Below are 72089 nucleotides of genomic sequence, written 5' to 3'. Positions count from 1 at the left end.
CTAGAAGCAAAATCAAAGGGATCATGATAAACATTTTGAGGTCCAACAGAGGACAAATTTGAATATTGTAATTCTGTAATTTTATATTGTGTCACACTAAATCTAATTTTTTAGGCAACATGTTGTTTGGAATCATTCTACAATAAGTTACCATTACCCAAAATATTTTGAGTCCTGACGAAGGGTTTCGGACTGAAACGTCGACATCGCTTCTCCCTATAGATGCTGCCTGGCCTGCTGTGTTCCACCAGCATTTTGTGTGTGTTGTTATTCACAAATATTTTGATATGTTTTGAATGAATACCAAAAGGATTATGTTACTAACCAATTTGAAATTCAACAGAGGAGAAATTTGTATATTACACACTGCATTTTATAGTGTCACTCAATTCAGATTGTTGGCTATTCACTCTATATTAGAAGATGTTACGGAAACCCGAAGTCTTTCTTATCATGTTCTTCTTGTTCTTAATGCTGATGGATTTAAAGTAGGAAAAAATGCTTGAATAAAATCTGACCACAGTACATCATACATTCATTCATTCTCTGAAACTCAGTGTTCACCTTATTAGGTACCAGTGGTCTTTGTGGTCTTTGTGGAATTAGTACCTAAAGCTAAATGATTCAGTTTCAGTTGACACTTTTAAACACCAGCTCAAAACCTATATACTTAACCTTGCTTTTAAAGAACATATTGTCTTTTATTTTCATGTTAATTTTTAGACTTTATTTTAATGTTTAATTTTCCCCTTGGTAAACCACATTGAACAACACTGCCAATACAAAGAGAGCTCAATAAATAAAGTTGTTATTAGCGTTTTTGCCACATGATTGGCTGATTAGATATTTGCGTTAATGAGCAGGTGTATCTATTAAAGAGGGCACTGAATGTATATCAATTCCCATTGGCTGGGCAACACTATGTGTAAATGTGTGTGTGCGAGAGAGATATGTTTATGGAAATTACATTAAAACATCCCTTAACTCTACCCTGCCTACAAAAAATACAAGATGTTATATTTAACTTTGTGCAAGTTTAAAAATTACCTGGTAAACCATCTCAAAATAAAAAATATCGCCACATTTCCTTTCTGATGTTTTGCAACTTTGAGTGATTAGATTGATTTTTTTTCTGTCTCTGCACTAAAAGAGGCTGTGATGCTACACCAACACTCAATTTTCCTCTAAACGCATGGAAAATATATTCACTGTAACTTATGGAACAATGGTGATATAAACATTGCAAGTCTTGTCATTTCCACAGCCTTGTTTTTTTTTTAAATTAACACTAAACAAGAAACACAGTTGTTTTTTTAAAACAAATTCTAATCATTACTGCAATTTTCCCAGCACGCCTAACAATTTTTCTAAATGGGTTACCTTTTCCTTCTGCGTAACACGGTAGAGAGAGCAACAAAATGCAGCTGACTAAGACGACGATGCCCCACTTCATGGTTGTTCAGCCGGTGTGATTTGCCTTGTTCACTCTGTGTCCGGGATTACAGTCTGTTCTGAGTATGTGTTCTCACTGACTGACTCCAAGACACCACATTTATACAGCGCGGTTTACTACTTCTGCGCTCAGCTTTCCATGTGGACCCAACTGGAAAACCAATGGCGCCAACCTCATTCCCAATTAGGATCTACGGGGCTGACGGCTGCCGTTTTGAATTTTATAAAGCCTGATTGGCAATCGTTAATTTCCGAATTATTGCTTATTTTATCTCTGAGATAACCTCATACAATAGAGAAGCAGGTTCTTTTAGCCCAGATAGTCCCTCTCTCCATTCAGTCGTGAAGAAGGGTTTCGGTCCAAAACGTCGATTGTTTTCTCATTTTCATAGATGCTGCCTGGCCTGTTGCGTTCCTCTAGCATTTTGTGGGAATTATTTTTAAGTTGTTCTCCGTTGTACATCTCAGTGCTACTGCAATTGAAGAATAAACCTAAAAGAGCTGGTTTAGATGCCTGTGAAAGAACATATCTTTCCTTTGTTTGGAGTTCTATACTACAAGCCACAAGACATAGGTGCTGAATTAAACCTCTCAGCCAATGGGTATGCTCCAGCAAGCAGAATTAATAATCAGAATTAAAATGCATCAAAGCAAGAAACAAAATTTGCTAGTTAAAATGGGTTATCAGATTAATGTTGCCCATATCTTTCTGTATCAAGAATGCCCTCTTTTACTACCAAAGGAATTTAAAATAGAACACTTGATAATCAACAGGAAACAACCCTATCTTTGACCGTATGATGGAGGGAAGGTCAGTAATGCAAGTGCTGAAAACGGATGGGCTTAGAAAGCAGCTCTGAGATATCTACAACAATGTCCTGAAATCAAGATGATTGACCTTCAACAACTAGAAATAAAGTTTCTTTGTGTGATGTATCCTTTCAGCCATTGAGTTCTGTTTGACGGGGGCACATTGATGCTTCACTCTGAGATATACCGTACACTCATTCAATCACACTGTCATGATCAGAATCAGGTTTAGTATCACCAGCATAGGTCATGAAATTTGTCTGATTACATCACGTCTGGAACTGTGCTCCTTTGCCTTTGGATCAAGGCTGCCGTGAAATATAGGAATAAATGGTTCTGACAAAGGCCAGACTGTGTAGGTTATTGGTACAGTATGTGTTGTGCAATACATTGTTCTTGATACATTCCTGCACTGTAATGATGGAGTGGTCACTTTGCATTCACCTTGCTTTCCCAGTCTGGACAAATTTTCTGTATTTTCTGATAGACACCAGTTCTGTAGCACTCCTAGAACAGTTTGTGAAGAGGCTGGAACAGCTAGTTCTAGTTAGGCAATGTCAGGAACTATAGACTTGGTGGATCCAGTGCACTCAGCCATTTCACAATACTGTACCTTTTGAATAGATCATACTGATGCAGGTTTAGTTTCTATGATGTGTGGGTGGGGTGGTAGAGGACAAAATACAACACTTATCACCCACTCAGTATATCTGGTTAGAAATTCTTCAGCTTTGTTTCTTGCACTAATTGTTTCACATTGTCAGAGCACTGGAACAGGAATCCAATCACAGACCCAGTACCGTGCACACAGTGATATTAATTCAGTAACAAATACCGAGGTGCAAACAAAGTCAGTGTCAAAGTTCAGGCAGAGATCAAAACATCCAGAGAAATCCAAAACCCAGGGTCAAGAATAAGGCAGAGTTGATATTTAGATAGACAGAGTACAGATACAAATGCTGCAAAGGCTCAGGAAAATTTACTGGCACAATTTGGCAACAAACAGATGAAAACACAGGACTGAAATACACTGAGTAATAAACAGAGAGACAGATGATAGGTGGAGCACAATGACACACAGGTGACAACAATACAGGTAATAATGAGAAATAGATGAGAGACAGAGTAGAGCAGGACCGGGGACAGGACCACATGGACAAATCTTAGTGAATTTTTTGAAGTAGTTACTAGGAAAGTTGACGAGGGTAAATTAGTGGACGTTGTCTATATGGACTTCAGTATGGACTTTGACAAGTTTCCACTCGGAAGGTTCAATCGTTAGGTATTAATATTGAAGTAGTAAAATGGATTCAACATTGGCTGGATGGGAGATGCCAGAGAGTAGTGGTGGATAAATGTTTGTCAGGTTGGAGGCCGGTGACTAGTGGTGTGCCTGAGGGATCCACACTGGGTCCAGTGTTGTTTGTCATATACATTAATGATCTGGATGATGGGGTGGTAAATTGGATTAGTAAGTATGCAGATGGTACTAAGTTGGCTGGCGTTGTGGATAATGAAGTAGGTTTTCAAAGCTTGCGGAGAGAATTAGGTGAGTTAGAAGAGTGGGCTGAAAGATGGCAGATGGAGTTCAATGCTGATAAGTGTGAGGTGCTACATTTTGGTAGGACTAATCAAAATAGGACATACGTGGTAAACGGTAGGGCATTGAGGAATGCAGTAGAACAGAGTGATCTCGGAATAATGGTGCATAGTTCCCTGAAGATGGAATCTCATGTGGATAGGGTGGTGAAGAACGCTTTTGGTATGCTGCCCTTTATAAATCTGAGCATTGAGTATAGGAGTTGGGATGTAATGTTAAAATTGTACAAGGCATTGATAAGGGAAAATCTGGAGTATTGTGTACAGTTCTGGTCACCGAACTATGGGAAAGATGTCAACAAATTAGAGAGAGTACAAAGGAGATTTAGTAGAATGTTACCTGGGTTTCAGCACCTAAGTTACAGAGAAAGGTTGAACAAGTTAGGTCTTTATTCTTTGGAGCGTAGAAGATTGAGGGGGGACTTGATAGAGGTATTTAAAATTATGAGGAGGAAAGATAGAGTTGACTTGGATAGACTTTTTCCATTGAGAGTAAGGGAGATTCAAACAAGAGGACATGAGTTGAGAGTTAAAGGGCTAAAGTTTAGGGGTAACACTAGGTGGAACTTCTTTACTCAGAGAGTGGTAGCTGTGTGGAATGAGCTTCCAGTAGAAGTGGTAGAGGCAGGTTTGATATTGTCATTTAAAGTAAAATTGGATAGGTATATGGACAGGAAAGGAATGGAAGGTTATGGGCTGAGTGCAGGTAGGTGGTACTAGGTGTGAGTAAGCGATCGGCTCGGACTAGAGGGGCCGAGATGGCCTGTTTCCATGCTTTAATTGTTATATGGTTATATGGTTAAATACTACCCGGCAATCTAAAATAATTTCTCTAGCCTTTTGAGTCCTTTGTCATATCTTCTGACTTCAGCCATACCTTCACATATCCCATCCTCACATTATCCCACTGGAATCTCAATAGGGACCTGCTCTCTATCAACATTAAACTGCCAAACCGTACAATTTTTCTGATCAAAACTCAAACCTGTTTTCCTCATAAAATCACTTCCCAGAATCTGTTCTGAAGCAGTTGGCAAGTCGATGAACACAGCTGAGTGGAGCACACTAAGCTGTCCCAACTGTTTGTTCAGGGATGTAGTTAGCTTCCCTACTTGTGACAGTCCGGTAAATCCAGTTAAAGTAATAGCATCTTGTATCTCCCAACTTGATACATTGAATGTGGAAGTGTTTATGGTGGTTTGAGAGCCTCTTGAATTCAAATAAATTTCATCTACAAGGAGTTTACCCATACCATCCCACCTTGCAGTGCACACCCACGTAACAGAGGCCTGACACCATCGTTATGCACTTGGAGCCTCCGTAGGTAACTAGGAATATGGTTGTGTCTTTTCATTGGCACCCTGGAAATTACATTGTGGGTAATGTGGTTGACCTTCTAGCGGCAATGGAGCCTTTGTTGCATCCTGACCATTTCCAGCTCACCTGGGTTGTAGGAAATCCCTGCAAAAGTACCCTTGTGTCCACATCTGTTCCAGCTGCTACCGTCAGGAATCGGTACTGCGGCATAAAAGGCATGACCGTCAGACTCCAGGACATCTTCTTCCACCAGGCCATCAGAGTGATTGATTCATGCTGATACAATTGTATTTCTATGTTATATTGACTGTCCTGTTCTACATACTATTCATTATAAATTGCACATTTAGACAGAGATGTAACGTAAATAACGTAATGTATATGAAGGATGTAAGTAATAAAGTCAATTCAGTTCAATAGAAACATTTCCATGGGGATCTGGTATTCATTACAGGGAGAATGCAAGTATTCTGACCTCGCCCTCAATCACCTCCTGTACTAGGTGGCGCTGTTGAGTGCAATGGCTGCATCTCCTTTCATTCTGCCACTGTACACCCTGTTCTCTTACAGCCATCTTCGAACCCCTGTTTCCCCTTACCCTCTTTAGTACATTCCTTTCTTACTTCCTTTTCCCATACTCATATCACCCTTCTGAGAACCTATGCTACAAATTGTGTGGGATCTGCAGGGTCAAACATTTCACCCACTCTTCTGATCTCCTCAATACTGTGTGGTACCAAGATCCTCAGCCAGTACTTACTGGGTTGAGTCAAATTCTGCCTGTCCAAATTAGGACCATAAACTCCAAAGAAAACCATCCACAACTTCATCACAAATGCAGTGCGGTGTTCCCCTTTCTACTGTCTGTACTTAGGCAAAGCCTCCACTGGGTCACCTCAAGTAGTCCCTGCAGCTTCTAAAATTGCCTCCTGCAAATTTCCCAGTGCCCCTTGGCCTTGTGCCTGTTCCTTTGGTAGGGCTGAGTGTAACACTGTGGAAAGACACAGAAGGGCTAACTTCCGATCCTCTGCTTCATCGAAGCTTTGATGCTGAATGCGCTGGTAAAGTTACCAAGAATCATCTCCCAGCCCACCCTTGTGTATTTGCAGCTACAACACTCAATTGGGCCACAGTAAATGGGGTAGAACACCATGTCTCACACTGGTCCTCCTGCATTCCCCTTTGCCGCGGGCATCATTGGGGCAGTGGGTGTTGAAAGTTCCACCCCCTCTTGGAAAAATCCATTGGGAGGTGAGCCTCTTTCTTCCCCAATCATCCTCACTATCATAGTGTGTTGCCTCATCCACTAAATTACCCCAATCTACATCACCATCACTGTCAGCCCTCGTACAAAATGCACGCATTACTCCTCTCTGAGCTGAGAGGTGACTCGGCAGCTTTTTGATCTGTTTTAAACACTTTGTGTGATCTGCGCTCCCCTTCTTCTCAGTTGCCTATTTGTGCAAGACATTCACAGCAGTCTGAAAATCCTGACACTGTTTTTCTATTTGTGTTCACCTGTTTATTCTCCTCTTCACTTTCTCTTGTCACCTATTCACACAGAGGCTGAAACTGACTCATATGTATCAAATTCACCTTGCCCTTCTCACTCAAAATTTCAATTTCTTTCCCAGCTTTCTCCACCCCTTTTCTGTCTCTAACTCCTCTCACTTACACAATTCCTCTGCCCATTTATGCTTTTCTCTCTCCACTTCAATTAGATTTTCCTGCACACATCCCATAATAACCATAATCTTGCTGCATCATGTTCTGGACTCAAACCCACCAGTGGCCATACTATCCTGACTGACAATCTGGACATCAGCCCCAACTGTACTCTGCATCCCCAGCTTGCAGTCTGGAAAACTGAGAGAGACAACTGCTAACCTATCAAAATTGGATGCTGGATTTTGGAGTTTTAGAAAGTTTCTTAAGAATATTGATAGAGACATTTGACTAATTTTGAAAATGCTTATTCAAAGAGTAATCCTATTCCCTCTGTCAAATGGACAAGGAGAGCAAGAAATCCATTTGGTTTTCTCCACGCAAGTTTGAATCTGACCAAAAATATTTTTCCAATATTTCCTGTTTTCGAAGAGCAAGGCGTTTCACTTTAAGGACAAACCAGGGTGGGACATGCACATTGCACAGTAGGGCACACGGCAAAACAAAGATCTGCAGCTTGGGAGAATGAGGGGAGATGTGACAGAGTATACAAAATTATGAGGGATAAATGCAAGCAGGTGTTTTCCACTGATGCTGGGCAAGACCAGAACTAGAGGTCATAGGTTAAATATGCAACGTGGAATATTTAAGTGGAATTTGAGTTGGATCCTCTTCTATCAGAGAGCAGTGCCAGTGTGGAACAAGCTGCCAGTGGACGTGTTATCATCAGGTCTGATTGCAATATTTAAAAGAAGTTTGGATTACCACATGGACAATGAGGGGCCGTACTCCAGGTGTGAGACAATTGGACTAGGCAGAATAACAGTTTGGCATGGACTAGATGGGCTGACAGTCCTGTTCCTCCAATGTACTTCTCCAAAACTCAATAAATTTTAGAGCCATGAAGTGATAGAATCATGTAACACAAATACAGACCCCTTTGGTTCTCCATGTTTGTGCTGGCCAAAAGGGATTGATGCACCATCAGATACGGGAGGTGAACGATAGGCTTTTATTAGCAGCAAAACGGAGCACGGCATCTCGGAGACTGAGGGGGGGAGCAGTGCCTCCAATCGCCTTTATACAGGGGTCTGTGGGAGGAGCCACAGGAGCAGTCAGCAGAGGGGCATGTCCAGACAGGTATACATAGTTTACCACAGGGATCACCAAGCCTTGGGAGAATATGAAATCTGCACCCAGAAGCATTGGAGACCAAGATTAATTCTGTGTGTGAATGTAGATGTGAGGCAGCAGCTCCCCCAGCTGTGTCACTGCATTCTTACAGATTTATATTTACTTACAAAACTAGTATGATTCACAGTTTTTCTTTAACAAATAATTTTCACCTGGAAAACTTCATTTAGTTTGAATAGCTTATGGTCAAACAGATAACATGCCCATTTTACGAAGGACTGTATTTGCAGCAGAGGATTTCAGAATGTGCCTTACAACAAGCCTTTAGCCAAAAGGTTATGTAACTCAATAAATTATTAACACAAATTTAGTGTTGTGAATACAGAAAATGTGGGATACGGAGAATTACAGCAGAACTGTTCATACCATTTTCCTAAAGTTGTAATGTGTATTGAAGTGCTGTGGTGAGGGAATTCAGAAACGTGACAAAGTAACCTGCTGACTGACACAAATATATTCACACATCACATTGTCTACATGGAATGCCTTTATTTTATTATAATTTTAGCGATACACAATTTGTGAATAGAACTGTATGAACTGAAAAATGGAATATTCTCCACCATGGTAGAGTTTAGCGATAATCAACTGATTTAACTTACTCTAAAATGACAAAAATTTCAGCTCCACATTTCTTTATTAAATGCATCCAATTAAAGGTATGTGTGGATTAATATGCAGAATTTCAAGAGTAAAATTATTCAACACAATAATATTGATATTGTGAAGTTTTTCCCTTTGATGCTCACATCTCCATTTCTTAGCTCTGGCCACAAATGATACTGATTTCTCTGTCTCAACGGTGCCATTTCTGTCACAAACACAGATAAGCAGAGGTTAAAATTAATGAGACAGAATTACACATTTTGGGAATTAAACTGAGAGTCCCTGTAATGCAAAGCATGATTTTTGCGAGGAATCAATAGGGTAAAGGCATTCTAATGAAGTGAAGGCAACTGAGAGCTTGCTTGGGTGACACAGAAATTGAGATAAAGGCTGGACACATTATGCACCAAAATTAGTAAGATTTACATCTACAATTCCTCCATTTTGAATGTGTGCACTTCTCACTTTACTACCAGCAGAATGGTGTGAAGTTACCAGAAACAGAGATAAGGATCTTGGGAAAAATGAAAGGTCTGAAGGCAGACAAGACACCTGGATCAGATGGTCTACACTCCAGGGTTCTGAAAGAGGTGGCTGACAAGATTGTAGAGGCATTAGTAATGACCTTTCAAGAACTAGATTCTGGAAAATTGCAAATGTCACTCCACTTTTCAAGAAGGGAGAGAGGGAGAAGAAAGGAAACTATAGGCCAATTAGTCTGACCTTAGTGGTTGGGCCGATGATAGAGTCGATTATCAAGGATAAGGTCTCAGAGAACTTGGAGGTACATGATTAAATAGGCTGTAGTCAGCATAGTTTCCCGCATGGGAAACTCTTGCCTGACAAATCTCTAGGAATACTTTGAAGAAATAACAAGCAGGATAGACAAAAGAGAACTCTGTACCTGGATTTTCAGCAGGCCTTTGACAAGGTCCCACACACAGGTCTGCTTAAGATGCTAAAAGCCCATGGTATCACAGAAAAGATACAGCATGGATAAAGCAGTGGCCGGTTGGCAGAAGACAAAGAGTGGGAATAAAGGGAGTATTTTCTGGCTGGCTGCCAGTGACTAGTGGTGCTCCACAAGGGTTTGTGTTGGGACTGATTCCTTTTATGTTACATGTCAATGATCTGGATGATGGAATTAATGGCTTTGTTGCAAAGTTTGCAGACGATCTGAAGAAAGGTAGGGGGGAGGTAGTTTTGAGGAAGTAGAGAAGCTATAGAAGGACATGGATTAGGAGAATGGGCACAGAAATAACAGATGAAATACAGTATTGGCAAGTGTATGATCATGCACTTTGTTAGAAGAAATGAAAGGGTTAACTATTTCCTAAATGGAGAAAAAAAAACCAGAAACTGAGGTGCAAAGGAACTTGAGAGTCCTTCTGAAGGAATCCCTAATGTCTAATCTGTAGATTGAGGCTGAGGTGAGGAAGGCAAATGTGATGTTAGCATTCATTTCAAGACTACAATACAAAGCAAGGATGTCCTGTTGAGATGTTATAAAGCACTGGTGAGGCCTCACTTGGGGTATTGTGAGCAATTTTGGGCCTCTTTGAAAGGATATGCTGAAGCTAGACAGGGTTCAAAGGAGGTTCACAAAATTGATTCCAGGATTGAAAGGCTTGTCACATGAAGAGCTCTGGGCCTATATGCACTAGAAGTCAGAAGAATGCGGGGTGATCTCATTGAAACCCGTCAAATGGTGAAACGCCTTGAGAGAGTAGATGTGGAGAGGAGGTTTCCCATGATGGAAAAATCCAAGGCCAGAGGACACAGAATCCGAATGTAGGGGCATCTTCTGGGGGGAATTTCTTTAGCCAGAGAGTGGTGAATATGTGCAATTCTTTGCTACAGGCAGCTGTGGAGGCCAGGTCTTGGGTATATTTAAGGTAGAAGTTGACAGATTCTTGATTGTTCAGGGTATGAAGGGACAGGGGAAAGGCAGGAGATTGGGCTGAGTGGAATATTTGATCAGACATGATGAAATGTCAGAGCAGACTCAAAGGGCTAAATAGCCTAATTCTGTTCCTATAATTTATGGTCTTGTGGAACAGCGATTTAGTCTGTGGGCTTCTACCACAAACCTTGAAAATATATATTTTTTAAATACATGTTTCTCCCTTATAATGTTTCCTGCAAGGTTAAAAAAAATCTCCACTGTTGGAATAATCTCAGAGGTTTGGATATACAGCAAGTTGTAAGGCCAGTTCATAGGTCCAAAAGAATTGGAGACAGTTTGGTTTAACTAAATACAAAAATATTATAACATGTATCGATGCTGCAATTAAGATCTTGCAAAAAGCAACAGAAGATCAACATTTTTGAACTCCTTACAATGTTGACTACTTCATCGAGGTACTTACATATAGCAGAAATGTCCCTTTATTTCGCTTCTGTAAAAATGAAAATGAACAGGTGAATACTGAAGTTCTCAAATTACCTATTATTTTACCAACCCTGAAAAAAAGAGCATCTGTGATTAGCAAAGAATTGATTTAAGAATTCTGACATCTGAGCAGAATGAAATGTTGCTGTGTGCATTAATTCAATGGTACAGATTTTAGTAATTTTATCCCGCGAGATATTAAAGGATCAATTGAAACTAAAGGAAGAGTTTGTTAGGGGTGTACTATAGACCAAACAGCCAAAGAAAAAAAGGAACAGATGAAAAGGTAAATAGCAATATGTTCAAAACAGGATTATAGTAGAATGGGATTTCAATTTCCAAAACATTAACTGAGATTGCTTTAGCATTAAAGGCTCGGGAAAGGTGTGGAGGTAGGTGTAAGGGCATCATTTCTGAGATGTGTCTAGGACAGCTTTTTGACTCAGCTTGAGTCAGAGTACAATACAGTATGAAACAGGAATTTTTGGAGATAGTGATTGTTGTGTATTTAATATCGCAATAATATTTGAGTAATCTTGTATCATTTGATGAAGCATTCTTGTTCAGTTAAATAATTTATTACAGGTTAAAGGTAAAAATACATTACATACATAATTACATAAGTGCTCACCTCACTTAAAGTAAACACATGATTAGACCAGCATTTCCTTTGAAATAATTTAATATTTTGATGTTACATTTGAGATAAGATATTTTTAAAATGAACCCAAGAAGGCTACCGTTGAAGTGCAGTAAGATGTTCAAAATTTTAAAACCAGCAGTAAGGAATGTTAATTAAAATACGAGCAGTCAGCATGCGCTGACTATCGAAAAATGACAGAAAATGGGAAGAATTTGCAGGTCAGTAAAGCACAAGTACCAGGTGGTAATAATCAGAAATCGTTAATGGTTGGCTACGTCAAAGATTGACAAGTCTGATTACACAGCGGGTAACTGGCTCATGTATACTGATCTACTGGGACAGTATATTGAAGCAAGTGAAATAGCCAGTGAAAAGTGCTCAGTTCTTTAAGTATGAAGACATACGTTTTGCTTCAAAGTCTGATTGCTCCAAGCAAACCATCAGAAATGAGCTTTGGTGCTATTGGAAAATTATTGCAGGAACACCAAGAACCAAATCCATTGCTAATTGCAAAATGATTTAGGTTTCATTAGCGGAATCCAAAAGGGGAATCCATTCAGATTACATGGCTGAATTGAAGAGATTGTCAGTTCAGTAATGGTCTCAACTAGGCATTGACAGATCATTTAGTTTGCAGAATCTTAGGCTACATCCACACTAGAACAGATAATTTTGAAAAAGCCGGTTTCGCATAAAAACAATAGGCATCCACATTGTGCTTTTTTGCAAATATCTCTATCCACATTGAAACGGAGATTTCGGCAAATCTCCTCCTGCCTAGTATGCGCAGGATACACCTACAGAAAACAAGCAACACGTTTCGTGTTGAATCTCGCCGTAAAAGTGTGCGTTTGTGTAGTTACAGACTGGAAAAACTTTAAACGATGGACAGCGGTTGGCTTTCGCACAGGAGAGCTTAAAACTAAAAAAAACAAATACTGGAGTGTACGGAGGCAACCGACAGGGAGTTCATGGACAGATTTACCCGGCTGACGACAAACATTGAAACACTGACTAACTCTGTTGCATTAATAAAGCACCTTGTTAAATGTATAAAACATTTCTGCATCAGTGTTATCTTGTATTTCCATACAATGTTACATTAGGCTGTTACACATCTATTGTCAGAGAAGTACCTGCATAAATTGATAAAACCACCTTCATACGAGCAAGGACAGAAAACAGGGCAAAGTGATTATACTTATTTATTCAGTAAGTTACGGGTGAGTACATTTATTTTTCAAGATTCAAGATTCGAAAACTTTATTGTCATTCTAACCGTATATCAGCTCTGCAGGGCAGAATGAGACAGCATTTCCCAGAAACAGTGCAATCATAACATAACAGACGCAACACTAAATAATAAACATAACAATAAATAGTAAATAATAAATAGTAAAACACAACAGTCACATGTCAGTTAAAAATAAGTTATAAGTGTCCAGTGTAAGTTAAAAGAGTCCAAAACAGAGTCAGGTAGAGCAGCTATTCAGCAGTCTGACTGCCTGTGGGAGGAAGCTGTTTAGTAGCCTTTTGATTTTAGTTTTGATGCTCTTGTAACGTTTACCTAATGGCAGAAGAACAAACAGTTCATGGAGATGGTGTGAGGGGTCTTTAATGATGTACCGTGTCTTCTGGACACATCGACTCTGAAAGAGGTCTTGGACAGAAGGTAGGGAGACCTCAATAACCTTCTCTGCTCCCCTAACCACCCTCTGCAAGGCTTTTTTCTTGGCAGCACTGCAGTTGGAGTACCAGGCTGTGATGCAAAAGGTCAGCACACTCTCAACCATGCCTTTGTAGAATGCAGTTAAGATGTTAGTGGGGAGTGATGCTTGTTTAAGCATCCTCAGAAAGTGCAATCTCTGCTGGGTTCGTTTCACAATCCCAGTGGTGTTCCTGGACCAGGTAAGATTGTGATTTGAGATTTGATATTGAGATTTCTAAGTCTTCTGGCTTCAGTCTCGTTGCCGTCTGTTCTGAAATTGTTAGGCTGCATTCAAGAAAACAATCAAATAGCACGCTGCCGTCTGACAGCATTTACTAAAGTCTCCAGTTATCCCGTCCACGTTGATCTGCCTGAGCAGCATTTTCAAAAAATACCCACCCTGGAAAGCGTTTCTGAAAAACTCTGGTTTCGGGGGACGAAAACGCCGTTTTAGTGTGGACAGAGGGTAAAAACGAAGAGAAAAAGCTTTAGTTATGGATTTATCCAGCGTAGTGTGGATGTATCCTTAAAGCCAAAGAAACCTTTAAAAATGGTTCCTAACTGAAGAACAACTTGCATTCAAATGAGCATTTGAGATCACTGTTACAATGGAAACCTCAGACAGAATTGCAGTCAGGAATGAAAGTGAGAAAAAATTTCAGAGTCTAAACAGAAACCAGCCTGGCAAAATAAATAGTGTTACTGATATGGCAGGGGAGTCACATACACAAACAAATGCAGTTAAAGGCAAAAGTTACAGAGAATGCAACAAGTAGGACACATGCAAAGAGCATGTCGGAAAGACAAAAATAAATGGATGGTTCAGGGAGAAGAAAGAGCTAAAGAGTCAACTTGCAGTTTTAAAGAGAGCACTAATCGGCATGCTGTTGATGAAAAATCTGACAATGATGAGACTGACACAGGGCTGCACAGCCTTGAGATCTATCATATGAAAATGAAGAAATGACAAGCAATATGACTTGTACTAGAATGGAATGGCAAGTTATTTAAAATGAAATTGGACACTAGTTCGGCTGTTTCAGTCATCCCACAAAATGAGTGTGAACAGCATTTTGAAGCTACTAAACTGAAGCATTCAGATATGCAACAAAGAACTTGTACTGGAGAAAACACAATTCCTGAGGGATTGACAATGAAATACAACAACCACAAGCCGCATTGGGCTCGTATGTGGTAAAAACAGAAGGACCAGCATTGTGGGAGCATGAATAGCTGAGACAACTACAACTTGATTTCAGATCCCTCCACAATTTGCATGCCACAACCCCTGCAATGAAGCTAACTGAAAGCCAATTAAGAAGTGTACTGGATGTTAAAGAATGTCATTGGAAAACTCCACCATATTAAAGGGCAAAATATTGTTAAATGAATGTACCACACCCAAACCTTAAAGCCTATCCAGTTCCTTATACCACTGGTGATAAAGATACCAGTGAGCTAGGTCATCTGGAGTCTGAAGTAATTCTTTTCAAAGTCGAGTGCAGCCCATCTACAATGGTTATGGCCCAGGACAGAAGATATCTTCACAAGCCTTTCTGGAGGAAAACACTTCAGCAAAGTGTACTTAGCTGAGTCCTACCTACTGGTGAAGATGGAAGAGACCATCTTCATCATAAATATTCACAAAGGATTTTATTATTACAACAAAGGCTTATTTTTGGAGGAGGAACTGCACTTGCACTCTGGTAGAAACCACTTGTTTAATTTCTTGTTTTAATTACACAGTTTCTGGCTCAGTTTCCTCCTCTTCTAGGTTCTGCAAGGTTGCCTAGGCACTCCATGTTATCTGAAAGACATCACTGTAAATGGTAAGGATGACAAGGAGCAGCTCGAGTACCTCAAGACAGTGTTAAAAATATTAGAGCATTGGCTCAGAGCCCAATGCAACAAGGGTGAATTATTTAAACCAAGCATCACTTACTGTGATCACACATTTGATGCACAAGAACTACACAACTATGCTGAGAAAATTCAAACCATGAAGGCAAAAGGATGCGTCAGAGTTGTAGTTTGTTTCTAGGATTTAATCAATGACTATAACAGGTTCCTGCCAAACCGGGCTACTGTACTCCACTCCTTGAACTCAATACTGCAGATTGGGAGGAAATGGCGAAGGACAAAGCGTGAGATGCAAGTACTTGACAAGATTAAGGACAAACTGGACCACTCTCCTACACGATGGAGTTTGCAGTTGATATCGTCAGGAGACGCATCAATCAGTTGAGGGGGGCGGAAAGTTGACTACTGCTATCAGAACCACTTCCTGCAGTCTCAGAGTAGGCTCCAGAACCTGGGATGATTCTCAGCCACAAGTCTCACCTGCCAGCAGAGTGATCCCCTTGTCAGGAAAGGCATTATCCCACAAGAGTAAGAAAACCTTCACAATGATTAAATCTTTAGGCCCAAGTGTGACAATTTAAAATTTAATATGTTGTTGATATCTATATATTAGTTTTATTGCATAGTGTTCTGTGCATGTAGTTGTGATGCATTCTGTTGAATTGGAGTTTACAGCTAAGCAAGGAGGAGTGTTGTGTATTTAATATTTCAATATTTGAGGAATCTTGTATTTGTATTGATTAAGCAATCTCGTTTAAATAATTATGGGTTTTATGCATAAATACATCACATCAGGGTACAGATACTAAAGCCTGAAATCATGTACCATTAGTCAGAGACCAATTACTATTAACTCCAGGACGGTTTCTAACCCAGATAAAAAATGATTGACTTCCTCCCATCTATGATAAGATGGGCTTTTGACCTCACAATCCACATCATTTATGACCTTTCACCTTATCATCTACCTGCTCTGCACTTTCTCTGCAATTGTAACACTTCATTCTGCATCCTCTTTTCCTTGTACCACCTCACTGCATTGTTGTAATGAATTGATCTATCTGGGTGCGATGCAAGACAAATGTTTCACTGCAGCACAGGTCATGTGACAACAATAAACCAATTTACCTAATTTAGCATGTCATCCATGTGCCTGACTCCAGATTCCAGAAACAAGGACTACACTCACCTTTGACACATCAAGACTCCTCCACTGGACTATGTTATTGACTGCTGTTCTGCTTTCAACCAAGAATTCCAAGAAAAATCACCACCAAACTCTGAGACTGGGACTAAACTCTTCCCTTTACAAGTGATCCTTACCAACAGACTGCAGCAGCAGCAAAACCTCTGCCAAGATTATTCTCAACACTGATGCCCCACACACCACAAGTCAAAAGTGGCAAGCAGTCTTAATTCCAGGATATCAGATTATTTTCATATATAAATAAACATACAAATACCAAGTAAACAAATAAAGAGCTGAGAAAGTATGTTGGTGGTGGGGAGGGGTGTGAGACAAAGGAATAAAGATGGTGCTTCTGAAAAACCTATCACATAGATGTAAAAGAAAACTTCTTAGTGATACATTAATGGGTTATATGATAAGAACAGTTACATCATGTGGGTAATGTGCTAATACTTAGCCAATGAAAAATGAGAAAGCTATAAACCGTTAGTTAATCTGCTATACCGCTTTCTGCCAGGGAGTTTGAAAAATACACACGTTTGTTAAAAAGTACAAATCTTATACAAAATACGTAACCAACAGACTGCAATCAGAGGCAGTAACACCTCTGCCATGACTTTGCTCAACACTGATGCCCCACAGATCACCACGTCTGCAACCCCTTACTCTACATCTTTTACACTTATGACGACAAGTAGTCTTTTCATTATATATTGATATAGCACAATCTTCCTTCATTCAGTGTACTGATAGATACCTATTATTATGTGATTTAATATCTTGGCTTAAGTTCAGGATTCTAGAACGGGAACATTCAACATCACGTGTGAAAGTATTTTAAAACAAGACAGCATTAGCATTTGTATGAGAGAGCATAGTGAGACAATGGGATTTTCAAAATTGGGAGATACATAATAAATACTAAATTCAGTAATTACTGAATTAGTTATACAGTCTTTAGATAAAATCATTAAAAACAAGCTTTCAAAAGAATAATGTCAAATGTTTCAAAATTATTAACAGGGAAGATGAAAAATAAATTTCTTGTCATTTTAAATGTAAAATGATATTGCCTTAGTATAACTGGAAGTTGAAGAGTACTTGGCTGTGTCTCCCAGGTTCTTGACTGGTCAGACTCTTTGAAATTGTTCCACTGTGCAAGAACTCTTTCCTTCTTAAACACAAGAAATTCTGCAGATGCCGAAAATCCAGAGCAAAACACACAAAGTGCTGGAGGAACTCCATAGGTCAGGCAGCATCTATTCAGATGAATAAACAGACATTTTGGACCAAGACTTGCTGAAATGTCTCAGCCTGAAAAGTTAACTACTTATTTCTCTTTAAATGCTGTCTGACCTGTTCTGTGTCTTGCTTCTTGTTACATTCTCTTTCCTTCATCAGGGGAATATAGGTATTTTGGAAATGTTTTCTTGTTCAAACAGAACAAAAATAATGTTTTAGGAACTTACCTGAACTTTTTTTACATTGCATAATGCATTCACTTAGCAGCATAAACTTGTTCCCATTGCCACCGCAGCCACTATACATAAACCTCTCGCATTTCCGAGTTTTCGTATTGTAGTAATAGTAAGGGAAATAGTTTGTGCACGACCCCATTATTTTTGGGTCTGAACAGTTGACTAGAACAAGAAAAGGACAAAGTGATTAACTGTAGTGTTTGTAAAACTGTAATACCATACCAAAACATAGGTCTCAATGTCAAGATACAAGAAACAATTGAAATACAAGTTACTATTTAGTAAAAGTACTGCCAAAAATAGAATTTACATGATTGTCATCTTTAGCCAGTTTACAATCAACGTAATCTATCAGCACTGCATGCAGATTTTCAGAAAGGAAAATCTGACGGATACTTTTTAAAAAAATAACCATAATGTAAATAATAATCTTTGGTATTTTACCAATAAATTCAAAAATAGTGCTTGAAACAGAATTGAAGATGTGTTAGATGACTTTAGCCAGCGTAAAGTTAATGTACATTGGGCTTTTCTACTCTTCATTCATTTTCAACTTGGACTTCATCAAATGCCTCTATGCAGGTCAAATGCTGTGCTAGAGCACATTTCATCCCCCAAATGTTGATTATACTAATGTTTAGAAATATTTCCAACTATTTGCCCCCTGAGGCAGACTGACTGAACCGTGGTTATTCAGTCTCTGGTTTTCACCCTTTTTAAACAATGGCACCACATGACCAAGTGCCCAGTCGTCTGATACCAAGCCTGTAACTGATATACAGTCACAAATTATTATCAAAACCTTAACTATTTCCTCCCTTGCATCCTTTTTGGGTCTGGGGACCACTCCATCTGTAAAATGCCTCATGAAAATATTATCTGAGCAGGGTCAACACAGATGGATTTAAGTCCATTTGTGATAACAAGAAACGGGATTTTCATGTTTTAAAATCACTTAACACAAGTTAACATTAGTCAAACAATATTTCTGAAAGGCCTAGAAGCAAAATCAAAGGGATCATGATAAACATTTTGAGGTCCAACAGAGGACAAATTTGAATATTGTAATTCTGTAATTTTATATTGTGTCACACTAAATCTAATTTTTTAGGCAACATGTTGTTTGGAATCATTCTACAATAAGTTACCATTACCCAAAATATTTTGAGTCCTGACGAAGGGTTTCGGACTGAAACGTCGACATCGCTTCTCCCTATAGATGCTGCCTGGCCTGCTGTGTTCCACCAGCATTTTGTGTGTGTTGTTATTCACAAATATTTTGATATGTTTTGAATGAATACCAAAAGGATTATGTTACTAACCAATTTGAAATTCAACAGAGGAGAAATTTGTATATTACACACTGCATTTTATAGTGTCACTCAATTCAGATTGTTGGCTATTCACTCTATATTAGAAGATGTTACGGAAACCCGAAGTCTTTCTTATCATGTTCTTCTTGTTCTTAATGCTGATGGATTTAAAGTAGGAAAAAATGCTTGAATAAAATCTGACCACAGTACATCATACATTCATTCATTCTCTGAAACTCAGTGTTCACCTTATTAGGTACCAGTGGTCTTTGTGGTCTTTGTGGAATTAGTACCTAAAGCTAAATGATTCAGTTTCAGTTGACACTTTTAAACACCAGCTCAAAACCTATATATTTAACCTTGCTTTTAAAGAACATATTGTCTTTTATTTTCATGTTAATTTTTAGACTTTATTTTAATGTTTAATTTTCCCCTTGGTAAACCACATTGAACAACACTGCCAATACAAAGAGAGCTCAATAAATAAAGTTGTTATTAGCGTTTTTGCCACATGATTGGCTGATTAGATATTTGCGTTAATGAGCAGGTGTATCTATTAAAGAGGGCACTGAATGTATATCAATTCCCATTGGCTGGGCAACACTATGTGTAAATGTGTGTGTGCGAGAGAGATATGTTTATGGAAATTACATTAAAACATCCCTTAACTCTACCCTGCCTACAAAAAATACAAGATGTTATATTTAACTTTGTGCAAGTTTAAAAATTACCTGGTAAACCATCTCAAAATAAAAAATATCGCCACATTTCCTTTCTGATGTTTTGCAACTTTGAGTGATTAGATTGATTTTTTTTCTGTCTCTGCACTAAAAGAGGCTGTGATGCTACACCAACACTCAATTTTCCTCTAAACACATGGAAAATATATTTGCTGTAACTTATGGAACAATGGTGATATAAACATTGCAAGTCTTGTCATTTCCACAGCCTTGTTTTTTTTTTAAATTAACACTAAACAAGAAACACAGTTGTTTTTTTAAAACAAATTCTAATCATTACTGCAATTTTCCCAGCACGCCTAACAATTTTTCTAAATGGGTTACCTTTTCCTTCTGCGTAACACGGTAGAGAGAGCAACAAAATGCAGCTGACTAAGACGACGATGCCCCACTTCATGGTTGTTCAGCCGGTGTGATTTGCCTTGTTCACTCTGTGACCGGGATTACAGTCTGTTCTGAGTATGTGTTCTCACTGACTGACTCCAAGACGCCACATTTATACAGCGCGGTTTACTACTTCTGCGCTCAGCTTTCCATGTGGACCCAACTGGAAAACCAATGGCACCAAACTGGTTCCCAATTAGGATCTTCGGGGCTGACGGCTGCGGATTCAAATTTTATAAAGGCTGATTGGCAATCATTAATTTCCGAATTATTGCTTATTTTATCTCTGAGATAACCTCATACAATAGAGAAGCAGGTTCTTTTAGCCCAGATAGTTCCTCTCTCCATTCAGTCGTGAAGAAGGGTTTCGGTCCAAAACGTCGATTGTTTTCTCATTTTCATAGATGCTGCCTGGCCTGTTGCGTTCCTCTAGCATTTTGTGTGAATTATTTTTAAGTTGTTCTCCGTTGTACATCTCAGTGCTACTGCAATTGAAGAATAAACCTAAAAGAGCTGGTTTAGATGCCTGTGAAAGAACATATCTTTCCTTTGTTTGGAGTTCTATACTACAAGCCACAAGACATAGGTGCTGAATTAAACCTCTCAGCCAATGGGTATGCTCCAGCAAGCAGAATTAATAATCAGAATTAAAATGCATCAAAGCAAGAAACAAAATTTGCTAGTTAAAATGGGTTATCAGATTAATGTTGCCCATATCTTTCTGTATCAAGAATGCCCTCTTTTACTACCAAAGGAATTTAAAATAGAACACTTGATAATCAACAGGAAACAACCCTATCTTTGACCGTATGATGGAGGGAAGGTCAGTAATGCAAGTGCTGAAAACGGATGGGCTTAGAAAGCAGCTCTGAGATATCTACAACAATGTCCTGAAATCAAGATGATTGACCTTCAACAACTAGAAATAAAGTTTCTTTGTGTAATGTATCCTTTCAGCCATTGAGTTCTGTTTGACGGGGGCACATTGATGCTTCACTCTGAGATATACCGTACACTCATTCAATCACACTGTCATGATCAGAATCAGGTTTAGTATCACCAGCATAGGTCATGAAATTTGTCTGATTACATCACGTCTGGAACTGTGCTCCTTTGCCTTTGGATCAAGGCTGCCGTGAAATATAGGAATAAATGGTTCTGACAAAGGCCAGACTGTGTAGGTTATTGGTACAGTATGTGTTGTGCAATACATTGTTCTTGATACATTCCTGCACTGTAATGATGGAGTGGTCACTTTGCATTCACCTTGCTTTCCCAGTCTGGACAAATTTTCTGTATTTTCTGATAGACACCAGTTCTGTAGCACTCCTAGAACAGTTTGTGAAGAGGCTGGAACAGCTAGTTCTAGTTAGGCAATGTCAGGAACTATAGACTTGGTGGATCCAGTGCACTCAGCCATTTCACAATACTGTACCTTTTGAATAGATCATACTGATGCAGGTTTGGTTTCTATGATGTGTGGGTGGGGTGGTAGAGGACAAAATACAACACTTATCACCCACTCAGTATATCTGGTTAGAAATTCTTCAGCTTTGTTTCTTGCACTAATTGTTTCACATTGTCAGAGCACTGGAACAGGAATCCAATCACAGACCCAGTACCGTGCACACAGTGATATTAATTCAGTAACAAATACCGAGGTGCAAACAAAGTCAGTGTCAAAGTTCAGGCAGAGATCAAAACATCCAGAGAAATCCAAAACCCAGGGTCAAGAATAAGGCAGAGTTGATATTTAGATAGACAGAGTACAGATACAAATGCTGCAAAGGCTCAGGAAAATTTACTGGCACAATTTGGCAACAAACAGATGAAAACACAGGACTGAAATACACTGAGTAATAAACAGAGAGACAGATGATAGGTGGAGCACAATGACACACAGGTGACAACAATACAGGTAATAATGAGAAATAGATGAGAGACAGAGTAGAGCAGGACCGGGGACAGGACCACATGGACAAATCTTAGTGAATTTTTTGAAGTAGTTACTAGGAAAGTTGACGAGGGTAAATTAGTGGACGTTGTCTATATGGACTTCAGTATGGACTTTGACAAGTTTCCACTCGGAAGGTTCAATCGTTAGGTATTAATATTGAAGTAGTAAAATGGATTCAACATTGGCTGGATGGGAGATGCCAGAGAGTAGTGGTGGATAAATGTTTGTCAGGTTGGAGGCCGGTGACTAGTGGTGTGCCTGAGGGATCCACACTGGGTCCAGTGTTGTTTGTCATATACATTAATGATCTGGATGATGGGGTGGTAAATTGGATTAGTAAGTATGCAGATGGTACTAAGTTGGCTGGCGTTGTGGATAATGAAGTAGGTTTTCAAAGCTTGCGGAGAGAATTAGGTGAGTTAGAAGAGTGGGCTGAAAGATGGCAGATGGAGTTCAATGCTGATAAGTGTGAGGTGCTACATTTTGGTAGGACTAATCAAAATAGGACATACGTGGTAAACGGTAGGGCATTGAGGAATGCAGTAGAACAGAGTGATCTCGGAATAATGGTGCATAGTTCCCTGAAGATGGAATCTCATGTGGATAGGGTGGTGAAGAACGCTTTTGGTATGCTGCCCTTTATAAATCAGAGCATTGAGTATGGGAGTTGGGATGTAATGTTAAAATTCTACAAGGCATTGATAAGGGAAAATCTGGAGTATTGTGTACAGTTCTGGTCACCGAACTATGGGAAAGAAGTCAACAAATTAGAGAGAGTACAAAGGAGATTTAGTAGAATGTTACCTGGGTTTCAGCACCTAAGTTACAGAGAAAGGTTGAACAAGTTAGGTCTTTATTCTTTGGAGCGTAGAAGATTGAGGGGGGACTTGATAGAGGTATTTAAAATTATGAGGAGGAAAGATAGAGTTGACTTGGATAGACTTTTTCCATTGAGAGTAAGGGAGATTCAAACAAGAGGACATGAGTTGAGAGTTAAAGGGCTAAAGTTTAGGGGTAACACTAGGTGGAACTTCTTTACTCAGAGAGTGGTAGCTGTGTGGAATGAGCTTCCAGTAGAAGTGGTAGAGGCAGGTTTGATATTGTCATTTAAAGTAAAATTGGATAGGTATATGGACAGGAAAGGAATGGAAGGTTATGGGCTGAGTGCAGGTAGGTGGTACTAGGTGTGAGTAAGCGATCGGCTCGGACTAGAGGGGCCGAGATGGCCTGTTTCCATGCTTTAATTGTTATATGGTTATATGGTTAAATACTACCCGGCAATCTAAAATAATTTCTCTAGCCTTTTGAGTCCTTTGTCATATCTTCTGCCTTCAGCCATACCTTCACATATCCCATCCTCACATCATCCCACTGGAATCTCAATAGGGACCTGCTCTCTATCAACATTAAACTGCCAAACCGTACAATTTTTCTGATCAAAACTCAAACCTGCTTTCCTCATAAAATCACTTCCCAGAATCTGTTCTGAAGCAGTTGGCAAGTCGATGAACACAGCTGAGTGGAGCACACTAAGCTGTCCCAACTGTTTGTTCAGGGATGTAGTTAGCTTCCTTACTTGTGAGAGTCCGGTAAATCCAGGTAAAGTAATAGCATCTTGTATCTCCCAACTTGATACATTGAATGTGGAAGTGTTTATGGTGGTTTGAGAGCCTCTTGAATTCAAATAAATTTCATCTACAAGGAGTTTACCCATACCATCCCACCTTACAGTGCACACCCACGTAACAGAGGCCTGACACCATCGTTATGCACTTGGAGCCTCCGTAGGTAACTAGGGATACAGTTGTGTCTTTTCATTGGCACCCTGGAAATTACATTGTGGGTAATGTGGTTGACCTGCTAGTGGCAATGGAGCCTTTGTTGCATCCTGACCATTTCCAGCTCACCTGGGTTGTAGGAAATCCCTGCAAAAGTACCTTTGTGTCCACAGCTGTTAGAGCTGCTACCGTCGGGAAACGGTACTGCGGCATAAAAGGCATGACCGTCAGACTCCAGGACATCTTCTTCCACCAGGCCATCAGAGTGATTGATTCATGCTGATACAATTGTATTTCTATGTTATATTGACTGTCCTGTTCTACATACTATTCATTATAAATTGCACATTTAGACAGAGATGTAACATAAATAACGTAATGTATATGAAGGATGTAAGTAATAAAGTCAATTCAGTTCAATAGAAACATTTCCATGGGGATCTGGTATTCATTACAGGGAGAATGCAAGTATTCTGACCTCGCCCTCAATCACCTCCTGTACTAGGTGGCGCTGTTGAGTGCAATGGCTGCATCTCCTTTCATTCTGCCACTGTACACCCTGTTCTCTTACAGCCATCTTCGAACCCATTTCCCCTTATCCTCTTTAGTACATTCCTTTCTTACTTCCTTTTCCCATACTCATATAACCCTTCTGAGAACCTATGCTACAAATTGTGTGGGATCTGTAGGGTCAAACATTTCACCCACTCTTCTGATCTCCTCAATACTGTGTGGTACCAAGATCCTCAGCCAGTACTTACTGGGTTGAGTCAAATTCTGCCTGTCCAAATTAGGACCATAAACTCCAAAGAAAACCATCCACAACTTCATCACAAATGCAGTGCGGTGTTCCCCTTTCTACTGTCTGTAGAAAGCCTCCACTGGGTCACCTCAATTAGTCTCTGTAGCTTCTAATATTGCCTCCTGCAAATTTCCCAGTGCCCCTTGGCCTTGTGCCTGTTCCTTTGGTAGGACTGAGTGTAACACTGCGGAAAGACACAGAAGGGCTAACTTCCGATCCTCTGCTTCATCGAAGCTTTGATGCTGAATGCGCTGGTAAAGTTACCAAGAATCATCTCCCAGCCCACCCTTGTGTATTTGCAGCTACAACACTCAATTGCGCCACAGCGAAAGGGGTAGGACACCATGTCACAACTGGTCCTCCTGCATTCCCCTTTGCCACGGGCATCATTGGGGCAGTGGGTGTTGAAGGTTCCACCCCCTCTTGGAAAAATCCATTGGGAGGTGAGCCTCTTTCTTCCCCAATCATCCTCACTATCATAGTGTGTTGCCTCATCCACTAAATTACCCCAATCTACATCACCATCACTGTCAGCCCTCGTACAAAATGCACGCATTACTCCTCTCTGAGCTGAGAGGTGACTCGGCAGCTTTTTGATCTGTTTTAAACACTTTGTGTGATCTGCGCTCCCCTTCTTCTCAGTTGCCTATTTGTGCAAGACATTCACAGCAGTCTGAAAATCCTGACACTGTATTTCTGTTTGTATTCACCTGTTTATTCTCCTCTTCACTTTCTCTTGTCACCTATTCACACAGAGCCTGAAACTGACTCATATGTATCAAATTCACCTTGCCCTTCTCACTCAAAATTTCAATTTCTTTCCCGGCTTTCTCCACCCCGTTTCTGTCTCTAACTCCTCTCACTTACACAATTCCTCTGCCCATTTATGCTTTTCTCTCTCCATTTCAATTAGATTTTCCTGCACACATCCCATAATAACCATAATCTTGCTGCATCATGTTCTGGACTCGAACCCACCAGTGGCCATACTATCCTGATTGACAATCTGGACATCAGCCCCAACTGTACTCTGCATCCACAGCTTGCAGTCCGGAAAACTGAGAGAGACAACTGCCAACCTATCAAAATTGGATGCTGGATTTTGGAGTTTTAGAAAGTTTCTTAAGAATATTGATAGAGACATTTGACTAATTTTGTATACGCTTATTCAAAGAGTAATCCTATTCCCTCTGTCAAATGGACAAGGAGAGCTAGAAATCCATTCGGTTTTCTCCACTGGTTTGAATCTGACCAAATATATGTTTCCAATATTTCCTGTTTTCGAAGAGCAAGGCGTTTCACTTTAAGGACAAACCAGGGTGGGACATGCACATTGCACAGTAGGGCACACGGCAAAACAAAGATCTGCAGCTTGGGAGAATGAGGGGAGATGTGACAGAGTATACAAAATTATGAGGGGTAAATGCAAGCAGGTGTATTCCACTGATGCTGGGCAAGACCAGAACTAGAGGTCATAGGTTAAATATGCAACGTGGAATATTTAAGTGGAATCTGAGGAGGATTCTCTTCTATCAGAGAGCAGTGCCAGTGTGGAACAAGCTGCCAGTGGACGTGTTATCATCAGGTCTGGTTGCAATATTTAAAAGTTTGGATTACCACAACGGACTATGAGGGGCCGTACTCCAGGTGTGAGACAATTGGACTAGGCAGAATAACAGTTTGGCATGGACTAGACGGGCTGACAGTCCTGTTTCTCCACTATACTTCTCCAAAATTCAATAAATTTTAGAGCCACAAAGTGATAGAATCATGTAACACAAATACAGACATCGTTGGTTCTCCATGTTTGTGCTGGCCAAAAGGGATCACCAAGGCCTGGGAGAATATGAAAACTTCACCCAGAAGCACTGGAGCCCAAGATTAAATCTGTGTCATTGCAGATGTGAGGCAGCAGCGCCCCCAGCTGTGTCACTGCACTTTTACAGATTTATATTTGCACAGTGCACACTTACAAAACTAGTATGATTCATAATTTTACTTTAACAAATAATTTTCATCTGGAAAACTTCATTTAGTTTGACTAGCTTATGGTCAAACAGATAACATGCCCATTGTATGAAGGACTGTATTTGCAGCAGAGGATTTCAGAATGTGCCTTACAACAAGCCTTTAACCAATAGGTTATGTAACTCAGTAAGTTATTAATACAAATTTAGTGTTGTGAATACAGGAAACGTGGGATATGGAGAGGAGTCACAGGGGGGATGGAGCTTACTGCAGAACTGTTCACAACATTTTCCCCCAAAGTTGTAATGTGTATTGAAGTGCTGTGGCGAGGGAATTCAGAAACATGACCAAGTAACCTGCTGACTGACACAAATATATTCACACATCACACTGTCTACATGGAATTCTTTATTTTATTAGTTTTAGTAATACACAATTTGTAAATAGAACTGCAAGAGCTGAAAAATGGAATGGTAGAGTTTAGCAATAATCATCTGATTTAAGTTATTCTAAACTGACAAAAATTTCAGCTCCCCATTTCTTTATTAAATGCATCCAATTACAGGTATGTCTGGAATAACATGCAGAATTTCAAGAGTAAAATTATTTAAAACAATAGTATTGATATTTTGAAGTTTTTCCCTTTGATGCTCACATCTCCATTCCTTAGCTCCGGCCACAAATGATACTGATTTCTCTGTCCCAACGGTGCCATTTCTGTCACAAACACAATTAAGCAGAGGTTAAAATTAATGAGACAGAATTACACATTTTGGGAATTAAACTGAGAGTCCCTGTAATGCAAAGCATGATTTTTGCGAGGAATCAATAGGGTAAAGGCATTCTAATGAACTGAAGGCAACTGTGAGCTTGCTTGGCCGACACAGAAATTGAGAAAAAGGCTGGACACATTATGCACCAAAATTAGTAAGATTTACATCTACAATTCCTCCATTTTGAATGTGTGCACTTCTCACTTTACTACCAGCAGAATGGTGTGAAGTTACCAGAAACAGAGATAAGGATCTTGGGAAAAATGAAAGGTCTGAAGGCAGACAAGACACCTGGATCAGATGGTCTACACTCCAGGGTTCTGAAAGAGGTGGCTGACAAGATTGTAGAGGCATTAGTAATGATCTTTCAAGAACTAGATTCTGGAAAATTGCAAATGTCACTCCACTTTTCAAGAAGGGAGAGAGGGAGAAGAAAGGAAACTATAGGCCAATTAGTCTGACCTTAGTGGTTGGGCAGATGATGGAGTCGATTATCAAGGATAAGGTCTCAGAGAACTTGGAGGTACATGATTAAATAGGCTGTAGTCAGCATAGTTTCCCCCATGGGAAACTCTTGCCCGACAAATCTCTAGGAATACTTTGAAGAAATAACAAGCAGGATAGACAAAAGAGAACTCTGTACCTGGATTTTCAGCAGGCCTTTGACAAGGTCCCACACACAGGTCTGCTTAAGATGCTAAAAGCCCATGGTATCACAGAAAAGATACAGCATGGATAACGCAGTGGCCGGTTGGCAGAAGACAAAGAGTGGGAATAAAGGGAGTATTTTCTGGCTGGCTGCCAGTGACTAGTGGTGCTCCACAAGGGTTTGTGTTGGGACTGATTCCTTTTATGTTACATGTCAATGATCTGGATGATGGAATTAATGGCTTTGTTGCAAAGTTTGCAGACGATCTGAAGAAAGGTAGGGGGGAGGTAGTTTTGAGAAAGTAGTGAAGCTATAGAAGGACCTGGATTAGGAGAATGGGCACAGAAATAACAGATGAAATACAGTATTGGCAAGTGTATGCTCATGCACTTTGGTAGAAGAAATGAAAGGGTTAACTATTTCCTAAATGGAGAAAAAAAAACAACCAGAAACTGAGGTGCAAAGGAACTTGAGAGTCCTTGTGAAGGAATCCCTAATGTCTAATCTGTAGATTGAGGCTGAGGTGAGGAAGGCAAATGTGATGTTAGCATTCATTTCAAGACTACAATACAAAGCAAGGATGTCCTGTTGAGATGTTATAAAGCACTGGTGAGGCCTCACTTGGGGTATTGTGAGCAATTTTGGGCCTCTTAGAAAGGATATGCTGAAGCTGGACAGGGTTCAAAGGAGGTTCACAAAATTGATTCCAGGATTGAAAGGCTTGTCACATGAAGAGCTCTGGGCCTATATGCACTAGAAGTCAGAAGAATGCGGGGTGATCTCATTGAAACCTGTCAAATGGTGAAACGCCTTGAGAGAGTCGATGTGGAGAGGAGGTTTCCGATGATGGAAAGATCCAAGGCCAGAGGACACAGAATCAAAATGCAGGTTGGTTTAACTAAATACAAAAATATTATAACATGTATCGATGCTACAATTAAGATCTTGCAAAAAGCAACAGAAGATCAACATATTTGAACTTCTTACAATGTTGCTACTTCATCGAGGTACTTACGTATAGCAGAAATGCCCCTTTATTTCGGTTCTGTAAAAAGGAAAATGAACAGGTGAATACTGAAGTTCTCAAATTACCTATTATTTTAACAACCCTGAAAAAAAGAGCATCTGTGATTAGCAAGAAATTGATTTAAGAATTCTGACATCTGAGCAGAATGAAATGTTCCTGTGTGCATTAATTCAATGGTACATATTTTAGTAATTTTATCCCGCGAGATATTAAAGGATCAATTGAAACTAAAGGAAGAGTTTGTTGGGGGTGTACTATAGACCAAACAGCCAAAGAAAAAAAGGAACAGATGAAAAGGTAAATAGCAATATGTTCAAAACAGGATTATAGTAGAAGGGGATTTCAATTTCCAAAACATTAACTGAGATTGCTTTAGCATTAAAGGCTCGGGAAAGGTGTGGAGGTAGGTGTAAGGGCATCATTTCTGAGATGTGTCTAGGACAGCTTTTTGACTCAGCTTGAGTCAGAGTACAATACAGTATGAAACAGGAATTTTTCGAGATAGTGATTGTTGTGTATTTAATATCTCAATAATAGTTGAGTAATCTTGTATCATTTGATGAAGCATTCTTGTTCATTTAAATAGTTTATTACAGGTTAAAGGTAACAATACATTACATACATAATTACATAAGTGCTCACCTCACTTAAAGTAAACACATGGTTAGACCAGCATTTCCTTTGAAATAATTTAATATTTTGATGTTACATTTGAGATAAGATATTTTTAAAATGAACCCAAGAAGGCTACTGTTGAAGTGCAGTAAGATGTTCAAAATTTTAAAACCAGCAGTAAGAAATGTTAATTAAAATACGAGCAGTCAGCATGCGCTGACTATTGAAAAATGACAGAAAATGGGAGGAATTTGCAGGTCAGTAAAGCACATGTACCAGGTGGTAATAGTCAGAAATCGCTAATGGTTGGCTACGTCAAAGATTGACAAGTCTGATTACACAGCGGGTAACTGGCTCATGTATACTGAGCTACTGGGACAGTATATTGAAGCAAGTGAAATAGCCAGTGAAAAGTGCTCAGTTCTTTAAGTATGAAGACATACGTTTTGCTTCAAAGTCTGATTGCTCCAAGCAAACCATCAGAAATGAGCTTTGGTGCTATTGGAAAATTTTTGCAGGAACACCAAGAACCAAATCCATTGCTAATTGCAAAATGATTTAGGTTTCATTAGCGGAATCCAAAAGGGGAATCCATTCAGAATACATGGCTGAATTGAAGAGATTGTCAGTTCAGTAATGGTCTCAACTAGGCATTGACAGATCATTTAGTTTGCAGAATCTTAAAACAAAAGAAAACATTTAAAAATGGCTCCTAGCTAAAAAACAACTTGCATTTAAGTGAGCATTTGAAATCATTGTTACAATGGAAACCTCAGACAGAATTGCAGTCAGGAATGAAAGCGAGAAAAAATTGCAGAGTCTGAACAGAAACCAGCCTGGCAAAATGAATAGTGTTACTGATATGGCAGGGGACTCACATACACAAACAAATTCAGTTAAAGGCAAAAGTTACAGAGAATGCAACAAGTAGGACACATGCAAAGAGCATGCCGGAAAGACAAAAACAAATGGATGGTTCAGGGAGAAGAAAGTGCTAAAGAGTCAACTTTCAGTTTGAAAGAGAGCACTAATCTGCATGCTGTTGATGAAAAATCTGACAATGATGAGACTGACACAGGGCTGCGTAGCCTTGAGATCTACCATATGAAAATGAAGAAATGACAAGCACTATGACGTACTAGAATGGAATGGCAAGTTATTTAAAATGAAATTGGACACTAGTTCGGCTGTTTCAGTAATCCCACAAAATGAGTGTGAACAGCATTTTAAAGATACTAAACTGAAGCATTCAGATATGCAACAAAGAACTTGTACTGGAGAAAACACAATTCCTGAGGGATTGACAATGAAATACAACAACCACAAGCCGCATTGGGCTCGTATGTGGTAAAAACAGAAGGACCAGCATTGTGGGAGCATGAATAGCTGAGACAACTACAACTTGATTTCAGATCCCTCCACAATTTGCATGCCACAACCCCTGCAATGAAGCTAACTGAAAGCCAATTAAGAAGTGTACATTGGAATGTTAAAGAATGGCATTGGAAAACTCCACCATATTAAAGGGCAAAATATTGTTAAATGAATGTACCACACCTAAACCTTACAACATCTATCCAGTTCCTTATACGACTGGTGATAAAGATACCAGTGAGCTAGGTCACCTGGAGTCTGAAGCAATTTTTTTGAAAGTCGAGTGCAGCCCATCTACAATGGTGATGGCCCAGGACAGAAGATATCTTCGAGCCTTTCTGGAGGAAAACACTTCAGCAAAGTGTACTTAGCTGAGTCCTACCTACTGGTGAAGATGGAAGAGACCATCTTCACCATAAATATTCACAAAGGATATTATTATTATAACAAAGGCTTATTTTTGAGGGAGGAACTGCACTTGCACTCTGGTAGAAACCACTTGTTTAATTTCTTGTTTTAATTACACAGTTTCTGGCTCAGTTTCTTCCTCTTCTAGGTTCTGCAAGGTTGCCTAGGCACTCCATGTTATCTGAAAGACATCACTGTAAATGGTAAGGATGACAAGGAGCAGCTCGAGTACCTCAAGACAGTGTTAAAAATATTAGAGCATTGGCTCAGAGCCCAATGCAACAAGGGTGAATTATTTAAAACAAGCATCACTTACTGTGATCACACATTTGATGCACAAGAACTACACAACTATGCTGAGAAAATTCAAACCATGGAGGCAAAAGGATGCGTCAGAGTTGTAGTTTGTTTCTAGGATTTAATCAATGACTATAACAGGTTCCTGCCAAACCGGGCTACTGTACTCCACTCCTTGAACTCAATACTGCAGATCAGGAGGAAATGGCGAAGGACAAACATTGTGAGATGTCTTTTGAAAAGGTAAAGGAAATGGTGACGTCAAACACTTCCTGATGCACATCATCCAGTGAAGTTTGCCTGTGATGTCTCACCATATGGCATAGGTGCAATCATGTCAATTATTCTGAGTGATGGAATTGAATGCTCCATAGCATCTGTATCATGTTCCCTTACCATTGCATAGAAAAATTACACACAGATTTACAGAGATGACTTGAGCCCGGTCTGGGGTGCAAAACTTTTCAACCAGTACTTCTATGGGAGAGTTTACCCTCATTACTAATCATCAACCACTAATGTCCATTTCCAATCCACATAAGGGGGTACCACCAACAGCTGCAGCATGGATGCAGAGATGGGCTTGATTTCTTGGAGGACAATTACAAGAGAATTCAAGAGAGCAACTAATTATGGAAATGCTGATGGATTGTCCTGTTTACACTTAGTAAAGGAAGTACTATAAAATTTTACTAAACAAGTTACTTCCCTTCACACATTTCTCCAATGCAAATTGAAAGTCTCTCTATAACGTGTTACGAAGGATGAACAACTCTGATGGGCAGAAGGGTGCAGAGTCGCCCATGCCCCCCCCCCTTTTGGAGAATCGCAAATCGCTACTATTTCGATGCTGTTATCAAGGAAGTAAGAGAGACAAAGGAAATCTGCCAGGGCAGTTGTTATTGATAACAGCTCATGAAAGTTAATGAGAGAGAGACACGCCTAAGAGTTACCCAGGATGGATCGTCTCCTAGTGACAAAAGAAGATATTTACTGCTATTGTCTTTTGGAGAAGGATTGTTTACTTGGTACTGTTCTATTCATTGAAACCCCTCAGGGGGCAACCAGAGTGGGCTGGTTTGATGGGTTACATCATCCCAACCTGACTGACACCTGAGACCCCGTGAGTGGAGATAAAAGTGAGGTCTGGGGTAACATCCCTCAGACGTACCAGGAGAAACGCTAGTGAGCAACAGAACCCCCACGAGACAGGGTGGGAGATCGGAGACTGAACAAAGGGTCGATAAATTTTAACTCAGTGTTTTGTAGCAAGACTGGTGGGGGCTTGTGTGTGTGTCCAGCTTTGCCTGGGTGACGAGTCCAGCATGGAAGAACAGTCTAGCTAAAGGACGGAGGGGTCATACGTGAATGACCACAACAACAACGCATCGACGGATCAAAGTCATAAAGGAAGGTTGGCAAGATAATAGCTGTTACTGTTCACACGTTTTCTCTCTCTCTCTCTCTCCAACAATTGCAACACATCGACAAACAACTACCGCAGCCTGCATGAACTGAACTGAACTTTATATTTCCATCTGACAAATCATTATCCCCTAGACAACGATAGAGCTTGTTTCATTACTGATTATTATTATACCTGCACTTTTAGGTTTAGTATAGCTAACGTATATTCTCTGTATATTCACATTGATATTATTTTGTATATTTTTGCTAATAAATATTGTTGAAAATAGTATCACCAGACTCCAACGGACACTTCTATCTTTGCTGGTAAGACACCCAGTTACGGGGTACATAACAAATTGGGGCCTCGTCTCGAGATTTGATAGCAAATTGGAGGGCCAGTGAATCGGGCTATAAGTCTAGACTTTGATCTGGTTGCATGGGTAATCAGACGGGAAACCAGCAAAGATGGATGTAGATGAATTTACACAAAACCCGACTTTGAAGGCGCTAGAGGATGCCACAAAGACGGACTTGGTAAACATTGCGAAAGGATTATATCTCACAGAGATGAAGTCGTCAATGAAAAAGTGGGAGGTGCAGAGGGCTATAACTCAGTATTATATCGAGAAGGATGTGTTTTCGGCTGAGGTATTGGAACATATCCCTGAAAAGGTACCAGCTATTGGGACGGCTCAGTTAGAGTTGGAAAAATTAAGGTTGGAACAGAAAAGGGAGTATGAGCTCCAGTTACAGGAGAAAGAGAAATAGAGGAAGCATGACCTTAGGTTAAAACAGCTGGAAGCAGAGGAAAGGGAGAAGGAAAGAGCTGAAAAACAGAGGGAGTATGAGGAGAAGGAGAAACAGAGGCAGCATGAGCTGGAAATGGAGAAGTTAAAGCAAGAGAGAAGAGTCCCAGGGGCAGACCGAGAGGAGAGGTTTAATGTTAGTAGGGCGTTTAGGTTAGTACCTCCGTTCGAGGAGACAGATGTTGATAGTTATTTCTTGCATTTTGAAAAGGTGGCAGTGAATCAGAAGTGGCCCAGAGATCAATGGGTGGCATAGTTACAAAGTGTGTTAAAAGGGAAGGCACAACGGGCATATGCGGTGATGTCTGTGGAGAAGTCTGAGAATTATGAGGAAGTAAAACAGGTTATCCTGAGGCATATAGACAGAGGTTCAGAGATTTAAAGAAAGTGTGGAATCAGACGTATGCAGAGTTTGCCTATGAGAAGGGTGTGCTCTTGGATCGCTGGTGTGCGGCAGAAAGGGTGGAGGAGGATTTCCATCGTTTCAGAGAGTTAATTCTGATTGAGGAATTTAAAGGTTGTGTTTCAGATGATATCCGGATGTACTTGAACAAGAAGCCGAATAAGTCTATATCAGAATTTGCCAGGTTCACAGATGAATATGCCCTAACCCACAAGACAAAGTTTTCGTTGAATAAGAGTTACCAGAAAGACCATAGGAATGGAAGAGAAAGCCCGCCGGCTGAGGTAGAAATTCAGCCGGGAGCTAGTGGTAAAGGTAAGGAGGAAGAAAGGCAGGCTGGCAGGAGGGTTCCTGGCTTGACCTGTTTTAATTGTGGCAAGGTTGTTCATATTGCATCCCTAAGTGCTTTGCTCCGAGGAAGGAGACAGGAAAACGGAACGTAGCAGTCCCTACAGGATCAGCAAATCAACAAGAAAGGCCCAGGTAGATAAAATACAAGAGGGGCGTGAGAAATTTATTTCAGAAGGGACCGTGTCTGTGAAAGAGGGAGAAACACCAGTTCCAGTGCAGATCTGGAGAGACACTGGAGCTGAGCAGTCATTGATTCTCAGTAAGGTACTAGATTTTGGTCCTGAGACTGGAGAGGTAGCTTTGAGAGGCATAGGAAAAGGGACAGAAGCTGTGCCTTTGCATGAGATCATTATAAATTGTGACCTGGTAACTGGACCAGTTGAAATAGGGGCACGGTCAGAATTACCGAGAGACGGCGTGGACGTCCTTCTTGGTAATGATTTAGCAGGGGGTGAGGTGTGTTCAGCCGTGAAGCTGACGAGCAAGCCTGTAAGTGTTGAGGACCCGCCCCTAGATTCCAAGATCTACCCCGCATGCGCGATCACTCGCAGCATGTCGAGAAAGGCAGCTGAGAAAGAGACCAGTTTAAATCAGTCCAGTGTTGATTTGGCTGAGACGTTTTTACCGACCCTGTACCAAGAGGGATTAGGGGATGGTAAGACGGAGAATAGGGAGGTGAAAGAGAGTAAAGGAGAGGAGGTAGACCTACCCTTAGCCAGGAGGGAATGTATAGAGGCACGGAGTAAAGATGAGAAACAGATAAGGCAGTTAGAAGGTCCAGGGGTGGACATGGATGATCTGTCTGGCTTGACGGAACAGTTTGAAGAAGTTGAAAAATTGAAATGTGTTCCCGATAATGATATAAGGGCAGTCCTAGATTAAAAGGATGCCATTACCTTGAAGGAGTCTGCTGGGTTAGCAGATGAAATTGTTTTAACCCGCAGGGTTGAGTTTACTCCGGATGGGAGTTGCCCAGAGAGTAACTGGGAGGATCAGGGGAACTTAGAATTGAAAAAGGGACTGGTATGGAAAGCCTGGAAGTGGTAGATGTCCCGCTTGAGTGTGTTCAAGATGTGGATGCACATGGTACTGAACCTAGTAATGAAACTCAGGAAAAGTCTGAGGTATCTGATTTAGTTGAAAAGGAATGCAGTCCTTTTGGGTCAGATGGACTTGGTTCAGTGAAGAAAGGGTTAACCTTGGTACCAGTGGCAAGTGAGAATTCTCAGTTGTTTGTGTTAGAAGGTGTGTTAAAAGTTAGTTAGGAGATGGGAGCTGGTGATGTGAATACTGTTATGATACCAGCCCCCTCCTTTGTGAGAATTGCAAGAGCCCTAGTGAAAGGGGGGTCAATGACCCGAGAGAGAGCAAGAGAGAGAGAGAGAGAGAGACATACCGAATGGACACAGGAAATGGAAAGACAGCGACGTGCTGGATACCGCATTCCACTGGGACAAAAGCTGGTGACTGTGGCATTGTTCTCAGGAGACACCTGGGAACTGCAGACGTGCCAACTCGCAGGGACATTGTAAAGCCCTCGGGCAAAGTGGGCTGGTTGAGAGAGAGATTGCATCACCTGCAACCTGATTGACACCTGAGATCCCGTGAGGCAGTATAAAGAAGGGTCTGAAAGAGGACGACCCTCAGACGCACCAAGGAGACACCAAGAAGAACGATAACGCTTCCCGTGGGAACGGGAAGCCATTTTGAAGGAAGCCACGTGCGTTAAATTCCGAATGCGGGGTTTGTGGCTAGAACCAACGGAAGATCGCTTTTAACTAACAACGGGGAAGATCGCTCCCCTGATTCCACGGATGTTTTGGGCAAGTTTTTCCGTTTATCTCTCTCTCTCTCCAACACGTGAAACCAAAAGGGAAAAGCCTGCAGACTTCAGAGTGACTCTTTATATTTCCAATTGGACTCAGTATTATACCCTAGACAACGAAAGAGCTTATTTCTGAGTGATTATTAATGTACCTGCGTTTTAGATTGAGTATTGACGCATGTTATCTGAATGTTTGTATTAACCTTAATTTTTGTGCCCCTTTATTAATAAAACTTTTGAAAATAGTACCATTGGACTTCAACTGACATATCTATCTTTGCTGGTAAGTGAAACCAGTTACTGGTTTCATAACAATACTATTAATGAAGGAGAAGGGAAAAGTGTAGTTCCCAAATTGAATAAAGAAAATTTAAAGTCTGGATTGGTTTCAGAAGCAGTAACCAGGCTGAAGGAACAATGGCTTGTAAACAAGGTGCCTGTGAATCAATTACAGTTTGTTTTGGAATTTAAAGGTAAACAACTTGCAGATGTTAAACTGAAAACTAATAGAAGGAAGGGTCCTGAAGATAAAAAATAATGACTTGCTTAAAAATAAAGAATTGTGTGGAAGTTCAGAAGATGGGCTAAGTTTGGAAAACATTGCTGATAAAATAACTGCTATGAAAGGAGTATGTGAAAGCCTATTCCACACTGGTGAGCAAGCAAACCACGTGAGAGTTAAATGGAAAAGAGGCAAAGGTTGACAAAATGCCACTTTAAATAACAGGATCTGGTTTTGAGGGATTTCGACAAAGCATATAAATAATAAAGACAACACGATGGAAGATTGACTGTTAAGTTTAAAAGTAAAATAAAGATTAGTATTTGCATAAACTTTTGTAATGTACTACAGAATAATCACACATGTACTGGTTCACATTTTGTAATATATACTTAAGATCACAACCCTTTAGTTTTGTTTTTGCTGAAGAAAAGGAATAAAAATAGGTGGTTATTAAATTGGAGTCTGATGCTACAGGAATTGGTACAAGATATTAAGATATTAAAGGAAGTGACAATGTAATCGCTAACTGTTTAGATGCTAAGTTGAATGTATATCTGTATTACTCTGTAGTTGAAAACTCTTTTGTATTGTGTTAGATTCTGTAATACTGTAAGACTCTGTATTAGTTAATTTTCCCCTTTGGTGAAAATTCTTAGAAGGATGGGGGTGTTACTAAGGATGAACAACTCTGATGGGCAGAAGGGTGCAGAGTCGCCTATGCCCCCCCCCCCCTTTGGAGAATCGCAAATCGCTACTATTTCGATGTTGTTATCAAGGAAGTAAGAAAGACAAAGGAAATCTGCCAGGGCAGTTGTTATTGATAACAGCTCATGAAAGTTAATGAGAGAGAGACACACCTAAGAGTTACCCAGGATGGATCGTCTCCTAGTGACAAAAGAAGATATTTACTGCTATTGTCTTTTGGAGAAGGATTGTTTACTTGGTACAGTTCTATTCATTGAAACGGCTCAGGGGACAACCAGAGTGGGCTGGTTTGATGGGATACATCATCTCAACCTGATTGACACCTGAGACCCCGTGAGTGGAGATAAAAGTGAGGTCTGGGGTAACACCCCTCATTCGTACCAGGAGAAACGCTAGTGAGCAACAGAACCCCCATGAGACAGGGTGGGAGACTGGAGACCGAACGAAGGGTCGGTAAATTTTAACTCAGTGTTTTGTAGCAAGACCAGTGGGGGCTTGTGTGTGTGTCCACCCTTGCCTGGGTGACGAGTCCACCACGGAAGAACGGTCTAGCTAAAGGACGAAGGGGTCATACATGAATGGCCACAACAATGCATCGACAGATCAAAATCATAAAGGAAGGTTGGCAAGATAATAGCTGTTACTGTTCACACGTTTTCTCTCTCTCTCTCTCCCTCCAACAATTGCAACACATCAACAAACAACTACCGCAGCCTGCAGGAACAGAACTAAACTTTATATTTCCATCTGACAAATCATTATCCCCTAGACAATGATAGACCTTGTTTCATTAGTGATTATTATTATACCCGCACTTTTAGGTATAGTATTGCTAACGTATATTCTCTGTATATTCGCATTGATATTATTTTGTATATTTTTGCTAATAAATATAGTTGAAAATTGTATCACCAGACTCCAATGGACACTTCTATCTTTGCTGGTAATACACCCAGTTACGGGGTTCGTAACAAATGGCAGACATGATCCAAAGGGAAAGCAGAGAAGACCCCGCACTGACTCAGGTCTACATGGTCACCGGAAAATGGCTGGAATGTGCAACAAATACACTAGTTTCCCCATTTTTACAAGCACCAAGATGATCTTGCCCTTGACAAAGGTTGCCTTCTGTGGGGACAGAGAGCTGTTGTACCAGCCAAGTGTTAGGGGAGCTACATGCCAGTCATCTAGGCATGGTTAAAATGAAGGCTTGACTCAAAGATTTGTCTGGTGGCCTAGGAGAGATTAGCATACTGAGCAGCCTGTCATGTTCTGTACGGGTGTCAAATTGGCCTGAAGGTGCAAAGAGCAGAGTGGTTCCATCCCTGGAATGACCTGCACTGCCCAGACAGAGAATTCATGTGATTTTCACCAGATCACAAATTTCTTGCTGGTGGTGGATGCAGTTATAAAGTGGCCAGAAGTGTTCCCAATAGCCTCATTACAGCCCTCCACACTATTAATCTGTTCAGAAGGCTCTGCTCAAGGACTGGTGTCCCAGAACACTTAGTCAGTGATGATTAGTTTGTTGTGGAACAGTTTCACTCATTCCTAAAAATAAGCATAAGATTTAGGAACAGTAGTAGGTCACTCAGCCTATAGAGTCTGCTCTGCCATTCAATCATGGCTGAAGCAATTCTTCCAGTCATCCCCACTCTCCTGCCTTCTCCCCATAACCTTTGATACCCTGGCTAATCAAGAACCTACCTCTGCCTTAAATGCACCCAACGACTTGGCTTCCACAGTCACTTGTGGCAACAAATTCCACACATTTACCACACTCTGACTAAAGTCATTTCTCCACATCTGTTCTAAATGGACACCCTTCAAACCTGAAGTCATGACCTCGTGTCCTATTCTCCCCTCCCATGGGAAATAACTTTGCCATATCTAACCTGTTCAGGCCTTTTAACATTTGGAATGTTTCTGTGAGAATCCCCCCTCGTTTTCCTGAACAAGTTATACAGCTCAAGAGCTGCCAGACGTTCCTCATACAGTAACCCTTTCATTCCTTGAATGGAATGAACACATGTTATCTACATCAAAATACCCAGCTACAAATGGCTTGGAGGAAAGGTTTGTCCAGAGGCTCTAGAACAAATGCACTGCTAGTAATGTCGGCACTAACCAGAAGCATACCAATTTTCTTTCATATCGCAATGCAACACACTTCACAACCAAAAAAACTCACCATTTATGCTTTTTCTGGGTCATCCCTTGTGATCACACTTGGATCTCCTCAAAGTCAATCTCAGAAAGAGTATATAGGAGAAACAGCTGAAACAAATTGAAGGCTTCTCAAGCAAGGTTTCACTCCAGACAAGCAGTCCTAGCGAAGGACTAGAGGGGTGATCAAAAGTGAGTACTTGGCAAGATTAAGGACAAAACTGGAACACTCTCCTACACGATGGAGTTTGCAGTTGATATCGTCAGGAGACACATCAATCAGTTGAGATGGGCAGAAAGTTGACTACTGCTATCAGAACCACTTCCTGCAGTCTCAGAGTAGGCTCCAGAACCTGGGATGATTCACAGCCACAAGTCTCACCTGCCAGCAGAGTGATTCCCTTGTCAGGAAAGGCATTATCCCACAAGAGTAAGAAAACCTTCACAGTGATTAAATCTTTAGGCCCAAGTATGACAAATTAAAATATAATATGTTGTGGATGTCTTTTTTCTGTGCATGTAGTTGTGATGCATTCTATTGAGTTGGAGTTTATAGCTAAGCAAGGAGGAGTGCTGTGTATTTAATATTTGAGAAATCTTGTATTTGCATTGATTAAGCATTCTTGTCTAAATAATTACGGGTTTTATGCATAAATACATCACATCAGGGTACAGATACAAAAGCCTGAAATCATGTACGATTAGTCAGAGACCAATTACTATTATATAACCATGTAACAATTACAGCACAGAAACAGGCCATCTCGGCCCTTCTAGTCTCTGCTGAACGCTTACTCTCACCTAGTCCCACTGACCCACACTCAGCCCACAACCCTCCATTCCTTTCCTGGCCATATATCTATCCAATTTTACTTTAAATGACAATATTGAACCTGCCTCTACCACTTCTACTGGAAGCTCGTTCCGCACAGCTACCACTCTCTGAGTAAAGAAGTTCCCCCTCGTGTAACCCCTAAACTTTTGCCCCCCTAACCCCCAACTCATGTCCTCTTGTTTGAATCTCCCCTACACTCAATGGAAAAAGACTATCCACGTCAACTCTATCTATCCCCCTCATAATTTTAAATACCTCTACCAAGTCCCCCTTCAAACTTCTATGCTCCAAAGACCTAACCTGTTCAACCTTTCTCTGTAACTTAGGTGCTGAAACCCAGGTAGCATTCCAGTAAATCTTCTCTGTACTCTATTTTGTTGACATCTTTCCTATAATTCGGTGACCAGAACTGTACACAATAAACTCCAATATTAACTCCAGAATGGTTTCTATCCCAGTTAAAAAATGATTCACTTCCCCCCCAACTATGATAAGATGGGCTTTTGACCTCACAATCTACATCATTTATGGCCTTTCACCTTATCATCTACCTGCTCTGCACTTTCTCTGCAATTGTAACACTTTATTCTGCATCTTCTTTTCCTTAGACCAATTCATTACAACAATGCAGTGAGGTGGTACATCTGGGTGCGATGCAAGACAAATGTTTCACTGCAGCACAGGCCATGGTAATTAGGCAATTTACCTAATTTAGCAAGTTATCCACGTGCCTTACACCAGATTCCAGAAACAAGGCCTACACTCATCTTTGACACATCAAGACTCCTCCACTGGACTATGTTATTGACTGCTGTTCTGCTTTCAACCAACAATTCCAAGAAAAATCACACCAAACTCTGAGACTGGGACTAAACCCTTCCCTTTACAAGTGATCCTTACCAACAGACTGCAGCAGCAGCAAAACCTCTGCCAAGATTATCCTCAACACTGATGCCCCACACACCACAAGTCGAAAGTGGCAAGCAGTCTTAATTCCAGGATTTCAGTTTATTTTCATATATAAACAAACATACAAATACCAAGTAAACAAATAAAGAGCTGAGAAAGGATGTTGGGGGTGGGGAGGGGTGTGAGACAAAGGAATAAAGACTGAGCTTCTGAAAATTCTATCACATAGATGTGAAAGAAAACTTCTTAGTGATACATTAATGGGTTATATGATTAGAACAGTTACATCATGTGGGTAATGTGCTAATACTTAGCATGAAAAATGAGAAAGCTATAAACCGTTATTTAATCTGCTATACCACTTTCTGCCAGTGAGTTTGAAAAATACACACGTTTGTTAAAAAGTACAAATCTTATACAAAAAAGTATTATTAAAAAAAGCAGTAGTTTCCAACGTAACCAACAGACTGCAATCAGAGGCAGTAACACCTCTGCCATGACTTTGCTCAACACTGATGCCTCACACTTCACTGTGTCTTCAGCCCCTTACTCTACACCTTGTACACTTACGATGACAAGTAGTCTTTGCATTACACATTGATAAAGTACAATCTTCCTTCATTCAGTGTACTGATAGACACCTATAATTACACAATTTAAGATCTTGGCTTAAGTTCAGGATTCTAGAATGAGTACATTCAACATCATGTGTGAAAGTATTTTAAAACAAGACAGCATTAGCATTTATGAGAGAGCATAGTGAGACAATAGGATTGTCAAAATTGGGAGATACTAAATTCTGTAGGATTTATAGAATTAGCTATACAGTCCTTAGATAATATCATAAGCTTTCAAAAGAATAATGTTAAATGTTTCAAAATTATTAACAGGGAAGATGAAAAATAAATTTCTTGTCATGTTAAATGTAAAATGATATTGCCTTAGTATAACTGGAAGTTGAAGAGTACTTGGCTGTGTCTCCCAGGTTCTTGACTGGTCAGACTCTTTGAAATTGTTCCACTGTGCAAGAACTCTTTCCTTCTTAAACACAAGAAATTCTGCAGATGCCAAAAATCCAGAGCAAAACACACAAAGTGCTGGAGGAACTCCATAGGTCAGGCAGCATCTATGCAGATGAATAAACAGACATTTTGGACCAAGACTTGCTGAAATGTCTCAGCCTGAAAAGTTAACCACTTATTTCTGTATAGATGCTGTCTGACCTGTTCTGTGTGTGTTACTCTCTTGCTTCTTGTTACATTCTCTTTCCTTCATCAGGGGAGTGTAGGTATTTTGGAAAAGTTTTCTTATTTAAGCAGAACAGAAATAATGCTTCAGAAACTTACTTGAACTTCTTTCACAATGTGCAATGCAGTCATTTAGTTTCAAAAAGTTGTTTCCATTGGCACCGCAGCCACCATAAATAAACTTAATGCATTTCCGAGTCTGTGCATTGTAGTAATAACGAGGGAAGTAGGCTTTGCACAGTCCTACTTTTTTTGGGTCTGAACATTTGTCTGAAACAACCAGAAAAGTACGAATTGACTAAGTGTAGCATTTGTAAAACTGTAATACCGTACCAAAACAGGTCTCAATGTCAAGATACAATACAAGAAGCAATTGAAATACAAGTTATTACTATTTAGTAAAAATATTGCCAGAAATAGAATTTGCAACATGATTGTCATTTTTAGCCAGTTTACAATCAATGTTATCTATCAGCACTGCATGCAAAGCTTCAGAAAGGAAAATCTGACAGATTTTTAAAAATAACCTCAAAGTAAATAATAATCTTTGGTATTTTACCAATAAATAAAAAAAAATAGAGCTAGAAACAGAATTGAAGATGTGTTAGATGATTTTAGCCAGTGTAAAGTTAATGTACATTAGACTTTTCTATTCTTGATTGATTTTTAACTGGGACTTCATCAAATGCCTCTATGCAGGTCAAATGCTGTGCTAGAGCACATTTCATTTTGTTAATAATGAACTTACTTTAAGTAGTTCAGGCTGACACTCATTGTTTATTATGCATCCCCCAAACATTGATTTATGCTAATGTTAGAAACATTTCCAACAATTTGCCCCCTACTGACTGAACTGTGGTTACTCAATTTTTTAAAAAAATGGCACCACATGTCCAGTTCTCTGAAACTAAGCCTCTTGCTGATAAACAATCAGAATCATCAAAGACTTTACTATTTCCTCCCTTGCTTCTTTTTTTGGGTCTGGGTTCCACTTCATCTGTAAAATGCCTCGTGAAAATATTATCTGAGCAGGGTCAACACAGATGGATTTAAGCCAATTTGCGATAACAAGAAATGGGATTTTCACATTTTAAAATCGCTTAACACAAGTTAACATTAGTCAAACAATATTTCTGAAATGCCTAGAAGCAAAATCAAAGGGATTATGATAAATATTTTGAGGTCCAACAGAGGACAAATTTGAATATTGTAATTCTGCAATTTTATATTGTGTCACACTACATCTAAGTCTATAGGCAACGTGTTGTTTGGAATCATTCTACAATAAGTTAACATTACTCAAAAACATTTTGATGTTTTGAACGAATACCAAAAGGATTATGTTACTATGTATCTTGAAATTCAGCAGGACAAATTTAATTATTACAGACTGCATTTTATAGCATTACTCAATTCAGATTGTTGGCTATTCACTCTATATTAGAAAATGTCACGGAAACCAGAAGTCTTTCTTATCATGTTCTTCTTGTTCTTAATGCTGATGGATCTAAAGTAGGAAAAACTGCTTGAATAAAAACTGACCACAGAACATCATACATTCATCCATTCTCTGAAACTCAGTGTTCACTTTATTAGGTACCTGTGGTCTTTGTGATCTTCTGCTGCTATAGCCCATCCACTGCAAGTTTCAATGTGCTGTGTGTTCAGAGATGCTGTTCTGCACACCACTGTTGTAACGTGTGATTTTCTGAGTTACAATGGCCTTCCTGTCAGCTTGAACCAGTCGAGCTTTTCTCTTCCGACCTCTCATTAACAGAAGGTATTTTCACGCATAGACCTGCTACTCACTAAATGAGTTTTGTTTTTCACACAATTCTCTGTAAGCTCTACAGCCTGTTCTGCATGAGAATCTCAGGAGATCAGCAGTCACCGAGATCCTCAAACCACCCTGTTTGGCACATGGTCAGAGTTACACTTCTTCCTCATTCTGATGTTTGTTCTAAACAACAACTGAAAACTTCGACCATAGTTGTTTGCTATTATGCAATTTATGAGCAATATGATATCTAAATGAAGAAGTTACAACTGAAATACTTATGGTTGGTTCCAAAGCCAAAAGAGAAACTGCTTGATAAACTTGGTAATTTGGCTTCCCTTGTAAAATTGGAAGTAACTCTCCATGATTCAGATTTGAATTTTCAATAGCACATTAAGAATCTGACCAGGGCACCATTTCTGCACAAGTAGTAATACAAAAATATTTGAGGCTCATCATGATGCTGAAAAACTAATTCTTGTCTTTATATTGAATACACTAGATTACTGCAATGCATTCTTTACTGGCCTTCCAAAACAACCTATTTACAAACCGCAACTCATTCAGAACACCGCTGCTAGACTTCTAGCCAAAATCATGACGAGGGAACACATCACTTCTGTACAAGCTACTCTTTGTATCTTATTGAATTGATTTGAAAAGTTCTCTTATTGGTTTTTAAAAGCTCTTAATGGTCTGGGACCAATAGTTTTTGCTTTACAATTCTTTTCCAACTCAGAACTTCTATTGTCTGTTTCTTAAATTTAAACCATCCCCTTCAAAAGGTAATTGACAGGTCTGCTTTTTTCAACTATGCCCCTAAATTGTGGAATTAGTACCTAAAGCTAAATGATTCAGTTTCAGTTGCCACTTTTAAACCCCTGCTCAAAACCTATATATTTAACCTTGCTTTTAACGAACATCTTATTGACTTATATTCATGTTAATTTTTAGTCTTTATTTTAATGTTTAATTTGTCCCTTGGTAAAGCACATTGAACAACACTGCCAATACGAAGAGAGCTCAATAAATAAAGTTGTTATTAGCGTTGCTGCCACATGATTGGCTGATTAGATATTTGCATTAATGAGCAGGTGTATCTAATAAAGTTGCCACTGAATGTATATCAATTCCCGTTGGCTAGGCAACACAATGTGTAAATGTGTGTGTGCGAGAGAGATATGTTTATGGAAATTACATTAAAACATCCCTTAACTCCACCCTGCCTACAAAAAATACAAGATGTTACATTTAATTTCGTGCAAGTTTAAAGATTACCTGGTAAATCATCTCAAAATAAAAAAATATCGCCACATTTCCTTTCTGATGCCTTGCAACTTTGAGTGATTAGATTGATTTTTTTCTGCCCCTGCACAAAATGAGGTTGTGATGCTACACCAACACTCAATTTTCCTCTAAACATACGGAAAATATATTCGCTGCAATTTATGGAACGATGGTGGTACTGAGCATCGCAAGTCTTGTCATTTCCACAGCCTCGTGTTTTTTTTAAAATTTAACACTAAACAGGAAACGTGTTTTTTTTAAAAAACCAAATTCTAATCATTATTGCAATTTTCCCAGCACGCCTAACCATTTTTCTAAATGGGTTACCTTTTTCTTCTGCGTAACACGGTAGAGAGAGCAACAAAATGCAGCTGACTAAGACGACGATGCCCCACTTCATGGTTGTTCAGCCGGTGTGAGTTGCCTTGTTCACTCTGTGTCCGGGATTACAGTCTGTTCTGAGTATGTGTTCTCACTGACTGACTCCAAGACGCCACATTTATACAGCGCGGTTTACTACTTCTGCGCTCAGCTTTCCATGTGGACCCAACTGGAAAACCAATGGCGCCAACCTCAATCCCGATTAGGATCTTCGGGGCTGACAGCTGCCGTTTAGAATTTTATAAAGGCTGATTGGCAATCGTTAATTTCCGAATTATTGCTTATTTTATCTCTGAGATAACGTCATACAACAGAGAAGCAGGTTCTTTTGGCCCAAATAGTTCCTCTCTCCATTCAGTCGTGAAGAAGGGTTTCGGTCCAAAACGTCGATTGTTTATTCATTTTCATAGATGCTGCCTGGCCTGCTACGTTCCTCGAGCATTTTGTGTGAATTATTTTTAAGTTGTTCTCCGTTGTACATCTCAGTGCTACTGCAATTAAAGAATAGACCTAAAAGAGCTGGTTTAGATGCCTGTGAAAGAACATATCTTTCCTTTGTTTGGAGTTCTATACTACAAGCCACAAGACATAGGTTCTGAATTAGACCATTCAGCCCAAAGAGTATGCTCCAGCAAGCAGAATTAATAATCAGAATTAAAATGCATCAAAGCAAGAAACAAAATTTGCTAGTTAAAATGGGTTATCAGATTAATGTTGCCCATATCTTTCTGTATCAAGAATGCCCTCTTTTACTACCAAAGGAATTTAAAATAGAACACTTGATAATCAACAGGAAACAACCCTATCTTAGACCGTATGGTGGAGGGAAGGTCAGTAACGCAAGTGCTGAAAACGGTTGGGCTTAGAAAGCAGCTCTGAGATATCTACAACAATGTCCTGAAATCAAGATGATTGACCTTCAACAACTAGAAATAAAATTTCTTTGTGTGATGTATCCTTTCAGCCATTGAGTTCTGTTTGATGGGGGCACATTGATGCTTCACTCTGGGATATACCGTACACTCATTCAATCACGCTGTCATGATCAGAATCAGGTTTAGTATCACCAGCATAGGTCATGAAATTTGTCTGATCACATCACCTCTGGAACTGAGCTCCTTTGTCTTTGGATCAAGGCTGCCGTGAAATATAGGAATAAATGGTTCTGACAAAGGCCAGACTGTAGGTTATTGGTACAGTATGTGTTGTTCAGTACACTGTTCTTGATACATTCCTTCACTGTAATGATGGAGTGGTCACTTTGCATTCAACTTGCTTTCCCAGTCTGGACAAATATCTGTATTTTCTGATAGACACCAGTTCTACAGCAGTCCGAGAACAGCTTGTGAAGAGGCCGGAACAGCTAGTTCTAGTTAGGCAATGTCAGGAACTATAGACTTGGTGGATCCAGTGCACTCAGCCATTTCACAATACTGTACCTTTTGATAGATCATACTGATGCAGGTTTGGTTTCTATGATGTGTGGGTGGGGTGGTGGAGGACAAAATACAAAACTTATCACCCACTCAGTATATCTGGTTAGAAATTCTTCAGCTTTGTTTCTTGCACTAATTGTTTCACATTGTCAGGGCACTGGAACAGGAATCCAATCGCAGACCCTGTACTATGCACACAGTGATATTAATTGAGTAACAAATCCCGAGGTGCAAACAAAGTCAGTGTCAAAGTTCAGGCAGAGATCAAAACATCCAGAGAAATCCAAAACCCAGGGTCAGGAATCAGGCAGAGTTGATATCCAGATAAACAGAGTACAGATACAAATGCTGGAAAGGCTCAGGAAAACTCACTGGTACAATCTGGCAACAAACAGATGAAAACACAGGACTGAAATACACTGAGCAATAAACAGAGAGGCAGATGATAGGTGGAGCACAATGAGACACTGGTGGCAGCAAAACAGGTAATATTGAGAAACAGATGAGAGACAGAGTACTCAGTGATACAGGGACCGGAGTAGAGTAGGAGCGGGGACAGGAGCACATGGCAATACAAAACCACACACTGACAGCTAGGAGGAAACACACAGAAAGACAAAGTTCAACTGGAGGTACTGACACACATGGTTGATCCTGGAGATCAGTGGTCAGAGTGGGGGGCTTCGGAGAGTGAGGAAAGGAAGTGAAATAATGTACTATTTATCTACATTTGTCCAAAATTAATAGTCCAACTTGTATTCTTGTTAAATTTAATTTCTCACTAGCTGATTTTTTTTTGCTTTAGCTGTGACAATCACTGACATTGCCACACAGTCTGGCCGTTCTTGCAGACGGGCAGCTGAAAGAAGACGACAACCACACACGTGCGAATGTTTCTTTGTAATTGTATTTAACTCTCTTCCTTTTGTTTTAGTCTTGTCAAGTCTTGATTGAAGCACAGCAATGGCCACCCACTTCCCATTCCCATTCTGACATGTCAGTCCATGGTTCATTGCCTTGCTGCTGTTTGTGCATGGGAGGGGGAGCCGGGGGGAGGCTTTGGGGTTTTAACCTTTTAACTGTCATTTCAACTCCTCTGTTTTCATGGATGTTTGTGAAGAAAAAGAATTTCAGGATGTATACTGAATACATTTCTCTGACATTAAATTTACCTTTGAAACCTATGTCATTGGTGCCAATATGCAGCAAGACTTTTGGCTGCTCACCTCCCCCCTGAGAATTTCATGGACCTGGTTGGAGACATCCCTGACCCTAGCACCTGGAAGGCAACGTATCATCCACCTGTCTCCATCCTGCCCACAGACCTTCATCCCTGTTCCTCTGACTATGGAATCTCCTATTACCACTGCAGTCCTCTTCACCTCTCTGCTCTTCGGAGCCACAGCTCCAGATTCGGTGCAAAAGACCCTGTCACTGTGGCTCTCCCCCCATCCCGCACCCATAGGTCGTCCCTCTCAACAGTGTCTAGAGTGGTATACTTATTGTTGAGGGGAGCAGCCACATGGTATTCTACTCTGGCTGTGCATTTCCCCTTCCCCTCCTGACAGTCACAAAGTTACCTGTCTTCTGTAATCTCGGGGTCACTACTTCCGATAGCTCCTGCCTATCACCTCCTCATTCTCCTGTATGAGTTGAAGGTCATCGAGCAGCAGCTCCACTTCCTTAATACATTCTCTCATGAGCTGCATCTCGGTGCACGTATATTACTTTGCTTCACTTTGTTTCAGTCTTGTCAAGTCTTGATTGAAGCATAACGACAACGATTCTCCCTGCTTACCGTTGTCCACACTCCTGTTAGGAAGATGAGTAATTTAGATAAACGCTGTTAAAGGAGCGGTATTAATTTTTTCGAGGACACTGCTTTCGAGCTGCACTGATAACATCAGTTTTTAGTTAATGTTACGGCTTTTATTTAGCAGTCCTGTTGGCCCAGTGTTTATTTCTTTTCCTTGGTTCTATACAGTTCTCATTAAAACTTAGTGAACCCTTTATTCCGTGTCGTTATCTCTCGCTTTGCTCTTGGGTCATCACAGAACTCCTGTCAGTAAGACCTGACCTTCAAAATGGACCCAGCAGAGAGAGAGCAGCTGAAATCGGCACTGAATGTTGTTGGTCAGGTGGGGGAGAAGTTAAAGTCAGTGGAGGCTGGGTTAACAGAATTGTCTCCCACAGTGTGACACCTTCTCTCAGCAGGGCAAGCTCAGTCCATGCTGGAAGAACAAGTGTCAACGACGGTTCAGAAACTCACAACAGACAGCCAGAATCAGGTGGCACCATTACTGCTCTCACTGCCACTATCGGTCCACGTTCTGGGAAAGAAAACTAGTAATAAATAAATAAATTAGTAATTTAGACAGACGCTGTTAAATGAGCACTATTAATATGGTCCTAGGTCACTGCTTTCGAGCCACAGTGACACGTTGTGAGTTAGAGAGGTTTTAGTTAGCGATCCTGTTGCCCTCTAATATATTGGACCACAAGACCATAGCATATTATTTTCCTTTGTTTTGTACAGTTCTTATTAAAACTCAGTGAAGTTCTTTCTGTGTCTGTCCCTCCCTCTGCACTCAGCCTATCCCTAAATTTCAGTCTTGCGGAATATTGTTCTCCTTTGTTATTATAATAGTGATCTTTTCGATTGAAATCAATTACATTCATTGATCTAGCATGTACCAGGGTCAGGGACCTTTGGGATCAGCAGCAGAGCATTCTGAAAGGGAGGGTGGACAGCCTTTGGTCATACAATGTCTATGCTGATGGCGTGGGTTAAATAGGGCGAGGTGCTGCAACATGAATTTAAAGAGCTGCACAGCAGAATTGGATTTTTTCCCAGTGTCACATGATCCTGAGTACAGGATAGGAGGATAGCAGACATCCCACCTCCCCCGCAAGTTCCGGGAGTCTCCCGCAAATTGATGGCGCTACCTCCGTGAAATGAGTTTTTGCAGGGTGGGATATCTGGGATAGGTCAGATGAATGTGTGACAAATGCATTAGGTGGAAAACAGAGCTTCATTTTGAATTATTGGAAACATTAATGGGGTTGGTGGGAATCATTAATGTGCCATATGGATGGGTTACACCTGGGCGAACTCGGTATGGCACAGCTTGATGGATACGATTAAATATTCCCGTTTCAGCCTGCTGCAGCTGAGAATCACAACTGCAGCCAAGGTCTGTACGGTTAATAAAGATGTTTTAATGTGTTTGGACAATCTATTGTTGCTTAAAACCGATGGAAATAATGCTGAAATCCTCGCTAGGAGAATTCGTCAGAAAAGTGGCGATCGCTCCGGGCTACAATTGCGTTTAAAAAAAGATTTCCATCACAAATCCCAACTATCTTGCTGGCAAGCATACAGTCTCTGCTAAATAAAAATGATGATATCAGAACTAGCGTGCGTCCACTCCTCCACGGAAACTTGGTTAAACCCTCCGTACCGGACGCAGAGATTCCGATTGACAGGTTCGCTAAACACCATCTCTCAAAGGCAGAGGGTAGTGTGTGCTTCATGATCAACTGCACTTGGTACACCAATGTGTCAATGATGTCCCAATTCTGCTCACCAGAACTGGAATATCTCGCAACGAAGTGACGGCCATTTAACCTGCCGCGGGATCGTCTTTCCACCTCAGGCCAATGTCAAACAAGCTCTAAATGATCTGAGCAATGGGATTAACATGCACGGAACAGCACACCCTGAGCTCTTCACCATCATTTTGGGCTAGCTTGAAACAGTCTCTAAATAATTACAATCAACAAATCACTTTTAGTACCAGAGAAAGCACACTGAGCCACTGTTAACCACCATCAAGAATACCTACCGTGTTATCCCACACCCACACTTCGGAAAGTCTGATCACCCGACTGTACTTCTACTCGCTGAGTGCAGGCAGAGACTGAAGATTGCAGCAACAGTAGTGAGTACCAATAAGATATGGACAAGAGAAGCACAGGAGCGTCTACGGGGTTGCTTTGGACTAGACTGTATTCAAAGATTCATCTAGAATCTGGTTAAGAATGCCGCAGTTGTTACAGACTTCAATAAAACCTCTGGGGATGCATGTGTGCCCAAGAAAACTTGCTGTACAATCCCAAACCGAAAGCTATGGATGAAACCAGAAGTTCGTGGTCTGCTCAAGGCTAGAACTGTGACGTTTAAGTCTGGTGACCCAGGACTGTACATGAAAAACAGGCTTGAATTGCGAAGGACTAGTTCAAGAGCGAAGATATAATTCGACGTGAGGTTGGAGGTGACATCAGATGCATGTCAACTCTGGCAGGATTTGCAGGACATTACTTCTACAAAGTAGCACAAATGGCAGCGAAGCTTCACGACCAGATGAGTTCAACCCATTCTGTGCCTGCTTTGAAAGGGAGAATATAACTACAGCTGTGACGATACCTGCAGCAATCGGTGACCCTGTGATCTCAGTCTCGGAGGTTGTCTGTCTGGAAGGTGAACCGGACAAGGCCAAAAGCCTCAATGGAGTACCCGATAAGGCTCTAAAAACATGCCAACCAACTGGCAGGTGTATTCAAGGACATTTTCAACCGCTCATTGCTATGGTCGGAAGTGCCCACCTGCTTCAAAAGAGCAACAATTGTATCAGTGCCCAAGAAGAGTAGTGTGAGCTGTCTTAAGAACTATCGCCCAGTAGCACTCATATCTATGGTGATGAAATGCTTTCAGAGTTTGGTCATGTCTAGAATGAACTTTTGCCTCAGCAAGGACCAGGACCCACTGCAATTTGCCTATCACCACAATAGGTCTACAGCACACGCAATTTCAATGGCTCTTCACACGTCTTAGATCACCTGGACAGCACAAACTCCTATGTCAGGATGCCGTTCATTGACTATAGCTCAGGATTTAACACTATCATTCCCACAGTCCTGATTGATAGGAACAGGGCTCCATACCTCCCTCTGCCATTGGATCCTCGACTTCCTAACCTGAAGACCACAATTTGTGTGGGTTGGTAATAATATCTTCTCCCCATGACGATCAACACTGGCGGATCTCAGGAATGTGTGCTTACCCTACTGCTCTACTCCCTCTATACCCATAACTCCAAACAACAGTAAAAATATGGTCTACAAATTACAATGGGAGATAGAAAATCATGTCAAAAGGGCAATGTTACCATATCCATGGGTTATTTCAATATGCAGGTAGGTTTAGAAAATCAGGTTGCTGCTGGATCCCAAGAAGGGGTATCTCTAGAATGCCAATGAGATGGCTTTTTTAGAGCAGCTCATAGTTGAGCCCACTAGGGGATCAGCTATTCTGAAGTGGATGTTGTGCAATGAACCAGAATTGATTAGAGAGCTTAAGGTAAAGGGACCCTTAGAAGGAGGGTGATCATAATATGATAGAAACCTCCCTGCAATTTGAGAAAGAGAAGCTCATGTCAAATGTATCCGTATCAAAGGAGTTACAGAGGTATGATAGAAGAGCTAGCCAAAAACACTGCCAGGGATGATGACAGAGCAGCAATGGCTGGAATTTCTGGGAATAATTTCAAGGCACAAGATACGTATCTATATCCCAAACAGGAAGAAGTATTCAGAAGGAAGGATGACACAACCAATGCTGACATGAATGAAAATCAGAATCAGGATCAAGTTTAATATCACTTAATTATAGTGTCTCTGAAAAGTATTCACCACTCCACCCCACCCCCTTGGAAGTGTTAATGTTTTATTGTTTACAACATTGAATCACAATGGATTTAATTTGGCTTTTTTGACACTGATCAACAAGGAAAAAACTCTTTTGTATCAAACTGAAAGCAGATCTCTACAAAGTGATCAAAATTAATTACAAACATAAAACACAAAATAATTGGTTGCATAAGTATTCACACCCTTAATATGACACATCAGATCATCACTGGTGTAGCCAGTTGGTTGTAGAAGTCAGATAATTAGTTAAATGCTGATCACTAGTGTACAGCCAAGCTGTTTCTACTGATTTTGAAAATATCTCTATCCACATTGAAACGGAGATTTTGGCAAATCTCCTCCTGCCTAGCATGCGCAGGATACACCTACAGAAAACAAGCAACACATTTCGTGTTGAATCTCGCCGTAAAAGTGTGCGTTTGTGTAGTTACAGACTAGAAAAACTTTAAACGATGGACAGCTGTTGGCTTTCGCACAGGAGAGCTTAAAACTAAAAAAAACAAATACTGGAGTGTACGGAGGCAACCGACAGGGAGTTCATGGACAGATTGACCCGGCTGACGACAAACATTGAAACACTGACTAACTCTGTTGCATTAATAAAGCACCTTGTTAAATGTATAAAACATTTCTGCATCAGTGTTATCTTGTATTTCCATACAATGTTACATTAGGCTGTTACACATCTATTGTCAGAGAAGTGTTCCTGGACCAGGTGAGATTGTATTTTGAGATTTGAGATTGAGATTTCTAAGTCTCCTGGCTTCAGTCTCGTTGCCATCTGTTCTGAAATTGTTAGGCTGCATTCAAGAAAACAATCAAATAGCACGCTGCCGTCTGACAGCATTTTCAAAAGTCTCCGGTTATCCTGTCCACACTGATCTGTCTGAGCAGCATTTTCAAAAAATACCCGCCCTGGAAAGCGTTTCTGAAAAACTCTGGTTTCGGGGGATGAAAATGCCGTTTTAGTGTGGACAGAGGGTAAAAACGAAGAGAAAAAGCTTTGGTTATGGATTTATCCAGCGTAGTGTGGATGTATCCTTAAAGCCAAAGAAACCTTTAAAAATGGTTCCTAACTGAAGAACAACTAGCATTCAAATGAGCATTTGAGATCACTGTTACAATGGAAACCTCAGACAGAATTGCAGTCAGGAATGAAAGTGAGAAAACATTTCAGAGTCTAAACAGAAACCAGCCTGGCAAAATAAATAGTGTTACTGATATGGCAGGGGAGTCACATACACAAACAAATGCAGTTAAAGGCAAAAGTTACAGAGAATGCAACAAGTAGGACACATGCAAAGAGCATGTCGGAAAGACAAAAATAAATGGATGGTTCAGGGAGAAGAAAGAGCTAAAGAGTCAACTTGCAGTTTTAAAGAGAGCACTAATCTGCATGCAGTTGATGAAAAATCTGACAATGATGAGACTGACACAGGGCTGCACAGCCTTGAGATCTACCATATGAAAAGGAAGAAATGACAAGCAATATGACTTGTACTAGAATGGAATGGCAAGTTATTTAAAATGAAATTGGACACTAGTTCGGCTGTTTCAGTAATCCCACAAAATGAGTGTGAACAGCATTTTGAAGATTCTAAACTGAAGCATTCAGATATGCAACAAAGAACTTGTACTGGAGAAAACACAATTCCTGAGGGATTGACAATGAAATACAACAACCACAAGCCGCATTGGGCTCGTATGTGGTAAAAACAGAAGGACCAGCATTGTGGGAGCATGAATAGCTGAGACAACTACAACTTGATTTCAGATCCCTCCACAATTTGCATGCCACAACCCCTGCAATGAAGCCAACTGAAAGCCAATTAAGAAGTGTACTGGATGTTAAAGAATGACATTGGAAAACTCCACCATATTAAAGGGAAAAATATTGTTAAATGAATGTACCACACCCAAACCTTAAAGCCTATCCAGTTCCTTATACCACTGGTGATAAAGATACCAGTGAGCTAGGTCATCTGGAGTCTGAAGTAATTCTTTTCAAAGTCGAGTGCAGCCCATCTACAATGGTTATGGCCCAGGACAGAAGATATCTTCACAAGCCTGTCTGGAGGAAAACACTTCAGCAAAGTGTACGTAGCTGAGTCCTACCTATGGGTGAAGATGGAAGAGACCATCTTCACCATAAATATTCACAAAGGATTTTATTATTATAACAAAGGCTTATTTTTGGAGGAGGAACTGCACTTGCACTCTGGTAGAAACCACTTGTTTAATTTCTTGTTTTAATTACACAGTTTCTGGCTCAGTTTCTTCCTCTTCTAGGTTCTGCAAGGTTGCCTAGGCACTCCATGTTATCAGAAAGACAACACTGTAAATGGTAAGGATGACAAGGAGCAGCTCGAGTACCTCAAGACAGTGTTAAAAATATTAGAGCATTGGCTCAGAGCCCAATGCAACAAGGGTTAATTATTTAAACCAAGCATCACTTACTGTGATCACACATTTGATGCACAAGAACTACACAACTATGCTGAGAAAATTCAAACCATGGAGGCAAAAGGATGCGTCAGATTTGTAGTTTGTTTCTAGGATTTAATCAATGACTATAACAGGTTCCTGCCAAACCGGGCTACTGTACTCCACTCCTTGAACTCAATACTGCAGATCGGGAGGAAATGGCGAAGGGCAAAGCGTGAGATGCAAGTACTTGACAAGATTAAGGACAAAACTGGACCACTCTCCTACACGATGGAGTTTGCAGTTGATATCGTCAGGAGACGCATCAATCAGTTGAGGAGGGCGGAAAGTTGACTACTGCTATCAGAACCACATCCTGCAGTCTCAGAGTAGGCTCCAGAACCTGGGATGATTCACAGCCACAAGTCTCACCTGCCAGCAGAGTGATTCCCTTGTCAGGAAAGGCATTATCCCACAAGAGTAAGAAAACCTTCACAATGATTAAATCTTTAGGCCCAAGTGTGACAATTTAAAATTTAATATGTTGTTGATATCTATATATTAGTTGTATTACATAGTGTTCTGTGCCTGTAGTTGTGATGCATTCTGTTGAATTGGAGTTTACAGCTAAGCAAGGAGGAGTGTTGTGTATTTAATATTTCAATATTTGAGGAATCTTGTATTTGTATTGATTAAGCAAACTTGTTTAAATAATTATGGGTTTTATGCATAAATACATCACATCAGGGTACAGATACTAAAGCCTGAAATCATGTACCATTAGTCAGAGACCAATTACTATTAACTCCAGGACGGTTTCTAACCTAGATAAAAAATGATTAACTTCCTCCCATCTATGATAAGATGGGCTTTTGACCTCACAATCTACATCATTTATGGCCTTTCACCTTATCATCTACCTGCTCTGCACTTTCTCTGCAATTGTAACACTTCATTCTGCATCCTCTTTTCCTCGTACCACCTCACTGCATTGTTGTAATGAATCGATCTATCTGGGTGCGATGCAAGACAAATGTTTCACTGCAGCACAGGCCATGTGACAGCAATAAACCAATTTACCTAATTTAGCATGTTATCCACGTGCCTGACTCCAGATTCCAGAAACAAGGCCTACACTCACTTTGACAAATCTGGACATTGTAAAGACTCCTCCACTGGACTATTTTATTGACTACTGTTCTTCTTTCAACCAACAATTCCAAGAAAAATCACCACCAAACTCTGAGACTGGGACTAAACCCTTCCCTTTACAAGTGATCCTTACCAACAGACTGCAGCAGCAGCAAAACCTCTGCCAAGATTATTCTCAACACTGATGCCCCACACACCACAAGTCAAAAGTGGCAAGCAGTCTTAATTCCAGGATTTCAGTTTATTTTCATATATAAATAAACATACAAATACCAAGTAAACAAATAAAGAGCTGAGAAATGATGTTGGGGTGGGAAGGGGTGTGAGACAAAAGAATAAAGATGGTGCTTCTGAAAAATCTATCACATAGATATAAAAGAAAACTTCTTAGTGATACATTAATGGGTTATATGATTAGAACAGTTACATCATGTGGGTAATGTGCTAATACTTAGCATGAAAAATGAGAAAGCTATAAACCGTTAGTTAATCTGCTATACCGCTTTCTGCCAGGGAGATTGAAAAATACATGCGTCTGTTAAAAAGTACAAATCTTATACAAAATACGTAACCAACAGACTGCAATCAGAGATAGTAACACCTCTGCCATGACTTTGTTCAACACTGATGCCCCACAGATCACCTCATCTGCAACCCCCTACTCTACATCTTTTACACTTATGATGACAAGTAGTCTTTTCATTATATATTGATATAGCACAATCTTCCTTCGTTCAGTGTACTGATAGATACCTATTATTATATGATTTAAGATCTTGGCTTAAGTTCAGGATTCTAGAACGGGAACATTCAACATCATGTGTGAAAGTATTTTAAAACAAGACAGCATTAGCATTTATATGAGAGAGCATAGTGAGACAATGGGATTTTCAAAATTGGGAGATACATAATAAATACTAAATTCCATAGTAATTACTGAATTAGATGTACAGTCTTTAGATAAAATCATTAAAAACAAGCTTTCAAAAGAATAATGTCAAATGTTTCAAAATTATTAACAGGGAAGATGAAAAATAAATTTCTTGTCATGTTAAATGTAAAATGATATTGCCTTAGTATAACTGGAAGTTGAAGAGTACTTGGCTGTGTCTTCCAGGTTCTTGACTGGTCAGACTCTTTGAAATTGTTCCACTGTGCAAGAACTCTTTCCTTCTTAAACACAAGAAATTCTGCAGATGCCGAAAATCCAGAGCAAAACACACAAAGTGCTGGAGGAACTCCATAGGTCAGGCAGCATCTATTCAGATGAATAAACAGACATTTTGGACCAAGACTTGCTGAAATGTCTCAGCCTGAAAAGTTAAACACTTATTTCTCTATAAATGCTGTCTGATCTGTTCTGTGTCTTGCTTTTTGTTACATTCTCTTTCCTTCATCAGGGGAGTATAGGTATTTTGGAAATGTTTTCTTGCTGAAGCAGAACAAAAATAATGTTTTAGGAACTTACCTGAACTTCTTTCACATTGTATCTTGCATTCACTTAGCATCTTAAACCTGTTCCTATTGCCATCGCAGCCACCATACAGAAACTTCTCGCATTTCCCAGTTTTCTTATTGTAGTAATAGTAAGGGGTAAAGTTTTCACACGGCCCTATTACTTTTGGGTTTGAACAGTCTTCTAGAACAAGAAAAGGACAAAGTGATTAACTAGTGTTTGTAAAACTGTAATACCATACCAAAACATAGGTCTCAATGTCAAGATACAAGAAGCAATTGAAATACAAGTTACTATTTAGTAAAAGTACTGCCAAAAATAGAATTTACAACATGATTGTCATATTTAGCCAGTTTACAATCAACATAATCTATCAGCACTGCATGCAGAGCTTCAGAAAGGAAAATCTGACAGATACTTTTTAAAAAAAATAACCATAATGTAAATAATAATCTTTGGTATTTTACCAATAAATACAAAAATAGAGCTAGAAACAGAATTGAAGATGTGTTAGATGACTTTAGCCAGCATAAAGTTAATGTACATTGGGCTTTTCTACTCTTCATTCATTTTCAACTGGGATTTCACCAAATGCCTCTATGCAGGTCAAATGCTGTGCTAGAGCACATTTCATCTTGTTAATAATGAACTTACTTTAAGAAGTTCAGGCTGACAGTCATTGTTTATCATGCATCCCCCAAACGTTGATTATACTAATGTTTAGAAAAGTTTCCAACTATTTGCCCCCTGAGGCAGACTGACTGAACCGTGGTTACTCAGTCTCCGGTTTTCTCCCTTTTTAAACAATGGCACCGCATGACCAAGTGTCCAGTTCTCTGATACCAAGCCTGTAACTGATAAACAGTCACAAATTATTATCAAAACCTTAACTATTTCCTCCCTTGCATCCTTTTTGGGTCTGGGGTCCACTCCATCTGTAAAATGCCTCATGAAAATATTATCTGAGCAGGGTCAACACAGATGGATTTAAGTCCATTTGTGATAACAAGAAATGGGATTTTCACATTTTAAAATCACTTAACACAGGTTAACATTAGTCAAACAATATTTCTGAAATGCCTAGAAGCAAAATCAAAGGGATTATGATAAATATTTTGAGGTCCAACAGAGGACACATTTGAATATTGTAATTCTGCAGTTTTATATTGTGTCACACTAAATCTAAGTTTATAGGCAACATGTTGTTTGCAATCATTCTGCAATAAGTTAACATTACTCAAAAATATTTTGATATGTTTTGAACGTATACCAAAAGGATTATGTTACTAACCAATCTGAAATTCAACAGAGCAGAAATTTGAATATTACACACTGCATTTTATAGTGTTACGCAATTCAGATTGTTGGCTATTCAATCTATATTAGAAGATGTTACAGAAACCTGAAGTCTTTCTTATCATGTTCTTCTTGTTCTTAATGCTGATGGATCTAAAGTAGGAAAAACTGCTTGAATAAAAACTGACCACAGTACATCATACATTCATTCATTCTCTGAAACTCAGTGTTCACTTTATTAGGTACCAGTGGTCTTTGTGGTCTTTGTGGAATTAGTACCTAAAGCTAAATGATTCAGTTTCAGTTGACACTTTTAAACACCAGCTCAAAACCTTTATATTTAACCTTACTTTTAAAGAACATGTTGTCTTTTATTTTCATGTTAATTTTTAGCTTTTATTTTAATGTTTAATTTACCCCTTGGTAAAGCACATTGAACAACACTGCCAATACGAAGAGAGCTCAATAAATAAAGTTGTTATTAGTGTTTCTGCCACATGATTGGCTGATTAGATATTTGCATTAATGAGCAGGTGTCTCTATTAAAGAGGGCACTGAATGTATATCAATTCCCATTGGCTAGGCAACACTATGCGAGAGAGATATGTTTATGGAAATTACATTAAAACATCCCTTAACCCCACCCTGCCTACAAAAAATACAAGATGTTATATTTAACTTTGTGCAAGTTTAAAGATTACCTGGTAAACCAACTTGAAATAAAAAATATCGCCACATTTCCTTTCTGATGCTTTGCAACTTTGAGTGATTAGATTGATTTTTTTTCTGTCTCTGCACTAAAAGAGGCTGTGATGCTACACCAACACTCAATTTTCCTCTAAACACATGGAAAATATATTCTCTGTAACTTAGGGAACAATGGTGATATAAACATCGCAAGTCTTGTCATTTCCACAGCCTTGTGTTTTTTAAAAATTAACACTAAACAGGAAACACAGTTGTTTTTTTTAAACAAATTCTAATCATTACTGCAATTTTCCCAGCACGTCTAACCATTTTTCTAAATGGGTTACCTTTTCCTTCTGCGTAACATGGTAGAGAGAGCAACAAAATGCAGCTGATTAGGGCGACGATGCCCCACTTCGTGGTTGTTCAGCCGGTGTGATTTGCCTTGTTCACTCTGTGTCCCGGATTACAGTCTGTTCTGAGTATGCGTTCTCACTGACTGACTCCAAGACGCCACATTTATACAGCACGGTTTACTACTTCTGCGCTCAGCTTTCCATGTGGACCCAACTGGAAAACCAATGGCACCAACCTCAATCCCGATTAGGATCTTCGGGGCTGACGGCTGCGGATTCAGATTTTATAAAGACTGATTGGAAATCATTAATTTCCAAATTATTGCTTATTTTATCTCTGAGATAATGTCATACAATAGAGAAGCAGGTTCTTCTGGCCCAGATAGTCCCTCTCTCCATTCAGTCGTGAAGAAGGGTTTCGGTCCAAAACGTTGATTGTTTACTCATTTTCATAGATGCTGCCTGGCCTGTTCGTTCCTCTAGCATTTTGTGTGAGTTATTTTAAGTTGTTCTCCATGGCTGCATTTTCAGCCTCACCTCTTATACAACATGTTGTACATCTCAGTGCTACTGCAATTGAAGAATAGACCTAAAAGAGCTGATTTAGATGCCTGTGAAAGAACATATCTTTCCTTTGTTTGGAGTTCTATACTGCAAGCCACAAGACATAGGTTCTGAATTAGACCATTCAGCCCAAAGAGTATGCTCCAGCAAGCAGAATTTATAATCAGAATTAAAATGCATCAAAGCAAGAAACAAAATTTGCTAGTTAAAATGGGTTATCAGATTAATGATGCTCATATCTTTCTGTATCAAGAATACGCTCTTTTACTACCAAAGGAATTTAAAATAGAACACTTGATCATCAACAGGAAGCAACCCTATCTTAGACCGTATGATGGAGGGAAGGTCAGTAACACAAGTGCTGAAAACGGTTGGGCTTAGAAAGCAGCTCTGAGATATCTACAACAATGTCCTGAAATCAAGATGATTGACCTTCAACAACTAGAAATAATGTTTCTTTGAGTGATGTATCCTTTCAGCCATTGAGTTCTGTTTGACGGGGGCACATTGATGCTTCACTCTGGGATATACCGTACACTCATTCAATCACGCTGTCATGATCAGAATCAGGTTTAGTATCACCAGCATAGGTCATGAAATTTGTCTGATCACATCACCTCTGGAACTGAGCTCCTTTGTCTTTGGATCAAGGCTGCCGTGAAATATAGGAATAAATGGTTCTAACAAAGGCCAGACTGTGTAGGTTATTGGTACAGTATGTGTTGTTCAGTACACTGTTCTTGATACATTCCTTCACTGGAATGATGGAGTGGTCACTTTGCATTCACCTTGCTTTCCCAGTCTGGACAAATATCTGTATTTTCTGATAGACACCAGTTCTATAGCAGTCCTCGAACAGCTTGTGAAGAGGCTGGAACAGCTAGTTCTAGTTAGGCAATGTCAGGAACTATAAATTTGGTGGATCCAGTGCACTCAGCCATTTCACAATACTGTACCTTTTGAATAGATCATACTGATGCAGGTTTGGTTTCTATGATGTGTGGGTGGGGTGGTGGAGGACAAAATACAAAACTTATCACCCACTCAGTATAACTGGTTAGAAATTCTTCAGCTTTGTTTCTTGCACTAATTGTTTCACATTGTCAGGGCACTGGAACTGGAATCCAATCGCAGACCCGGTACTGTGCACACAGTGATATTAATTGAGTAACAAATCCCGAGGTGCAAACAAAGTCAGTGTCAAAGTTCAGGCAGAGATCAAAACATCCAGAGAAATCCACAGACCAGGATCAGGAAACAGACAGAGTCGATATTCAGCCGGACAGAGTACGGATACAAATGCTGGAAAGGCTCAGGAAAACTCACTGGCACAATCTGGCAACAAACAGATGAAAACACAGGACTGAAATACACTGAGCAATACACAGAGAGACAGATGATAGGTGGAGCACAATGACACAGTCTTAATTCCAGGATATCAGTTTATTTTCATATATAAACAAACATACAAATACCAAGTAAACAAATAAAGAGCTGAGAAAGGATGTTGGTGGTGGGGAGGGGTGTGAGACAAAGGAATAAAGATGGTGCTTCTGAAAAACCTATCACATAGATGTAAAAGAAAACTTCTTAGTGATACATTAATGGGTTATATGATTAGAACAGTTACGTCATGTGGGTAATGTGCTAATAGTTAGCCAATGAAAAATGAGAAAGCTATAAACCATTAGTTAATCTGCTATACCGCTTTCTGCCAGGGAGTTTGAAAAATACACGCGTTTGTTAAAAAGTACAAATCTTATACAAAAAACGTAACCAACAGACTGCAATCAGAGACAGTAACACCTCTGCCATGACTTTGCTCAACACTGATGCCTCACAGATCACCACGTCTGCAACCCCCTACTCTACATCTTTTACACTTATGACGACAAGTAGTCTTTTCATTATATATTGATATAGCACAATCTTCCTTCATTCAGTGTACTGATAGATACCTATTATTATATGATTTAAGATCTTGGCTTAAGTTCAGGATTCTAGAATGGGTACATACAACATCACGTGTGAAAGTATTTTAAAATAAGACAGCATTAGCATTTATATGAGAGAGCATAGTGAGACAATGGGATTTTCAAAATTGGGAGATACATAATAAATACTAAATTCAGTAATTACTGAATTAGTTATACAGTCTTTAGATAAAATCATTAAAAACAAGCTTTCAAAAGAATAATGTCAAATGTTTCAAAATTATTAACAGGGAAGATGAAAAATAAATTTCTTGTCATTTTAAATGTAAAATGATATTGCCTTAGTATAACTGGAAGTTGAAGAGTACTTGGCTGTGTCTCCCAGGTTCTTGACTGGTCAGACTCTTTGAAATTGTTCCACTGTGCAAGAACTCTTTCCTTCTTAAACACAAGAAATTCTGCAGATGCTGAAAATCCAGAGCAAAACACACAAAGTGCTGGAGGAACTCCATAGGTCAGGCAGCATCTATGCCGATGAATAAACAGACATTTTGGACCAAGACTTGCTGAAATGTCTCAGCCTGAAAAGTTAACTACTTATTTCTCTATAAATGCTGTCTGACCTGTTCTGTGTCTTGTTTCTTGTTACACTCTCTTTCCTTCATCAGGGGAGTATAGGTATTTTGGAAATGTTTTCTTGTTTAAGCAGAACAAAAATAATGTTTTAGGAACTTACTTGAACGTTCTTCACATTGTACCATGCATTCCTCTAGCAGCATAAACTTGTTCCCATTGCCACCGCAGCCACTATACATAAACTTCTCGCATTTCCGAGTTTTCGTATTGTAGTAATAGTAAGGGAAAGAGTGTTTGCACGGCCCTATTTCTTTTGGTTCTGAACAGCTGCCTAGAACAAGAAAAGGACAAAGTGATTAACTGTAGTGTTTGTAAAACTGTAATACCATACCAAAACATAGGTCTCAATGTCAAGATACAAGAAGCAATTGAAATACAAGTTACTATTTAGTAAAAGTACTGCCAAAAACAGAATTTACATGATTGTCATCTTTAGCCAGTTTACAGTCAACATAATCTATCAGCATTGCATGCAGAGCTTCAGAAAGGAAAATCTGATGGATACTTTTTTAAAAAATAACCATAATGTAAATAATAATCTTTGGTATTTTACCAATAAATACAAAAATAGAGCTAGAAACAGAACTGAAAATGTGTTAGATGACTTTAGCCAGCGTAAAGTTAATGTACATTGGGCTTTTCTACTCTTCATTCATTTTCAACTGGGACTTCATCAAATGCCTCTATGCAGGTCAAATGCTGTGCTAGAGCACATTTCATCTTGTTAATAATGAACTTACTTTAAGAAGTTCAGGCTGACAGTCATTGTTTATCATGCTTCCCCCAAATGTTGATTATACTAATGTTTAGAAATATTTCCAACTATTTGCCCCCTGAGGCAGACTGACTGAACCGTGGTTACTCAGTCTCCGGTTTTCTCCCTTTTTAAACAATGGCACCACATGACCAAGTGCCCAGTCGTCTGATACCAAGCCTGTAACTGATAAACAGTCACAAATTATTATCAAAACCTTCACTATTTCCTCCCTTGCTTCCTTTTTGGGTCTGGGGTCCACTCCATCTTTAAAATGCCTCATGAAAATATTATGAGCAGGGTCTCACTTAACACAAGTTAACATTAGTCAAACAATATTTCTGAAAAGCCTAGAAGCAAAATCAAAGGGATTATGATAAATATTTTGAGGTCCAACAGAGGACAAATTTGAATATTGTAATTCTGCAATTTTATATTGTGTCACACTAAATCTAAGTTTATAGGCAACATGTTGTTTGCAATCATTCTACAATAAGTTAACATTACTCAAAAATATTTTGATATGTATTGAACGAATACCAAAAGGATTATGTTACTAAGCATTTTGAAATTCAACAGAGGACAAATTTGAATATTATATTGTCACTCAATATTGTCACTCAATTCAGATTGTTGGCTATTCACTCTATATTAGAAGATGTTACGGAAACCTGAAGTCTTTCTTATCATGTTCTTCTTGTTCTTAATGTTGATGGATCTAAAGTAGGAAAAACTGCTTGAATAAGAACTGACCACAGTACATCATACATTCATCCATTCTCTGAAACTCAGTGTTCACTTTATTAGGTACCAGTGGTCTTTGTGGTCTTTGTGGAATTAGTACCTAAAGCTAAATGATTCAGTTTCAGTTGACACTTTTAAACACCAGCTCAAAACCTTTATATTTAACCTTACTTTTAAAGAACATGTTGTCTTTTATTTTCATGTTAATTTTTAGCCTTTATATTAATGTTTAATTTACCCCTTGGTAAAGCACATTGAACAACACTGCCAATACGAAGAGAGCTCAATAAATAAAGTTGTTATTAGTGTTTCTGCCACATGATTGGCTGATTAGATATTTGCATTAATGAGCAGGTGTCTCTATTAAAGAGGGCACTGAATGTATATCAATTCCCATTGGCTGGGCAACACTATGTGTAAATGTGTGTTTGCGAGAGAGATATGTTTATGGAAATTACATTAAAACATCCCTTAACTCCACCCTGCCTACAAAAAATACAAGATGTTATATTTAACTTTGTGCAAGTTTAAAGATTACCTGGTAAACCATCTCGAAATAAAAAATATCGCCACATTTCCTTTCTGATGCTTTGCAACTTTGAGTGATTAGATTGATTTTTTTCTGTCTCTGCACTAAAAGAGGCTGTGATGCTACACCAACACTCAATTTTCCTCTAAACGCATGGAAAATATATTCACTGTAACTTATGGAACAATGGTGATATAAACATCGCAAGTCTTGTCATTTCAACAGACTTGTGCTTTTTTAAAAATTAACACTAAACAGGAAACACAGTTGTTTCTAATCATTATTGCAATTTTCCCAGCACGCCTAACAATTTTTCTAAATGGGTTACCTTTTCCTTCTGCGTAATACGGTAGAGAGAGCAACAAAATGCAGCTGACTAAGACGACGATGCCCCACTTCATGGTGGTTCAGCCTGTGTGAGTTGCCTTGTTCACTCTGTGACCGGGATTACAGTCTGTTCTGAGTTCGCGTTCTCACTGACTGACTCCAAGACGCCACATTTATACAGCGCGGTTTACTACTTCTGCGCTCAGCTTTCCATGTGGACCCAACTGGAAAACCAATGGCACCAAACTCATTCCCAATTAGGATCTTCGGGGCTGACAGCTGCCGTTTTGAATTTTATAAAGGCTGATTGGCAATCGTTAATTTTGGAATTATTACTTATTTTATCTCTGAGATAACGTCATACAACAGAGAAGCAGGTTCTTCTGGCCCAGATAGTCCCTCTCTCCATTCAGTCGTGAAGAAGGGTTTCGGTCTGTTATGCCCTCGGCCCCCTCCTCTGTGAGAATCGCAAGAGCCCTAGTCGAGGGGGGGTCAACTGACCCAAGAGTGAAAGAGACGTGCTCAATAGACACAGGAAAATGGGAGAGAGAGAGAGAGACGTGCGGAAGACCACGTTCTCCCAAGAAGCAGAATAAAGGCGACATTGACTATTGTCTCATGGAGACCACGTGAAAAGCCCTCTGGCAAAGTGGGCTGGTTGAGAGAAAGATCGCATTACATTACATTACATTACATTGCATTACCTGCAACCTGCGATCCCGTGAAGAAGTATAAAGGAGGGTCTGAGGGGGGGAAACCCTCAGACGCACCAAAGACGCACCAAGGAAGCACGATACCGATTCCCGTGGGAGCGGGAAGCCATTTTGAAGGAAGCCACGTGCGTTAGATTCCAAATTTTGAATCTGTGGCTAGCACCAACGGAAGACTGCTTTTAAATAACAACGGGGAAGCCTGCTCCCCTGATTCCAAGGATTTGCTCTGTAAAGACAACGGGCAAGTGTTTATCTTTTCTAAACCATCTCTCTCTCTCCAACGTGAAAACCCCAGCGGTTCCCAAAAGGGAAAAGCCTGCAAACTTCTGAGTGACTCTTTATATTTCAATTGGACTCAGTATTACCCCTAGACAACTGTAGAGCTTATTTCTGATTGATTATTATTACACCGGTGTTTTAGATTGAGTTTTGACAATGTATGTGATCTGAATGTTTTGTATTAACCATACGTTTGTGCCCTTTTTGAATAAAACGTTTGAAAATAGTAGCATCCGACTCAGCTGATCCCGCTATCTTTGCTGGTAAGTTACCTGGTTACAGGGTTACGTAACAGGTCCAAAACTTTGATTGTTTACTCATTTTCATAGATGCTGCCTGGCCTGATGCGTTCCTCTAGCATTTTGTGTGAGTTATTTTAAGTTGTTCTCCGTGGCTGCATTTTCAGCCTCACCTCTTATACAACACGTTGTACATCTCAGTGCTACTGCAATTGAAGAATAGATCTAAAAGAGCTGGTTTAGATGCCTGTGAAAGAACATATCTTTAACATATATTTAACTTTGTGCAAATTTAAAGATTACCTGGTAAACCAACTCGAAATAAAAAATATCGCCACATTTCCTTTCTGATGTTTTGCAACTTTGAGTGATTAGATTGATTTTTTTCTGTCTCTGCACTAAAAGAGGCTGTGATGCTACACCAACACTCAATTTTCCTCTAAACACATGGAAAATATATTCACTGTAACTTATGGAACAATGGTGATATAAACATTGCAAGTCTTGTCATTTCCACAGCCTTGTGTTTTTTTTTTAAAATTAACACTAAACAGGAAACACAGTTCTTTTTTTTAAACAAATTCTAATCATTACTGCAATTTTCCCAGCACGCCCTACCATTTTTCTAAATGGGTTACCTTTTTGTTCTGCGTAATACGGTAGAGAGAGCAACAAAATGCAGCTGATTAGGACGACGATGCCCCACTTCATGGTTGTTCAGCCGGTGTGAGTTGCCTTGTTCACTCTGTGTCCGGGATTACAGTCTGTTCTGAGTATGTGTTCTCACTGACTGACTCCAAGACGCCACATTTATACAGCGCGGTTTACTACTTCTGCGCTCAGCTTTCCATGTGGACCCAACTGGAAAACCAATGGCGCCAACCTCAATCCCGATTAGGATCTTCGGGGCTGACGGCTGCCGTTTTGAATTTTATAAAGCCTGATTGGCAAACATTAATTTTTGAATTATTACTTATTTTATCTCTGAGATAACGTCATACAACTGAGAAGCAGGTTCTTTTGGCCCAAATAGTTCCTCTCTCCATTCAGTCGTGAAGAAGGGTTTCGATCCAAAACGTCGACTGTTTTCTCATTTTCATAGATGCTGCCTGGCCTGCTATGTTCCTCGAGCATTTTGTGTGAATTATTTTTAAGTTGTTCTCCGTTGTACACCTCAGTGCTACTGCAATTAAAGAATAGACCTAAAAGAGCTGGTTTAAATGCCTGTGAAAGAACATATCTTTCCTTTGTTTGGAGTTCTATACTACAAGCCACAAGACATAGGTGCTGAGTTAGACCATTCAGCCCAAAGAGTATGCTCCAGCAAGCAGAATTTATAATCAGAATTAAAATGCATCAAAGCAAGAAACAAAATTTGCTAGTTAAAATGGGTTATCAGATTAATGTTGCTCATATCTTTCTGTATCAAGAATGCCCTCTTTTACTACCAAAGGAATTTAAAATAGAACACTTGATAATCAACAGGAAACAACCCTATCTTAGACCATATGATGGAGGGAAGGTCAGTAACACAAGTGCTGAAAACGGTTGGGCTTAGAAAGCAGCTCTGAGATATCTACAACAATGTCCTGAAATCTAGATGATTGACCTTCAACAACTAGAAATAAAGTTTCTTTATGTGATGTATCCCTTCAGCCATTGAGTTCTGTTTGACGGGGGCACATTGATGCTTCACTCTGAGATATACCGAACACTCATTCAATCACGCTGTCATGATCAGAATCAGGTTTAGTATCACCAGCATAGGTCATGAAATTTGTCTGATTACATCACGTCTGGAACTGAGCTCCTTTGTCTTTGGATCAAGGCTGCCGTGAAATATAGGAATAAATGGTTCTGACAAAGGCCAGACTGTAGGTTATTGGTACAGTATGTGTTGTTCAGTACACTGTTCTTGATACATTCCTTCACTGGAATGATGGAGTGGTCACTTTGCATTCACCTTGCTTTCCCAGTCTGGACAAATATCTGTATTTTCTGATAGACACCAGTTCTATAGCAGTCCGAGAACAGCTTGTGAAGAGGCTGGAACAGCTAGTTCTAGTTAGGCAATGTCAGGAACTATAAATTTGGTGGATCCAGTGCACTCAGCCATTTCACAATACTGTACCTTTTGATAGATCATACTGATGCAGGTTTGGTTTCTATGATGTGTGGGTGGGGTGATGGAGGACAAAATACAAAACTTATCACCCACTCAGTATATCTGGTTAGAAATTCTTCAGCTTTGTTTCTTGCACTAATTGTTTCACATTGTCAGGGCACTGGAACTGGAATCCAATCGCAGACCCGGTACTGTGCACACAATGATATTAATTGAGTAACAAATCCCGAGGTGCAAACAAAGTCAGTGTCAAAGTTCAGGCAGAGATCAAAACATCCAGAGAAATCCACAGACCAGGATCAGGAAACAGTCAGAGTCGATATTCAGCTGGACAGAGTACGGATACAAATGCTGGAAAGGCTCAGGAAAAATTACTGGCACAATCTGGCAACAAACAGATGAAAACGCAGGACTGAAATACACTGAGCAATACACAGAGAGACAGATGATAGGTGGAGCACAATGACACACAGGTGGCATCAATACAGGTAATAATGAGAAATAGATGAGAGACAGAGTAGAGCAGGACTGGGGACAGGACCACATGGACAAATCTTATTGAATTTTTTGAGGAGTTTATTAGGAAAGTTGACGAGGGTAAAGCAGTGGATGTTGTCTATATGGACTTCAGTATGGCCTGTGACAAGGTTCCACTCTGAAGGTTCAATCGTTAGGTATTAATATTGAAGTAGTAAAATGGATTCAACAGTGGCTGGATGGGAGATGCCAGAGAGTAGTGGTAGATAACAGTTTGTCAGGTTGGAGGCCGGTGACTAGTGGTGTGCCTGAGGGATCCACACTGGGTCCAGTGTTGTTTGTCATATACATTAATGATCTGGATGATGGGGTGGTAAATTGGATTAGTAAGTATGCAGATGGTACTAAGATAGCTAGCGTTGTGGATAATGAAGTAGGTTTTCAAAGCTTGCGGAGAGAATTAGGCCAGTTAGAAGAGTGGGCTGAAAGATGGCAGATGGAGTTCAATGCTGATAAGTGTGAGGTGCTACATTTTGGTAGGAATAATCCAAATAGGACATACATGATAAATGGTAGGGCATTGAGGAATGCAGTAGAACAGAGTGATCTCGGAATAATGGTGCATAGTCCCCTGAAGTTGGAATCTCATGTGGATAGGGTGGTGAAGAAAGCTATTGGTATGCTGGCCTTTATAAATCAGAGCATTGAGTATAGGAGTTGGGATGTAATGTTAAAATTGTACAAGGCATTGGTAAGTCCAAATCTGGAGTATTGTGTACAGTTCTGGTCACCGAATTATGGGAAAGATGTCAACAAATTAGAGAGAGTACAAAGGAGATTTAGTAGAATGTTACCTGGGTTTCAGCACCTAAGTTACAGAGAAAGGTTGAACAAATTAGGTCTTTATACTTTGGAGCGTAGAAGTTTGAGGGGGGACTTGATAGAGGTATTTAAAATTATGAGGGGGAAAGATAGAGTTGACTTGGATAGGCTTTTTCCATTGAGAGTAGGGGAGATTCAAACAAGAGGACATGAGTTGAGAGTTAAGGGGCTAAAGTTTAGGGGTAATGTGAGGGAGAACTTCTTTACTCAGAGAGTGGTAGCTGTTATTGGAGTATAAAAGTATAAACTTTAACTATGAAGTCAGTTATTGTATAAACTTTAACTATGAAATCAGTTATTTGCTATGAATGTACTCAACTTAGTAGAATGAAATCTTAGGAATGTAGAGGTAACTAAAGAGCTAAAGAAATGTAGATTAGAACATTGCTCAGTTCTGAGTTTTCCTATTTGCTATGCATGTACCCAATTTGGTAAGAGACTGCAGTCTGAAGATGACAATGGTGTGTTAAAGAAAGGTAGCTAAGAGATGTAGATTAGAACATTGCTCAGTTCTGAGTTTATTATTTTCTATGCATGTATCCAATTTGGTAGGAGACAGCAGTCTTAAGATGACAATGGTGTGTTAATGAGAGGTAGCTACAGAAAGAGCTTGCTATTTGCTATGCATATATCTTAAGAATGTAGAAGACAATAGTATGTTAATGAGAGGCAGCTAAAGAGATGTAGATTGGAACATGGTTGGGTCAGTGGGTAGAAACAATAGGGACAAGATAGTACGTTGATATGCAACTATAGCAACTGGAC

At 39.8% G+C, this 72089-nt stretch overlaps 1 protein-coding gene across 2 annotated transcripts; it reads right to left on the bottom strand.

Annotated features, from left to right (window-relative positions):
* Nucleotides 1–27250: 27250 nt before the first annotated feature.
* Nucleotides 27251–65123, bottom strand: LOC140732077 (BPTI/Kunitz domain-containing protein-like). Of its 2 annotated transcripts, none has more exons than XM_073054219.1 (6): nt 64996–65123; nt 64356–64526; nt 58795–58965; nt 43260–43430; nt 29293–29322; nt 27251–27572 (listed from the first exon to the last, which is right to left on the bottom strand). In XM_073054219.1, exons 2-5 carry the CDS (start codon nt 64432–64434, stop codon nt 29312–29314), a joined length of 432 nt encoding a protein of 143 aa, XP_072910320.1. In that variant the 5' UTR covers nt 64435–64526; nt 64996–65123; the 3' UTR covers nt 27251–27572; nt 29293–29311. The 2 variants fall into 2 exon arrangements, with proteins under 2 accessions (XP_072910320.1, XP_072910319.1); XM_073054218.1 differs by lacking the exon at nt 64996–65123 and adding an exon at nt 64886–64939.
* Nucleotides 65124–72089: the final 6966 nt, after the last annotated feature.

The sequence above is a fragment of the Hemitrygon akajei genome, chromosome 8 (assembly GCF_048418815.1).
Source record: "Hemitrygon akajei chromosome 8, sHemAka1.3, whole genome shotgun sequence".
Taxonomy (NCBI): Eukaryota; Metazoa; Chordata; class Chondrichthyes; order Myliobatiformes; family Dasyatidae; genus Hemitrygon; species Hemitrygon akajei.
Note: the sequence above shows the minus strand (reverse complement) of the source record. Positions and strands in the feature narration are given on the sequence as shown.

Coding starts and splice junctions, on each gene's coding strand:
- LOC140732077 (XM_073054218.1), bottom strand. CDS start 64,907: ATGAAGAGTAGAAAAGCCCAAT. Junction 64,527..64,885: donor GAAGAGTAGAAAAGCCCAAT/GTACATTAACTT, acceptor TTCTTGTTCTAG/GCAGCTGTTCAGAACCAAAA. Junction 43,431..58,794: donor ACAATGTGAAAGAAGTTCAG/GTAAGTTCCTAA, acceptor TGGTTGTTTCAG/ACAAATGTTCAGACCCAAAA.